Here is a 72,089-nt window from a genome sequence, read left to right as displayed (position 1 = left end):
CACCACTGGGTTCCGTGGTTCAAGTCCCGGGCACTCCATGTAAGATTTGTGCTGGACAAAGCGGAGGCGGGACAGCCTTTTCTCCGGGTACTCCGGTTTTCCCTTTCATCTTTCATTCCAGCAACACTCATTTCATCATGAATCATTGCTCCAGAGGAGTGCGACAGGCTTCGGCAGCCGGCACAATTCCTATCTCCGCCGCTAGATGGGGGCTTCTTTCATTCCATCCCTGACCTGGTCAAATGACTGAAAAGAGACTGTAGATTTTCATTTTCAGTCTTGAAGATGTTTAGGCCAAATTGGTTTAGAATTAATAAAATGTCAACAATAAAACATCAAACTGGTACTGACTAGATACTTTATTTCGACAGTATCATGTGGTACGTACAGTATTTTACGTGAAAACTTGTGACCGTGACCCCGACACAGCCCCATTCGATTTTTTCTTTGTTCTTTCGAGAATTAGTTCGAACTGGGGGCAGGGCCGTTAAGACATTCTGCATTATTCAACTAAATCCGTCGTTGACTCATCTAATGGAATTATCCATTATGTGGCTTTTATGCCCGGTGTCTGGAACGTGAGATATCGAACCTACAGCGATATCGAATGGTTAACTTGTATTTAGGCGTTGCACGAACATAATACATATCTATCGGTTCGATAAATCGCCTGCTAAAATTGCTTACAAATTTTGTTCAGCGAGTTGACCATACGGTTAGGGTCGCGCAACTGTGAGCTTGCAATCGGGAGATGATCGCTGCCCTGAAGATAGCTTTTCGTGGTTTCCCATTTCCCAAACCCAGACCTTTCCTATCCCTCCGTCGCCGAAAACCTTCGATGTGTGAGTACGACGTTAAACAAGGAAAATAAGGAGTAGAAAAAGAAGATGCTGTAAACCTGTGTATAATTTCCCATGTATCGTTGTATATTGCTCTTATAATTCATGATTCTACTATTATCAAATAGGGAATGCGGCTGGTCAAGGTTCAGACCCACTCACAAACACATAGCTCGCACACACACAACCGCAGGGGATTATGGCCGATCGGACTCTCGCCCCATTAGTCACCTTGTGGACTTCTGTTGATCAGAACTTGATTTCATTTGACTTATATTAAAACGTGTGATATACACTGACTGACAGAGCAAATGCAACACCGAGAAGGAGTGGTTCGAAAGGGATGAAAGTTGGGGAAAAAACAGAGACGGCACGGACGAATAATTGATGTTTATTTCAAACCGATACGCAGGTTACACAATGCGCACGGCATCGACTCAGTAGGATGTAGGACCACCGCGAGCGGCGATGCACGCAAAACACGTCGAGGTACAGAGTCAATAAGAGTGCGGATGGTGTCCTGAGGGATGGTTCTCCATTCTCTGTCAACCATTTGCCACAGTTGGTCGTCCGTACGAGGCTGGGGCAGAGTTTGCAAACGGCGTCCAATGAGATCCCACACGCGTTCGATTGGTGAGAGATCCGGAGAGTACGCTGGCCACGGAAGCATCTGTACACCTCGTAGAGCCTGTTGGGAGATGCGAGCAGTGTGTGGGCGGGCATTATCCTGCTGAAACAGAGCATTGGGCAGCCCCTGAAGGTACGGGAGTGCCACCGGCCGTAGCACATGCTGCACGTAGCGGTGGGCATTTAACGTGCCTTGAATACGCACTAGAGGTGACGTGGAATCATACGCAATAGCGCCCCAAACCATGATGCCGCGTTGTCTGGCGGTAGGGCGCTCCACAGTTACTGCCGGATTTGACCTTTCTCCACGCCGACGCCACACTCGTCTGCGGTGACTATCACTGACAGAACAGAAGCGTGACTCATCGGAGAACACGACGTTCCGCCATTCCCTCATCCAAGTCGCTCTAGCCCGGCACCATGCCAGGCGTGCACGTCTATGCTGTGGAGTCAATGGTAGTCTTCTGAGCGGACGCCGGGAGTGCAGGCCTCCTTCAACCAATCGACGGGAAATTGTTCTGGTCGATATTGGAACAGCCAGGGTGTCTTGCACATGCTGAAGAATGGCGGTTGACGTGGCGTGCGGGGCTGCCACCGCTTGGCGGCGGATGCGCCGATCCTCGCGTGCTGACGTCACTCGGGCTGCGCCTGGACCCCTCGCACGTGCCACATGTCCCTGCGCCAACCATCTTCGCCACAGGCGCTGCACCGTGGACACATCCCTATGGGTATCGGCTGCGATTTGACGAAGCGACCAACCTGCCCTTCTCAGCCCGATCACCATACCCCTCGTAAAGTCGTCTGTCTGCTGGAAATGCCTCCGTTGACGGCGGCCTGGCATTCTTAGCTATACACGTGCCCTGTGGCACACGACAACACGTTCTACAATGACTGTCGGCTGAGAAATCACGGTACGAAGTGGGCCATTCGCCAACGCCGTGTCCCATTTATCGTTCGCTACGTGCGCAGCACAGCGGCGCATTTCACATCATGAGCATACCTCAGTGACGTCAGTCTACCCTGCAATTGGCATAAAGTTCTGACCACTCCTTCTTGGTGTTGCATTTGCTCTGTCAGTCAGTGTACATACATCAGTTTCATGCACTATTACAAGAAAGTCCGCCTCCGCAGCGTAAAGATTACCACTATTAGCTGCTGTCCTCGGGGTCCGGGCCCAATTCCCGGTAGTGCCAGAAATGTGGTTAAAATGGTACATGCAGCTCATCTCCCTTGGGAGTGTACCCGAAAAGAGATGAATTTTAGTCCGGCTCCATGGCTAAATGGCTAGTGTGCTGGCCTTTGCTCCAGAGGATCCCGGGCACCATTCCCGATCGGGTCGGGGATTTTTAACCTTCATTGGTTAATTCCGATGGCTCGGGGGCTGGGTGTCTGTGCCGTCTTCATCATTAGAATTCATTACAGGTAGTGCCCCATCCTCAGAGACGCGTAGGTCGCTGTACGGCGTCAGCTCGATTGGCCTTTTCCACGCCTCTCCGGAGGCACACGCTATTGAATTATTTTATTAGACCCCCTACAAGATAAATGATACCAAATAATATATCACCTTCCACTTTTAAACTGGCTCATCCCTACCTATCGCTGTAAACATAAATATCACCGAAGTTTCTTATTTTTACACTATTTTTTTTTGCTAGTTGCTTTACGTCCCACCGACACAGATAGGTCTTATGGCGACGATGGGACAGGAAAGGGCCAGGAGTGGGAAGGAAGCGGCCGTGACCTTAATTAAGGTACAGCCCCAGCATTTGCCTGGTGTGAAAATGGGAAACCACGGAAAACCATTTTCAGGGCTGCCGAAAGTGGGGATCGAACCTACTATCTCCCGAATACTGGATACTGACCGCACTTAAGCGACTGCAGCTATCGAGCTCGGGTTTATACAATGTATTACGGTTTATATTAAATGTAGTCCACCTGTGTGGTGTAGTGGTTAGCGTGATTAGCTGCTACCCCCGGAGACCCGGGTTCGATTCCCGGTTCTGCCATGAAATTTGAAAAGTGCTACGAGAGGTGGAATGGGGTCCACTCAACCTCGGAAAGTCAACTGAGTAGAGGTGGGTTCGATTCCCACCTCAGCCATCCTGCAAGTGGTTTTCCGTGGTTTCCCACTTCTCCTCCAGGCAAATGCCGGGAACTTAAGGCCACGGCCGCATCCTACCCTCTTCCTTGTCTATCCCTTCCAATCTTTCCATCCCCCCCTCCCCATTCCTCTACAAGGCCCCTGTTTAGCATAGCAGGTGAAGCCGTCTTGGTGACGTACTGGTCCTCTACCTAGTTGTATCTCCCCGACCCAAAGTCTCGCGCTCCAGGACACTGTCCTTGAGGTGGTGGAGGTAGTGTCCCCCGCTGAATCTGAGGGAAGAAACAATCCTCGAGGATAAACAGATTAAGACAGGCAAGCCAGATTAAATGTAAAACGTGTAAATGTAAATATTTCATATTTTACTAAACATACACTATTGTCTTTATTATTATTATTATTATTATTATTATTATTATTATTATTATTATTATTATTATTATTATTTTGCTTCTTTCTTTCTTAATCAGTTTACCCTTCAGGGTTGGGTTTTCCCTCGGACCTAGCGAGGGATCCCACCTTTACCTCCACAAGGACAGTGTCTTGGAGCGTGAGACTTTGGGTCGAGGGATACAACTGGAAAGGAGGGCCACTGCCTAGCCCAGGCGGCTTCACCTGCTATGCTGAACAGGGGCTTTGTGGGGGATGGAAAGATTGGAAGGGATAGACAAGGAAGAGGGAAGGAAGCAGCCATGGCCTAAAGTTAGGTACCACCGAGCTCGATAGCTGCAGTCGCTCAAGCGCGGCCAGTATCCAGTATTCGGGAGATAGTAGGTTCGAACCCCACTGTCGGCAGCCCCGAAAATAGTTTTCCGTGGTTTCCAATTTTCACACCAGGCAAATGCTGGGGCTGTACCTTAATTAAGGCCACGGCCGCTTCCTTCCCACGCCTAGCCATTTCCTGTCCCATCGTCGCCATAAGACCTATCCGTGTCGGTGCGACGTAAAGAAACTAGCAAAAAAAAAAAAAGTTAAGTACCATCCCGGGATTTGCCTGGAGAAGAAGTGGGATACCACAGAAAACCACTTTGACGATGGCTGAGGTGGAAATCGAATCTACCTCTATTCAGTTGACCTCCCAAGGCTGAGTGAACGCCGTTCCAGTCCTCATACTACTTTTTAAATTTCGTGGCAGAGCCGGAAATCGAACCCGCGCCTCCGGCGGTGGCACCTAATCACACTAACCACTACACCACAGTGGGGGAAATCATTATTGTGCATTTTATAAAGTGTGAATTATACATTCTGAGTTGCTGTTTACCTGACGACAGTTTCAGTAAATATATAAAACATATTATGGCAAAATGCCAAATATAATAAATCAAGGTTTTTTGAGACAGGAAAGGACTAGGAGTGGGAAGGAAGCGTCCGTGGCCTTAATTGCGGTACAGTCCCAGCATTTGCCTGGTGTGAAAATGGAAAACCACGGAAAACCATCTTCAGGGCTGCCGACAGTGGGGTTCGAACCTACTATCTCCCAAATACTAGATACCGGCCGCACGTAAGCGACTACAGCTATCGAGCTCGGTAAATTAAGGTTTGAACAACTCAAGTCCACTGCCGGTCTGCTAACAGTAACAGGGAATCAAAATCCAAGGAGAGGAAATCAAAGCCCTGAGATTTGCCGATGATATTGTTATTTTATCTGAGACTGCAGACGATTTGGAGTAATTGCTGAATTGTATGAATGGAGTCTTGGGTATGGAGTAGAAGATAAAAATAAATAAGTCCAAAACTAAAGTAATGGATTGCAGTCGAATGCAATCAGGTAATGCAGGTAATTTTAGATTAGGTGATTTTAATTATTTTATTTATTTATTTATTTATTTATTTATTCATCATCATCATCTGTTTACCCTCCAGGTTCGGTTTTTCCCTCGGACTTAGCGAGGGATCCAACCTCTACCGCCTCAAGGGCAGTGTCCTGGAGCTTCAGACTCTTGGTCGGGGGATACAACTGGGGAGTATGACCAGTACCTCGCCCAGGCGGCCTCACCTGCTATGCTGAACAGGGGCCTGGTGGAGGGATGGGAAGATTGGAAGGGATAGGCAAGGAAGAGGGAAGGAAGCGGCCGTGGCCTTAAGTTAGGTACCATCCCGGCATTCGCCTGGAGGAGAAGTGGGAAACCACGGAAAACCACTTCCAGGATGGCTGAGGTGGGAATCGAACCCACCTCTACTCAGTTGACCTCCCGAGGCTGAGTGGACCCCGTTCCAGCCCTCGTACCACTTTTCAAATTTCGTGGCAGAGCCGGGAATCGAACCCGGGCCTCCGGGGGTGACAGCTAATCACGCTAACCACTACACCACAGAGGCGGACTATTTATTTATTTATTCGTATCAGAAGCAATACTTCATATAAATTATTAATTAAGAACGAGAAATAATAAATTAGATAGGCCTAACTGGTGAAAACATACTAGAGGTACATTCAAGTAACAATTATGTCATATCGGACCAGAATTTGGCAAGATCTCGACCATTTGGTGTGGCTTTCATCAAATCTTGCATGGTGCAAACGAGAGGGCAGGAGTTCCAATTAAGTAGGTGCGCCATGGTTTGTTCATCTCCGCAGGCACAGAGGGTTGACTCTTCAGATAGACCCCAATTCTTCATATTGTTCTTAGATCGACCGACCCCAGACCGCAGCCTGTTCAGACTCTCCCATGTAGACCACGACTCTTCATAACCGGCTGGAAGAGTTTCAGATGGATCCATCCATCCATTGACATGGAGGTTCCTGGATTTCCAGGAAGTTAGTCTTGATGATTGAGGTGACTCCGAAAGGCACTCAGTAGATGAAGAAAACTTCTCCTCGATTTCAGTCGTTGTTGAGCAGGTTAATAATCATGTAACGGATGTGTTTGGGAAATGTCTACTTTAGATCTTTCATGTTTGGCAGCTACTTCACGTCTGATATCTGGGGGAGCAATGCCAGCCAAGCAATATACCTTGTCACAAGGTGTAGATCTTAGGCAACCAGTTATAAGCCGGCAAGTTTCATTTAAAGCAATATCTACCTGTTTGGCATGACACGATCTATACCAAACAGGGCATGCATATTCTGCTGCAGAGTCAGTAGCGGCAACTAAGGGGGGGGGGGGCGAGGGGGGGGGGGCAGTTGCCTCCCCACTTTGTAGAGAAAACATTACATTTTTATTCCATTTTAGCCGGCTGAAACTAGGAGTTATAGGAATTATTAAAAAACAATTTGTGCAAATTTTTAATTATCAACAAAATTATTATCGAAAATACGCACAAAATGTAGTCTGTCGCGGCTAACCGATTTGTATAGCGCCACAGCAAGTAGTGGAGACTTCGCAAATGATATGAGGAAGGGTAACAGGGATATATATATATATATTTGCCAAGATCAGGGACACTGAGGTATGATTCGCCTACTTGCCGCGTGCATTCGTCAGTCTGACAGTATCTTTAATATTGTCTGTTATTTTGTTAGAGTGCAATCGAATATTACATGATTTTTTAATTTTATAATCACGCCGTACTTCTATTTAATTGTAATTCGTGTGTAATATTGTTTCTTTGGGGAAAGTTTAGTATTGAATCAAAATCTCAAAAAACTATTATTGCCGCACTTAAGTTAGTAAACTGTCAACCTTTACTTTTCTGTCTAAATTCGCTCAAAGAGCATCAAAAACTGACCATTTGTAGCTTTTTTGTTCAGTTTTGATGTGTATAAACCGCCCCCCGCCCTCACTCGCTATATCCCTCAACCCGGCTACTTTCTGCTGTCTGCATATTTTTTGCCCCCCCCCCCACTTCTAATCCCTAATCGCCGCTACTGTGCAGAGTAGCTCAGTGCTAAAGCAGTAGTTCTCATTGTTTGGGCTTGCATTCCCCAGCTGGTACCGCATAACTTGCGAAGAATGGAATTTCGCGTAGATACTTCGTGTTTCGTATTAACACAATGTTGTTCATACGTGAGTGCACGGTCCAGAGTTATCCCTAGATATTTAGGTGTTGAGCAATGATCCAAGAGAGCACCTTCCCAGGAAATCTTCAGTTTTCTTGCCTGCATATTCTTTAAGTGAAAAGCGCAAACTTGCGTCCTTGAGGTGTTAGGCTTTAGATGGTTTTCTCTGTAGTATGGACTCAGTTCATCTAAGGCTTCGATTAGTCTCCGTTTAACACTCTCAAACTGATCACCCTGGGTGACAATAGCTCGATCATCTGCATAAATGAAGCTTTTTGTTCCTTTTGGCAAGGGTTGATCAATCGTGTAAATATAAAATAACATTGGAGACAAAACACTACCTTGGGGTAGGCCGTTCCTGAGGTTCTTCCAGCGACTATGTCACCCTTGGAAATCTACAAAGAATCTTCGATTTTCAAGAAGACATCGAAGAAATTCAGTCAGCTTGTTGTTCTTTGTCATCTTATAAAGTTTACTCAACAGAATTTGGCGACTAACTGTGTCATAGGCCCCAGTTAGGTCGATGAAGACTGCACCAGTTATTTTCCGATTTTCAAAACCATCTTCAATATATTGGGTCAAATGGAGGATTTGTGATGTACAGTTCTTCCCTCTTCTAAAACCAACTTGCTCTGGGATCAAAAGTGGTTCAACTATTTTTGTAAGCCTTACCAGAATCATTCGTTCTAAGATCTTGAAAAAATGACAGAGCAAGGAAATTGGTCTGTAATTTTTAGGATCATGTGGATCTTTTTCTGGTTTAAGGAATGTTATAACTCTAGATTTCCTCCAAATTTTGGGTATTCTGCATGTTCGAATGCAATTGTTAAGAAGATTTAGTACCCATTATCTAGTAACAGGTCCAAAATTCTTGATTTGTTGAATACAAATTTCACCTACACCAGGAGCCTTTCCATTTTTACTGATATTTATAGCCTCATTCAGTTCTGCCATGGTAAAGGGTTTAGAAAGCGTACTGGTCTCTGGTATGAATTTTGTCTTAGTAACATCCACTTTTGTTTAGAACTGGAGTTTACAGACTTGCCATTTTGGACGAGTTGGTGAGCAATTTGGTTTGCAGATACATTACAAAGAGATGATGCTTTATTAGGATCATTACTGAGACGCCTGAGTAGCCTCCAGGCCTTCTGACTACTCCTATCCATGTTAACCTCTTCCATCAATTTTAACCAATGTTCTCGTTTAGTCTCTGAAATAGCAGAGAGAAGTTGTTGTCCGCTTGCAATAGTTTCGGCACTAAAAGGATCCCTTTCATACAAATCGAAGTAGTTTTTCAGTAGGGCAGATGTTTCCTGGCAAAGACCTTGTATGTAATTAGTTCTGCATCCTCTTGGAATGGCTTCTTCAGAACACAATCTAATGGCATCAATAAATTGGTCATATGCCTCTGGTATGGGACTGATCATACTCATCTTTTTATCTAAAGAGGAAGTGAAAGATTAAAGATTAGGTGATGATGCTTTTGTTTAAAGGGGCTTAACAGCTAGGTCATAAGCCCCTAATGGTACGAGTTGTACCGAAATGAAACTATAATTAAAACTTCAAAAACCGAGCTCGATAGCTGCAGTCGCTTAAGTGCGGCCAGTATCCAGTATTCGGGAGATAGTGGGTTCGAACCCCACTGTCGGCAGCTCTGAAGATGGTTTTCCGTGGTTTCCAATTTTCACACCAGGCAAATGCTGGAGCTGTACCTTAATTAAGGCCACGGCCGCTTCCTTCCCACTCCTAGCCCCCTCCTGTCCCATCGTCGCCATAAGACCTATCTGTGTCTGTGCGACGTAAAGCAACTTGTAAAAAACAAAAAAAAACTTCAAAATGTATCCGCTAACTAGAATGTAAAACGAATGATGATCAAAAAATGACAATGACTCCAAAACAGTCAATGGGTCCAATTCACAATACCGTATTTTCTGAGATGATTCTTGTTATCCGAAGGGGTCCAAAATCTAGGTCACCGGCGCGGCGGCGCCTCGTAGTACTAATCATTGGTAAAGCAGAACCATGGCGTTCCTCCTATAGTAGTACTAATCACAGTTAGCTTAGGCTCATGCTGTTCCTCGTATGGTGGTACTAATCACAGGTAATGTAGACCCATTGTATGTCACACATAATGGCACCACTCATAGGTAACACAGAGCCATGGTGTTCCTGACTCACAAGCAACGCAGATCCATGGTGTTCCTCACACAGTGGGACTAATCAGGGGCTCTGGCTAGATGCGTGGAGTTCTTCACATAGTGGTACTAATCATAGGCAATGTAAACCCACGGTCTATCACACATTATGGTACCACCCACAGGCAACACAGACCCATGGTGTTCCGCATATAATGATACTAATCACGGGTACTGTAAACCCATAGTGACCCGCCCACGATGATACTAATCACAGACCCGTGGTGTTCATCACATAGTGATACTAATCGCAAGTAAAGTCGACTTATGGTATTGCTCGGTGATGATGCTAATCACAGATCCATCATTCATTGGTCGCCCCTTACGACAGGCAGGGGATACCGTGGGTGTATTATTCATCTGCCTTCCCTACTCACAGGCAGGGGATTATTAGATTATGAAATGAAAGAAGTTATTGTTACTTGGGTAGTAAAACATCTAACAATGACTAAAGTAAGGAGGACACAACATGCAGACTAGCACAAGCAAGAAAGGTTTTTCTGAAGAAAAGAAATCTGCTCACTTCGAACATTGATATAGGACTTTGAGAGATGTTTTTGAAGACTTTCGTGTGGAGCATGGCATTGTAAGGAAGTGAAACATGGACGGTAACTAGCCCAGAAAGAAAGAGAATAGAAGCTTTTGAAATGTGGTGTTGCAAAAGAATGCTGAAGGTTAGATGGATAGATCGAATTACGAATTAAGAGATACTGGTTCGAATTGGTGAGAGAAGATCGATTTGGCTAAATTTGACAATAAGAAAGGGTAGAATGATAGGGCACATCTTAAGACACCCAGGAGATGTTCGGTTGATTTTTGAGGGAAGTGTAGGGGGTAAGAACGGTAGGGGTAGACCAAGGTATGAATATGACAAAGCCGGGCTGAATAGCTCAGACGGTTGAGGCGCTGGCCTTCTAACTGCAGGTTCGATCCTGGCTCAGTCCGGTGGTATTTGAAGGTGCTCAAATACATCAGTCTCGTGTCGGTAGATTTACTGGTCCGTAAAATAACTCCTGTGGGACTAAATTCCGACACCTCGGCGTCTGCGAAAACCGTAAAACTAGTCAGTGGGACGTAAAGCAAATGACATTATTTTGAATATGATAAGCAGATTAGAGCAGTTGTAGGATGCAGCAGTCACGTAGAAATGAAAAGGTTTGCACAGGATAAGGTGGCATGGAGTCTCTGGACTGACGACTCAAACAAGAACAGTTTAATCGACTGTAACTGCGTTTGTTAAAAATAATTTAAACAGTACGGTATATCTTCTGCATTTCATTGCAGCAGTGATGGAACGCTTGGAGGTGATGCCTGTTAACACACTTTCATTTTAATTTGTTAGTTTGGTCATTTGGAAAGTGTCTTAGAAATTTAATTTATCGTACCATCTCAGGGAGAGTCATTAGAACCTGAAATTCAATTGCACAATGCCATAATCATAGCCTGTCTCATGGCAAAAAATATGTTCTTTCCCGTTCAATCTGCTGTGACAAAGAGGGTACCTCCCGCAAAGCACGTCAACCGACAATCAACAGGGAACAGAAGAGCGAAAAATGGATCGTCACTTGCACAATTGAAAACACGTGCTTCGGGATACTTTAGGAGCAAACATATCGAACTGGTCTTATCACAGTGGACCAACACTGATCTACTGATATTGAATTATACAACCACAGGAAATGAGATCACTTTAGTATTTGTGTTAAAAGTCCCCACGCTGATTAGATCAACAAGGCCATCGTACTGACACCAACTCAGAAACGTAGGAAAATACCGCCTCTAGAGTAGACAGGGTCAACAAGTGCATGCGCCCTGGTCACCAGTACCAGCGTCCGGCTCCATGGCTAAATGTTTAGCGTGCTGGCCTTTGGTCACAGGGGTCCCGGGTTCGAGTCCCTTCAGGGTCGGGAATTTTAACCATCATTGGTTAATTTCGCTGGCATGGGGGTGGGTGTATGTGTCGTCTTCATCATCATTTCATCCTCATCACGACGCAGGTCGCCTACGGGAGTCAAATCAAAAGACCTGCACCTGGCGAGCCAAACATGTCCTCGGACACTCCTGGCACAAAAAGACATACGCCATTTCATTTTCACCAGTACCAGCAAGGGCACAAAAGAGTTGAAAGAAAAGCGTTTGTTAAATCAAAATAATTGAGAAAACCTAACAAGAAGTTAATTACAGATGTACAGTATACCTACGTATAATAATAATAATAATAATAATAATAATAATAATAATAATAATAATAATAATAATAATAATAACAATTTATAAAAAGAACTTTGCTGACTCTGTGATGTGGTAGTTAGTGTGATTAGCTGCCACCCACGCCCCGAAGTCGATTCCCGGCTCTGCCACGAAATTTGAAAAGTGGTAAAAGGGCTGGAACGGGGTCTACTCAGCCCCGGAAGGTCAACTGAGTAGAGATCTCAGAGAATTAAGAGTAGGTGAAGCTTTATCTGACCCTGTAATAATTAAGAGGGGAATTCCTGAAGGCAGTATTATCGGACCTTTATGTTTTCTTATATATATAAATGATATGAGTAAAGGAGTGGAATCGGAGGTAAGGCTTTTTGCGGATGATGTTATTCTCTATAGAGTGATAAATAAGTTACAAGATTGTGAGCAACTGCAACGTGACCTCGAAAATGTTGTGAGATGGACAGCAGGCAATGGTATGTTGATAAACGGGGTTAAAAGTCAGGTTGTGAGTTTTACAAGTAGGAAAAGTCCTCTCAGTTTTAATTACTGCGTTGATGGGGTGAAAGTTCCTTTTGGGGATCATTGTAAGTATCTAGGTGTTAATATAAGGAAAGATCTTCATTGGGGTAATCACATAAATGGGATTGTAAATAAAGGGTACAGATCTCTGCACATGGTTATGAGGGTGTTTAGGGGTTGTAGTAAGGATGTAAAGGAGAGGGCATATAAGTCTCTGGTAAGACCCCAACTAGAGTATGGTTCCAGTGTATGGGACCCTCACCAGGATTACCTGATTCAAGAACTGGAAAAAATCCAAAGAAAAGCAGCTCGATTTGTTCTGGGCGATTTCCGACAAAAGAGTAGCGTTACAAAAATGTTGCAATGTTTGGGTTGGGAAGAATTGAGAGAAAGAAGAAGAGCTGCTCGACTAAGTGGTATGTTCCGGGCTGTCAGCGGAGAGATGGAGTGGAATGACATTAGTAGACGAATAAGTTTGAATGGCGTTTATAAAAGTAGGAAAGATCACAATATGAAGATAAAGTTGGAATTCAAGAGGACAAACTGGGGCAAATATTCATTTATAGGAAGGGGAGTTAGGGATTGGAATAACTTACCAAGAGAGATGTTCAATAAATTTCCAATTTCTTTGAAATCATTTAGGAAAAGGCTAGGAAAACAACAAATAGGGAATCTGCCACCTGGGCGACTGCCCTAAATGCAGATCAGTATTGATTGATTGATTGATTGATTGATTCCCATCTCAGCCATCCTCAACGTGGTTTTCCGTGGTTTCTCACTCCTCCACGGAAATGCCGGGATGGTACCTAAGGCCGCGGCCGCTTTGTTCCCTCTTCCTTGTCTATACCTTCCAATCTTCTCGTCCCCACACGGTCCCTGTTCAGCATAGCAGTTGAGGCCGCCTGGGCGAGGCATTGGTCCTCCTCTCCAGTTGTATCCCCTGACCCAAAGTCTCACGCTCCAGGACACTGCCCTTGAGGTGGTAGAGATAGGATCCCTCGCCGAGTGCGAGGGAGAAACCAACCCTAGACAGTAAACCGATTAAGGAAGAAGAAAAAGAAAGAAAGTTGATTCCGGATGACTGTCACGGTGAATATACAGACTGGAACGAAATAAAGCGAGATTTTCTGTTTAACACAGCTGTTGATATGGCGATCATAGGCATGCGAGCTCCCGTTTTACGTGGGAACCTAACCACAAGGATGTGACTATTACACTATAAAATCCGCATGCTTTCGCCGGGACTCGAACCACCACCATCTTGGTGAGAAGCCAGTGACTATCTATTTGGCCATCAGGTCCCATTCTGAAATTAATGAATCAATCAGTCAATAATGATCTGCATTTAGGGCAGTCGCCCAGGTGGCAGATTCCCTATCTGTTATTTTCCTAGCCTTTTCTTAAATGATTTCAATGACATTGGAAATTTATTGAACATTTCCCTTGGTAAGTTATTCCAGTCCCTAACTCGCCTTCCTATAAATGAATATTTGCCCCAATTTGTCCTCTTGTATTCCAAAGTTTTCTTCATATTATGATCTTTCCTACTTTTAAAGACGCCACTCAAACTTATTCGTCTACTAATGTCATTCCACGCCATTTCTCCGCTGACAGCTCGGAACATACCACTCAGTCGAGCAGCTCGTCTCCTTTCTCCCAGTTCTTCCCAGCCCAAACTTTGCAACATTTTTGTAACGCTATTCTTTTGTCGGAAATCACCCAGAACAAATCGGGCTGCTTTTCTTTGGATATTTTCCGTTTCTTGAATCAAGTAATCCTAGTGAGAGTCTCATACACTGGAACCATACTCTAGTTGGGGTCTTACCAGAGACTTATAAGCCCTCTCCTTTACATTCTTACTACAACCCCTAAACACCCTCATAACCACGTGCAGAGATCTGTATCCTTTATTTACAGTCCCATTTATGTGATTACCCCAATTAAGATCTTTTCTTATATCAACACCCAGATACTTACAATGATCCCCAAAAGAAACTTTCACCCCATCAACGCAGTAATTAAAACACAGACGACCTTTTCTATTTGTGAACCTGTCCATCTCACAACATTATCGAGGTCATTTTGCAGTTGCTCACAATCTTGTAACTTATTTATTACTCTATAGAGAATAACATCATCTGCAAAAAGCCTTACCTCTGATTCCACTCCTTTACTCTGGAGACCTATATAGTGAGGAGGAGCGGACGCAAATACCTCGCTTATCTGTATTTGCGCTAGATGCGCCTCTGCACATACCACGTAATCTTCATACCCTTTTTCCCCTTAAACCGTCAAGCATTTCTTCTTAGGGGTGCACGCGCTATTCAAGCAGTAGCGTAGCCAGGATCGGCCGATGTTTTTTTTTTTTTCAGTTACAAAATTATGGTAGAACACAATGAAGGTGCATCCATGACTTTTCATAATAAGGACACTGATATAAGTGAATTACAGATTTGTTGGTTCTACAATTATGTCTCTGAATATTTATTTTGTTTGTCAGTTTTCTGTTTATCTTCTTTTTGTAAACATTCCATGCGTGGGGACTTTTAACCCCCACCTCCGGCTACCCCCCAGTATTGAAGTACCGTTTCCTCACGATTCATAATGGTCTATTGTCGACCAAAGTTTATGTGCACTCGAGTTTGGAGTTTCTTTGTGAAATAATCAATAGGCCTACAGGGAACCCATAACGCAATCATTTTATTCGTTTATTTTCACGTTAGGTAATGTACTGTAGGTTTGGAATCTTTAACATATATTTTTTATCACAGGTGGAACGCAAAAAGTGCCCGTTTTTAAACGGGTTTCAACCATGCGCCAACTTTAAGAAATTGTTTCTCAAAACCCTATTATTTGATCGAATCTAAATTTTAATAAAAAAAATACACACTGGAATGTTCTGAACATTTTATTTTTATTTTTATAAATTTCATATTTTGTGTTTCCAAGAATACAAGCTGTTATCACTTTTGTAATGTACAGACTGAATACTGAAAGGCATAACAGTCCGTAATGAAGAGGTATGTAGAGTAGGTAACTTTTTTCTCGGCTTTGGGTGATAAGAAAAGATGATAAGGTGATAAGAAAATTGCGTAGGACTACTTGATCGCGTTGTAATCTGTGTACTGTATATCCAATGGCGTGAAACACGGAAGTGAATTAACTGTTCTTAAAATATGTTTGTATTTGTCATGGGTAAAGTATTTTATTTTAAAAAATGTTATTTGTGTATATCTAATTATTTACGATATACACATTGATTTAACTTACAAGTTATAAGCTTTAACAGCTTCATTTCAAGTAATACTACATTGATTTAAGTCAACTCACAATTCATCACTAGAAATGTTAGCTGCCTCTGTGGATCAGTGATAGAGTGTCGGCCTCCGGATCCCAAGATAGCGGGTTCAAACCCGGCAGAGGTAGTCGGATTTTCGAAGGGCGGAAAAAAGTCCATTCGACACTCCATGTCTCTGGTGACACATTTGGTGTTTACCCGACAAAATTCATTAAATCTCAGCCATAGGCGCCCAAGAGAGTTTCAGTTTACTCGGTCTGCCATCTAGTGGGCCTAGAGTAAAACGGAACGTCGAAATTGACGAGCAGACAGCCAGATGGCGTCAAATTGAAATGTCTGCACACGGTAGCTGAGACCATACGATTATTATTATTATTATTATTATTATTATTATTATTATTATTATTATTACCAGAAATATTGTCATCAATTTCTAAATCATGCCAATCGCTTTCAGAATAAGAACTTTCCAGAGCGACTACAACTTGCTGGACTTGAATTTCTTCAGGAAGGTGGTCTTTTGTCCTCTTCCCAATATTTATTTTTCAGTTTCTATGTTTTATACATTTTTTAAAGCTCAGGCGTTACGGAACGTAGGCTTCTTGGCATGTCTCTTGTCACATTTACACTTTTCCCCGTCTCTGCGGCGTTTGCTCGGTTCATTTTTTGCGGGGTGGTCCTGTTGGCAGTCATTTTTTCATTGAGGACGTGGGAGATTTTTAACCGTTTTCCTTGCTGCCATTTTATTTAGTCTTCTTCACCACGTTTTTACTGACCAAAGTGATACTCCAAGGCAATCAGCGGTTCGCTGATAAATAGGAAGCCGCGTTTCACCTATCTTCTAGCCTTCTAAAGCAAACAGCAAATGGCACTCATGATCATGTAACTCATATTCAGGAAATGGAAGTTTTGAAGGCATCTTGATAGGAGATCTGCACTCGCCAACACACTGAACGAGACTGAACTGATATCATAAGAAGACGGAAATTATGTGTTGATTTGGGGTGCAGAATCACGACATCGGAATTCCATTGACTCAGGAGCAAATGTCATGGTGGAAAAAAAAAAAAAAAAAAAAATGGAAAGTATTTTAGCAGCGAGATCAGGCTGGCATGTAAACACGAGACGTTCCGCGGGTCCCGAGCAACCCCGCCAACAACGTCTCACAGCTTTCCCTGCACCGGCCAGCCACTGTGTCATATTGTTGTATTCAATAAAAAATACAAACTGATACAAAACAAATTAATTTACATACTTCACAGTCATACAGCATAACCACTGGACACATAAAGATTACAACGCGACCAAGAACGCAATTTTCCAACCACAATGAGACGAGAAAATGTTACCTTACAAAATTTATAACAGCTTTTCTTTTCATGGAAACATAACATTCTGCAATGTATAAACAATGTATAAGACATCTCATTGTATATTGTGTTAACAATTAAGATTGAATCAGATAATGGATTACCGAAGCTGGCCCTGGGTTCGATTCTCGGCCAGGTCAGCCTACGTGATTACAATTGAGGATCTATCTGACGGTAAGCTGACGGTGCCGGTGCAGGAAGCCAAGAATAACGGCCGTGCTGACCATACGACACCTCATAATCTGGATTCCCTAGTCTGCAAACTGTCCAAATCAAGAAGGCTATGCAATAGTGCAGTCGGGAAATTGAACGACATGGCCCCGTTGGCCTTGTCACGATATCCAGACATTTACAACTTTCCTAATGCTGGTTATCTGTATAGGTAATTAATTACCGCTGTTTATTGGCAGTATTCTTGCTTTAGTTTCATTGTTTTGTCGTAAAGATGTAATGGCAGAAGCAGTTCCAAGACCATCAACACAGATACCACGAACAGGCAGAAGCAGTTTCAATACCATAAACTCATATGTCACAACCCTCAATCAAACACCGGTTCCATATCCCAGGCTGCAACCCATGGCATTTACATGTTCCTGGAAGAATTTTATACAATTATTTTTCCATAAGTGAGTAGCATGAAGATTTTGGAGGAGACCGCAAAGCTAGAGATGCCGCAGACATTACTGAGCTCTCACTTTGGTTTGACAATCACCTCTTATTCGCTGTAATATACAGCATCATTTCAATAGCTGCTGGAGTCGTGAGTGACACCATACTCGCGTGCTATACTGTAATGCTATAGCGATTGATAAACAAGCAATAACCAAACTGGTTCGGAAAACGTTTTCAGACGTCAAGTTATCACAGAAAGATCCAGCACTCCCTCTGACCGACATGACTTGTTCTACAAAAATTCATGATTATGCTGGATAAGTTGACCCATTGCTGATTTTCCAAAGGATATCCATCAGTAAGCAAACCGATGAAGACTTGCAGACATACATACAGCATGAGTTGGCTCTATTTCCGTTAGCCCTCTTTGATGAAGCTGGGGTGTGGAAAATAAAGAAACCTGACCTCTTCGACTTGTTTGAAGCAATAACAAAAAGGACATAAACCTCTACAACTTCGATGTTGTTGTTGATGGAGGATCCCTCTTACACAGAGACACATGGCCAAGAGGCGCCAAAAGGTTCCACGATCTCGACGATTTGTCAACGTTACATCAAATACATCTTCTTCTTTTTTCTACCGCTTTTCCCACACCTGTGGGATCGCGGGTGCGAACTGAGTCGCACGGTGTAGATTTGACCCTGTTTTACGGCCGGATGCCCTTCTTGACGCTAAACATATATGGAGGAATGTAATCACTATTGCGTGTTTCTGTGACTGTTGGTAGTGTAATGTGTTATCTGAATATGAAGAGGAAAGTGTTGGGACAAACACAAACACCCAATCAGAGGCAATTAAAATCCCCGACCCGGCTGACCGTTCAGCCAACGAGTCGGACATCTCACCTAGTGAAAAGTTGTTAAAGTTTTGTTGTTGTTGAGTGTTGAAATTCAAAAAAATTTATAACCTTTGTTAAAGTTTTAAATTAACTTTGATTTTGTAGTTAGATCTATTCAACCCGGCACCTTCTTTCACCTCTGCTGGTCCACCAAACTCCGGTAGCAATAATAAAGCCGGGCTGAGTAGCTCGGATGGTAGAGCGCTGGCCTTCTGAACCCAACTTAGCAGATTCGATCCTGGCTCAGTCCGGTGGTATTTGAAGGTACTCAAATACGTCAGCCTCGTTTATTAGCACTTTAAAAGAACTCCTGCGGGACAACATTCCGGCACCTCATCGTCTCCGAAAACCGTAAAAGTAGTTAGTGGGACGTAAAATCAGTAACATTATTATTCACTTACATTTACCTATTATGTTTCGTACCATACAGAACAGGAAGAAACTGAAAGTTAAAAGCAGACTGACATATTAGCTATATTAGCTGACAGTTCTGTATGCGCTAGATTTTTGCACTGACTGTCATTGCTTTATTTACGAAAAATACTGTTTTGTTCCCGCTACATTTTCGTACTGACATTTATTTACGAAAAATTGATCTACTAAAATAGCGATCCCAGTAGCCTCTGTCCTGCGGCTTTGACTCTGACTCCACGTGCGCTGTGGCAATGACGCAGTTAAGTGTTTGGCAACTGCGCCATGCTTTGACTAGTGGTCGTCAGCTGATTGTGGAAGCAGCTGAGTACACAAAGAAAGAAAACGTCAGTTGTGTAGGTGAGCTTGACTCGGCGTGCTGTTACTTCAGTTCTGCAAGACCAACGATTGCCATCGATTTATTTTTGTATGCAGTTAGAGGGGTTTTCCGCTCGTCGTTTACACTGAGGTGTTTATATATTTTGTAAATACGAAATCAAGTGTTGAGATTCAGATAACCAATTTTTGTCGTCAGATATTGAACAAGGTTTGTTAAATATTTTTCATATTGACACGTGAACCTCTTTTCTGTAGATGCATGGTATTATGGGTTTTACACAATACGTGTATTGTAGTCTTCCTTGTTAGATGTTGCTTCATTATAAACAAAGTTTGGGTTAACCTTGCAACGAATAGGTTGATCACCTTCAGTGCATGTGCACTGTACGGGAGGTTAGTCACCTTACGTTATTTAAATTGAGAGTCAATTATTAGGAAAATAAAAGGTGCCGATAAAGGTACCAGTCCTGATGTATAAGTATGTTGACATTATTGTTTCCAATTGCTTGAGTTGTTTTATGTTAAGTATTATTATATTATTACCCACCTTGACTGTAAAGTAAGAGGTAACAGTTTTAAGTATTTACCTGGACTGATCGCTGGGGGTTCTTAGTCTCATGCCTTGATTCCTCAAGCTTTTTGTTTTGAATATAATTAAATTGGATCAGTTGGCCTATACAAAAAATTGGAAACACATGCTGCTGGCAAGATCAATGTGCATAAAAATGTTGGTTAACATGTTGGCCTACTACAAATTAATCAGTCATGACATAAATACACATTTTATCCCTAATACACAAATCAGAATTATTTTAACAGAATATTAAGGTGGCTAAATCCTTGGTATATGAATCCTATTTCATTCTTATTTCACAGGAAACCTTGTCATATATAATTCATTTGGATTAGTAGGTACAGTACACATTTATTCCCCTGCTGATGAATTTTATTCCTTCATATATCCTTGTTACTACTTTTTAATGTTTGTACAAAATCAAATTAATATGAAGAAGCTTTAAGGACTATAAATCTGTCACTGTGGCTGTAAAGTATTTGATGTATTACTCTCCATTATTGGAGAAATCAATAACGTATGCAATGTTTTTTACATAAGTTAATGCAACTGTAACCATTCTTCCAAAGAATGAAGGATATCAAAAATTGATGTGTAATATTATATGAAAATTCTCGACCTCTCTGGTCACTGTGTGTGCTAGAGGAGTTCAAGAGTATCACAGGTTTTCATCCATGTGCTCTATAGAGGAGATGCAAGTGATTATTACATTATTATGAATATGCAATGAGGAAAAAGAACTAATTCCCATTTATCACATTTCTTCAGTTCTTTTGGAAAAATAGCTGTTAAGATAAGCACATGACAGTCTTATATTCCTATGTTCTTGCTCATTTAAATTCTTTAATAAATGGTTAAAGGTAGAGAACATTAAATTGTTCCATTCTTCAGAATTCTTCAGAATTTTTGCTTTTTCTTCCTCTTCCTTGTTATAAAATTTTTATTTTTATAATTGATTTTCTTTAAAGAGTTGTTATGAATAGCCTATTAGACGGATATTGCAGAATTTCGAATTGTCATTTGGCCTAGTTTTGGAGATTTTGGGTTACCGTACATCTAGAGAAAAGGCATAGGTAACTTTAAAAGAAAATTGCCTGGCATGTTGAAATTACAATTTTACCCAGTATGAACTCAAGATTTTCCTATAAAAGCATATGGGAATTTTATGTTCGCCTTAGTTGATGTTTTAGGTGTCTGTAATTATGTCCTAGTTTGTGAACCATGGGAAACAGCTGAGTGACCTTGCAAGTGGTCCGAAGACTCGGCATACCAGTTGTTATAGAATAAGCATTGGGCATCTCAGACATGTATTTAGTCATGTGCCTCCTTTTGGTCAGACCGGGCGAGTTGGCCGTGCGGTTAGGGGCCACAGCTGTGAGCTTGCATCCGGGAGATAGTAGGTTCGAGCCCTACTGTCGGCAGCCCTGAAGAGGGTTTTCTGTGGTTTCCCATTTTCACACCAGGCAAATGCTGGGGCTGTACCTTAATTACGGCCATGGGCGCTTCCTTCCCACTCCTAGCCCATCCCTATCCCATCGTCGCCATAAGACCTATCTGTGTCGGTGCAACGTAAAACAAATTGTAACAAACAACCTTTTGGTCAGATAACTTCTTAATTCTCTAGTGGTTTCTAAGCAATTACAATGAAAGCATTCTTCCTGAAACTTTGTGTAAGTAAGTTGTACCCTGTTTCACAGAAATTTACCAAGCACACTCACAGAGATTTTAACAAGCTTCGGGGTTGTGTTTACCATACAGATACTGAATGTAGTTTCTTCTCCACTCCCCTATAGATAAATAGTTGGAAAGAATCTTATTTTAAGCCTTGACATATAATCCTTTTGGGATGTATACAGGGGGTGTATTTAGAGGCAGGAGTGATGTCCAGACTCCCTCCAAAATTTTCTGTCTTTTGGAAAATCTAGTGTTATTTATGAAAGTCACAAACTCATCTGCCCACTACCATAAGGCTGTCTGTATAATCGTGTAACGATGTACCAGTATAATAAACAACATTTAATTTATAGAGGAATTTAGAAATTTGCTTCAAACTTATACAGTATTACAACTTACACATTGAGTTGGACTCTAGTTCTGTTACGTTCCAATAAATCTGCTGATGAGAGACTGGCTGATTTGAGTACCTTCAAGTACCATTGGACTGAGCCAGTATCAAACCCATGAACTTGGGCTCAGAAAGCCAGTGTTCTATCATCTGAGCCACTCAGCCCAATGCTAATTATAGTGGTAGCATTTACTTATATGAAATTAAGAAATAATTTTAGTGTAGTATTAGTTACTTATAAATCCCTGTATAATAATACCTGAATAATAATAATAATAATAACAATAATGTATATTTTTTTCATTTACGGGCCAATAATAATAATAATAATAATAATAATAATAATAATAATAATAATAATAATAATAATAATTTAGTTGCAGTGCTCATTTAATGGTAATTTTCTTGTCGTATCACATGCATGTAAATCTATGATAGCAGTACTAATGATAGCAGTACTAATACTAATTTTTGGCAAAGTATGAATTCATCACTGAACGAGTTTGAGTTAGGATCGCGTAACTGTGAGCTTGCATTTGGGAGATAGTGGGTTCAAACCACATTATCAGCAGCCATGAAGATGGTTTTCATGGTTTCCCATTTTCACACCAGGCAATTGCTGGAGCTGTAGCTTAATTAGGGCCATGGTTGCTTCCTTCCCACTCCTAGGCCTTTCCTATACCATCGTCGCCATAAGACCTATCTGTTTTGGTGCCACATGAAGCAAAATTGTAAAAAAAAAAAAAAAAAATTATACATCATCAAATGATTCCAGACCTTCACTTTAACAGATATTTAATATGTGCCTCGGTGTATGTACTAGTGGAGTTCAGCAGTATCACAGACTGTCATTCATGTGTTCTGTAGAGGAGGTACAAGTTATCACATTATGTTATGATGTATATAGAAAGAGGGAGCTAAGGAAGAGGATAAAAACATACACAAAGGACAAATACAATGACAGATGAATGTGAGTTTTATGAACAATGGATGACTAAGTCATGGACAAATAAATATTCACAAAAGGACATCTTCATATCACTATCTTCATAGATAGGCTCTCTTCTTATCAATCACAGTTGAATTCTATTTGTTCTTTGCTATTTCAGTTCTGCTTCCTAGCCTCATGAAGGATGCGGCATCAATGTACTGAAAGGGTCATTCTGGAGATTTCTTCAGACTTGATCTGGGAAATATAGGATAAGGTGAAAGCCAGATAATAGAACGACAAAACAGGAAGAAAAATTGTTTATCTGAGATGTAGCGTAGAAGAGCCTAAGTCAGTGAAAACACTGATGGAAATGAGAAGAGAAATGGAAAGAGTTTCACCTTGTTTTCGTGACACGGCGTAAGCCCAAACGCTCATATCATGTCTAAAAGTACAGGGCGTGAAAGCATCAATGTTAACAAGAGAAAAGAAGCTCCTTTCAGTCAGTCAGCTTTTGGTTGACAGAGAGTACTTTAGGTATCATGAAGTGGTTTCATCCTAATCTAGTCATGACACTGTAGATGTCTCCAAAGACAACCAGTTTGACATTAGAGCTGAATGTGTGTGTCTCTCTCTCTCTTTTGTACCTATCCTAGCAGAAATGGCTAACTTGTCTGTCTGGATGGTGGGGATTTGGTTTTGAGTTTTGATCATGTCACATTAACAGCTTTTTTTGGTTTTAGACTGCTATATGTCATCTTGTTAAGAACATTTATATTTCTGCAAGGGTTTTATTGTATTTATCTTATCATTTCTTTGCTTTAGTAATCTTTGTGTTCACCTTACTGGATCAGTGCACACCAAGGATACGACTTTCATTTAGAGCCTTAGACTTTCAAAAAGAACCAAGTATCTCTGGCAGCAATATTGAGCTTTAGTGTGCCTATAACTCTCTGTAAGTACATTAGTGTACTTTTTAAGCTCATAGGTTGATCTGAAGTACAAAGACCACAAATATTATTACTTACATTCTCAGGCCTCCTTGTTAGATTAAATGATGTGTCACATAGACTTTGATACATGTATACATAGAGACAGACAGACATTAGGCTTACATATTCCAAGTAAGTGAAGAATCTTTTCTTTTTATATAAAAATTGAAAGTCTGTGATTAGAAATATAAGCAAAGACTGTAATAGGGAGAGAAATTTAGTTACAGATGACTTCTTAGTTTGATCATACTGCAAAATATCTGTGATGGGGAGTATATGCTTATTGGCAGAGGCTGTGTAGGGCTTTCGTTAAAATGAAAGTTGTTGCTGTTGACAGCTTGTGTTCCCCCTCCAGTGTTCCCATGTACAGACTTTTCAACTATTGTCATTAATGACACATTGTAATTTTATCTTTCTTTCTTTCTTTCTTTCTTTCTTTCTTTCTTTTTTAATCCGTTTACCCTCCAGGGTTGATTTTTTGCTCAGACTCAGTGAGGGATCCCACCTCTACTGCCTCAAGGGCAGTGTCCTGGAGCATGGAACTTTGGGTTTGGGTTGGGGGGATACAACTGGATAGGAGGACCAGTGCCGTGCCTAGGCAGCCTCACCTGCTGTGCAGAACAGGGGCTTTGTGGGGGATGGGAAGATCAGAAGGGATAGGGAAGGAAGAGGGAAGAAAGCGGCCGTGGCCTTAAGTTTGGTACCAGTGTGGCATTTGCCTGGAGGAGAAGTGGGAAACCACAGAAAATCAATTCGAGAATGGCTGAGGTGGGAATCGAACCCCCCTCTACTCAGTTGACCTCCCAGGGTTGAGTGGACCCCGTTCCAGCCCTCGTACCACTTTTGAAATTTCGTGGCAGAGCCAGGAATCAAACCCAGGCCTCCGGCGGTGGCAGCTAATCATGTTAATCACTACACCACAGAGGCGAACTGTAATTTTATGATTGTAAAAACAAAAAAGGAAAAAGAAAGTGTGGATCATTCTGATTGCTGCATAAAATATGACAAAGAACCAAGTATGAAATGGATGGATAAAGTGAGTGAATTATAGTTTTCATGAACTAGTAGAATGTGTGTAATTTCTCATCACCATTTCATTTGTCATGTAGGCTCTAAATAATATTGAGGAGTTCAACCTGGATGTGGTAGTTGTTTCTTTTTATCTGTTACATGACAGAATTGAACCTATACCATTTCAGTGAATCATAAAGGTATCATTTTCCTCTAATATATGTTTTGGCCTCCATTTTTGTTCATTATCTTATCAGTAGCTAGATATCACACTACTGTACCTTGCCAAGATCCATTTTGCAGTTGTTATGATCATTGTCCTTTTTGTGATGTGACAGATGAGTTGTGGATCTGAATCTTGGCAGTCGGTTGATATTTATGATTACCTACTTAATTTTGAGATACCTGTGTCTGTAACCTACTCATATTCAGGGCAAAAGGTTAGGCTCCCAGTATTTTTACTTCAAATACCATTCAAGGTATGTTCTAAAGAGAATAGCCTGCAGGAAGTAGTCCTTCTTTTGTATTGTTTTCATCTCCAGTACTGCACCTGATGCAATTTAAACAGGGTGATTTTGAAATGAAGTAGTGATTAGCAGTACTATTCTATAATATGAATACGGGGATATTTCTCAATTTGAGCTATAGATCTTGAGAGAAAAATGTTATGTGTCTCACATTTGAATTTTTCATGTTATAAAAACAGTTACTCAGTTGTACTATACTGAGCAAGTTGGCTAATCAGTACTGGTTGTGTGGCTGTGAGCTCACAGGGAGAAGATGCTGGTTTCAGACCCCATCGTTGACGGTCCTAAAGATGTTTTTCTTCCTAGACTCTCTTCTCCCATCGTCGCCATAAGACCTATATGTGTTGGTGCGACGTAAAAAAAAAATGTTTTTCCCATTGTTTCCTATTTTCACACTAGGCAGATACCAAGGGTGTACTGTAATTAAGGCCATGGACATTACCTTCTCCATCCTACCCCCTCATTCCATCTTCCCCAAAATTGTACATGTGATGAGACATTCAACCACTAGTGAAAAAGGAAAAGAAAATGCCTCTTTTTAAAGCAAATGGAGATAATTTAAATAAAATTCAGGAGAGAATGTAGTTAATAAAATCATGTCGTTTGCAGTTCATAATAAAGAAAGTTGTACGTAAAAAGTAAAATGAGAAGCACAAGTGTATGAAACAGGGTAGAAGAATTTTTCCAGGCTTGTATGACTGTCATCCAATTGGGCTTATAGCTATCAACATTTCACTGGATACTGTGCTTGACATTTTCAAGGGTGATCTCTCTCTGAAGGTCAGTAGTAGACCACAGCTTTGTCTGTGCATTCTCACTACATATGGCACCGGCAAGACGTTCCCTCACAGTAGATGCTAGCGCTAGTTGATGTAACCCTGGCCATGAAAGTCTTAAGATGTTACTGTTGTATGTGTATGTGATTTTTTTTAAAAAAAAAGCTATTTGTTCGGGGCGTCAACCCATGTGGATCTTTGCCCCTACTGGCACCATATTGTATGAACCTGTGTGTAATTGGAATGGCAGTAGTGTGGAATGTTGTGTGTGAGGAAAGGAAGATTAAGGACAACACCCAGTTGCCAGGCTAGGGATATTTATCATTACAATTAAAAAACCCTGACCCGGCCGGGAATCGAACCCGGGGCTGCCGGGTGACAGGCGGACGCGTTGCTCCGGACTGTGTGAATATGTACTTAATACAGTCTCAACTTTCAAGCGCTTTGTGTTTTGCTTGTCATATCAGTGGACAGTTTGTCTAGTTTTTATTTACATCAACCTTTTACAAGGGAGTAACCATGGTCTTAAATGAGGTACAGCCCCAGCATTTGCCTGGTGTGAAAATGGGAAATCACAGAAAAACCATCTTCAGTGTTGCCGATGGTGGGATTCGGACCCACTATCTCCTGAATTCAAGTTCGCAGCTGCACACCCTTAACCATATGGCCAGCTCACTCATACTCTGCAAATAACTGACAGGACAGCCAAGAGGGAGCAGTAGTAACAGTTCAGAATGTGGGTGGTTTGAGACACATGCCTACTAAGTAGACGAAATGTTGAAGCAACACTTGCGTTTGTAATGATTATGTCCAAATGAATACAGTATGGAGGCCACAGCTGCTACCTTCCCAATCCTAGCCCTTTCCCATCCTTCTATCACCAAAAATCTTTGATGTAATGGTGCAACATTAAACATGTAGGAAAAAAGAAAAAAACAATATTGTGGAAAGATTTCTGTTCAGTTCTTGTGCAAAAAAGGTGCACAGACTGCAAAAACTATCACAAAATGTGTTTGCACTCCTTGGTAACATAAGTCAACAAGAGACGGTCCTTGCCATTTTTGCTGGCATCTTCCAGCCAAGATCACTCCCCTGTCAAATCATGTCTTTGGTCTGCTGAAGTCCTGAAGAGCAAGCATTTCACCATCAAATGAGCAGTTCCTAATACTATAGAAGAGTGGTTCAACCAGTAACCAGCATCCTTCGTTGTGGAGAGTATAGAGAAACTTGCTCACCGTTGGGTAAGGTACATGGATGGTGGAAGTGATTATCTGTTGACTCTTCTCAAACTATCTTCAGTATGCCGTTATTCTGGTGTAGTGTGTGTTGTCCAATACATATAGTGTGAGTTTCTAGACACCAGTCTTATGTTTCAGTTGAACAATCCATGTCTGTTAGGTCAACAGCCCAGAGGCTGGTTGGATTCTCTAATAGCAGCACCAAAGGCTATGCAGTTATAGAGAAACAAAGAAAACCAATGGCAGTACCAAAATGAGGTGTACTAGGCAAGATGAGGAGTGAGGTAGTTTGCCATTGCTTTCCTCACTGGGCCAGACAGTGCTATTGTAGCACAACTAACCCTATGAGCAACACCTTTCATGACACTCAGACACATTGGTTGTACTCTGAATGTCATTAATGAGCACCACCCATACCCCAGCAGCTTCCATATTGTCACAACCATGGATGAGACTGGGACTTCAGTGGAAGCTACACTTTGCTCTGGCCTGTGGCAAGAGATGGATGCAAAAGTACTGTATCCATCAAGAAATGACAGCAGGCAGGAACAATCCATATACATTGGATAGCAGTAATATGAGATGAATGAATGAATGAATGAAAAGAAGTAACAAAATATTGTATTGATTATACTCAATGGAGGTTGTCCAAAGGACTTTGTATACTCACCTATAATATTAACACTCCTTTGTGTTGTTAATAATGATGAATTATTATTATTATTATTATTATTATTATTATTATTATTATTATTATTATTATTATTATTATTATTATTATTATTATTATTATTAATATTAATATAAGGGGCCCAACATCTAGTTCATAGGCTCTCTTTAGTGATGACAAAGTACAGCCATTTTGTGTATAGGTCAGTCATTTGAGTGAGCACAAATGAAACCTAACATTACTAGCCCACTTTTGGAGCAATGCAATTAGGTTTTCAGGACACGTAGAGCCATTCACACTAGGGCTAATGACCTCATGCATGTTAAAGACCTTTCTTCCTCAACACAGTGGCTGTCAGTGACCTAAGTTAATGATGGCACAAATTTCTCAGCAGCAGTCCAATGTTGCACTGTGTAGAATGTATCTAAGAGTTTCATCTCTGAGCTACCATACCTGTACCAAGGACCATTCTGAGAGCTGTCAGATATAGATAGCTGTGACAGTTGCTACAATTCCATTTGTTTTCAGGCAAGTTATTTATTCAGATCTCAAAAGGCCTGCATTATTTTAAAGCCCTTTTACTCTACCATCTCAATATAGAGTTCAACTCTTCCTGATAGTGAAGTCCAATTCTTAAATTCTCTATGATGAAGGCTTTCTCAGAGCTTCACAGGTTCTCTGTGGCCAACAGATGATTTATTACATGACTTATTCTGTTCCTCTTAGAGGATTCAGTGTAATAATATAGTCGTTGTAAGAAGAAATAGAGGTAATAGCCTCAACCATGCATACAAATAGACAATAGCTGAACATACACAATCTTTGGGTCATGATGTGTTCATTGTTTGAGCTTTTACCAACATAAAACATAATCAGTCTAGGGTAATTTGGGATATGATCAGAGTCCACAAAATTTCCAATGATTTCAGCAGGGTCACTAGCTATCAACTAAGCTGCCTACTATCAACTAAGCAAGACCCGCTTGCCAGCCGTTAAATCTAGGGAGATGAGTTCCCTTCCCTATCCTTCACTGTTCTTTACTTATAAAATTCATACTCTCCTCAGATTAGAAGGTGCTGCAGTCACACTTTATTTTAATGCTTATAGCAGGTTGGCATTAAGAGTATATAAATGAAAGATAAGTGTATTAGTGGATTTACTGGCATGTTGAATACTTTTCCAGGAAAATATTCTAGCACTCCAAAATGTCATATAATATGTAAGAACTGAATGTACATTAGACACACAACTTAACATTATTATGAATGCCCTTAAGATAAATTATTGACCCACTCTAATTGTCGAGAAAAAATATTCTTGTCATAGTAAAATATATTGTTTTTGAATGTCTGTGTTATTTTTTAATTCTTCTTCTTTATCATTTCTAGGAATTATTATAAATATTTATTATTATGTGGAGACATTTGGAGCCTGGAAGTTCTCCTGTAGACTGGTGTGAAGGGAACTACTTGATTTCTCCAGTCATTGCAGAATTTGTTAATACGGTTAGTATATTTAATGTACTCATCAAATAGTTTGATTTGGGACATTTTCCTAAACAGATGTTATATCTATTGGTACATTCCAGAGTATGTTGGTGCTTTGTGTTACATAGTAGCATTGAAGTTTTATTCTATCTGAGATGCTTTATACATCAAATCAAAAAGCAGGGTAAAAATATTCTTTACAGAACTATTTTATTCTGATAGTATTAGAATGCTAAATATAACTGGCATTTTGGAGTTTATATAACTTACTGTGGATATGGATTTTGTATCATATGTCATTTGTTATTCAATCTTCAAGATTATTTTGTTATAGTACTTCATATTACCAGTATATTGTGTTTAGTCTAACTGTGAGTTAATGGGTTGGACATATGCACATTATGCTGCTTAGCTACATTGCAGTGATTCTTAAAAGATCATTCTGTTTGCTGTGCAAGAGGTTGAATAGATTGTGATAATTTGTTGGGATTTATATGGCCACTGTTGTGAATTTAGGAGTATGATCTTGTTATTATAGTCATCATCACCATTGTGCTATGTCAAGCACAGAAGGAGCCATCTACTAGGCCTAGTATAAATTGGAACGTTGAAATTGACGAGCAAGCAGCAAGATGGCATCAAATTAAAATACTTTGAAATGGTAGCCGAGGCCATACTATTATTATTATTATTATTATTATTATTATTATTATTATAATACTGGCTTCTTCAAGGTCAAGCTTAGGCATTATTGTTCAGTCATTCGTCCAGAAGCCCTTTATGCAGCAGAATGCCTTGTATTGAACAGAAAGGGTTTAATTGAAAAGTTAGAAGCCAAAGAAAGAAAAATCCTGAGAAAGATCCTAGGACCAATCAGAGAAAATGGTGAGTACACGAGACAGCATAACAATGAACTGTACGTGCATGTGAAAAGGATAACAGACACCATTCGGAAACGGAGGATTAATTTTTATGACCACATAACACGTGTGAGCTCGCAGAGATTGACCAACTGAATCTTAGGAATGTGTTCCTCTCCAGAAGAAAGTTTGAGCATATCAGCGAAGTGGACTGATGAAAGAAAGGAGGCTCACAGAAAGTGAATGTGAGAATACTGGCAAAGAATTAAAGCTCAAGGATGCAAACAGTTAAAATAATGTGGTCCACAGCCGGCTGAAACAAATAATAATAACTGGCTTCTTACCGTAGATATCTGTAGTTCAGATCCTGATCAGTGCAGTGGGATTTTTGAAATTAAAAGGCATAGCCTTTGGCCATGATCTCAGTATTATCAGTCATATCATCTGCCTCAAGGCTCCAGGTTCAATTCAGTTCAGGAGTGTTTCCCGGAACGGAGGCCTATGTTGCATTTTGATATGAGGAAATGATGAGGTACCTGTAATGAGAGAAATCAAATCAAGGTATAGCACAACTGATGCAGTAAGTTTGCAATTTTTATAAATGAAGCCATGCGTTCCATATGAGCACAAGTCTATCTGAATAGATTTTTGAGAAAATCAATAAAAACATAATAACTCTTAGAAAATTCAAATTAGAATTAAGTTTTTTGCATAGTTATATTTTGCTTAAGTATAAATTTCATCAAGTATTAAAATACTATTACAGGTACATAGTTTGTAATAAAATAATGAAAATGCTGGACTTGTGTTATGGAACTCATTAGCCTGTAACATTGATTGGAGATGGTATAAATGTAATTTGAGAACATAAGTCCAGTCTTTAATTTCATAATTATATCATACATATATTTACCATATCTTTCCTTTGCTTAATCAGAGTCTCATAGACCTTACTTCACTCCCTGATTTCTCAGCATCAGGTGCCTGGTATTCACCACACTGGTCTCTGAAAATAAGGTTGCTTTGTTGGTAAAATTGGGTACATGTATTTTTTAATATCCCTGGCTTTACCAGCTTTCAGGGGGATTTCAGCTCTGTATGCTCTCTCAAGCTTGTTCTTGTCAGATTTTGTTTTTCCATTCATCATGAATGTTTCTGTAACTAAGCCACTTGAAGTCTTGCTTGCAGTTATGGTTTTTGCCCGGTATTCAATTATTTTATAAAATATCACTTTCCACTGTTTTTGTTTTTTAGTAAGAGGAGACAGTGTTTTAACTTTTGAAAATCCAGCCTTGAAATCTTTAATCATACTTAGTTCCAAGCTTCTCACATTAATGTTCTTGGATGTATTTCGTATGATCTGTATCCAATCATCAGCCATGTATACAACATCCTGCTTACGTTTTCTTAGCTTAATTTGAGTGAACTCCCAATCACATGCCATGTATGAGTGTCCTTTTGTTGGGTACACATGGCAAATGTAATCAAATCTTCCCTGATCAATAGAGATGGGAATTATAGGCACGAATAGGTTAGAATGCAAATGTATTTGAACAAGGCGCAAGTGTATGTTACCCGCATGACGGTTCTGCGGTGAGATTTGCATAAATTTTATCGATCTGAACTATTAGAACCCCTAAAATTTATGGAACTCCCCGACATATCTGTAGAGCGGCTAGATTTCACTTGCGCCTTGTTCAAATACGTTTGCATTCTAACCTATTCGTGCCTATATTTCCCATCTCTACTGATCAGTTAAGTATTTAACAATCGTGTTATTTCAGTTTCGTGCAGTGCCTGCTTCACTAGATATGTAAAGTTTTCATACATCAGGGCCAAGACTGTTAATAAAATGTTGCAGAAAAGAAATCACTTCATTGGGGCCCTTCTTCCCAACCAACTTTGTGTAAGGATACATAAAATATTCACCCTCCAAAAAGAGATGTGTTCCAAATTTAAAAAGCCAGAGTTGCCTGGCATAAAACATTTCTATTACAGGAATGTGAGGATATGGGGTATTTTGCATATAATCCAATGCTATGGCTTCTGAAATGCCATGTTCATTCTCTCCTTCCTTTACCATTAATTCACTTTCCTTCAACAAGTTACAGAATTTCTGAGCTTTCTTTTTATGCAATGTTAATTCAGTTTGTAACTTTTCTCACACTGAATATCTACTTTAAATTTTTCACATGTACAGTAGCACAAACATCCACTCGAAGTAATCCGAAAGTGTAATTGTAATATCATTTTAAAAACCCTCATTTTTAACTTTTGGTTTCACAACATTGTTTTGTTTTACAGTTAAATAGGAGTCTCATATTTTTTGCAAATACCATATTCTATTAACATTAAGTTCCATGCTCAGGTACCTTGTTTTCCTTTTAGCTTTGCCATAATGTGCAATGTGGTATGAAAAAGATGAGGTATAATTAGACATTTGCACTTTTAGCTCGTCAAAAACTCGTTTATCTTCACGGCGACCACCTCGTCTTATCATTTGGGGACATAACTCCTTCGGAAACCAACAGAGTAATCCGTCGCACCCTTGTTTTAGTAATACCGTGCAGCGACAAGAAAGCTTCTTTACAAATAACTGGTTCATGTGTACCATATTTAATCTGAAATAACACACAAAAATATATATTAAGTGAAATTCATGTTTAAAAAGCTGTAGAATAGAATGTATAAATAATAAATCAATACTTACTCGGTAAAAAAAATACAGCAGAATGTGGCTTTGATGCAGTTTCCATTTTTCTGTGCCTTTGAGGAATGGCTACAGATATCAGTCCAGCTAGATAAGTGTCCTGTACATCTTTTGTGGACATATCATTGAAATTCTTCAGGATTTCGCTTTTGAATGAATCTGAAAAAGAAGCCATACATTTCCTTCCGCATCTGCAATATAGTAAATTCATTTTATTTTCATAGATGTTAGGATATGTTAGATACAAACACTGAATATAAAACTTCATATGCCAAAAATTAATTTGTACACTGCCCTGAGTCAATAACACTCAATAGTCTTGCTTACTTGCAGTCTGGTCCTGTCTTCCTTCCAGATAACTCCTTCCCAACAGTATTTAATGTAGGCTCTCCGTGCATTCTTCGTCCATTGGTTTGGTTTACATTTCTTTCTAGGCACAGACCTATCATCATCCATAACATCATCCATATCTCAGATATTCATAAAAGACTGGGAACTATCAAACTACAATAATATATCAAAATAATCAAGTGCACCAAAATTACAACAGATCACCTGCGAGTGTGCGCGCGTGCCTCAGTGCAGCGTCATTGAAACGTGCCGTTATGATTCACAGCCACGCCTCCATGGTGTTCGCTGTCTGCTTTCCAGAAGAACACAGGTCCATGGACTTGTGTGCTTATGAAACTCAAGTAAGTTAGCAACATGTGGAATATGCTGGAATTTCTGTTGTTTTGAATGTCAGACGGTAGAGTTCCGTTTGGCGATTACAACGATATATATATAACTCATATAGTGTAAAAAATTGGACTTGTGCTCTTATGGAACGCATGGTTTCAAATGGTATTTTGAACTATCCTGACATTGGTGTGTTTTCAGGGTGACTTTGCTGAATTGAAGAGAAAGTTGTGAGGACTTAATAATAATAATAATAATAATAATAATAATAATAATAATAATAATAATAATAATAATAATAATAATAATGATGATTGCCTCAACTACCATGTGCAAGCATTTCGGTTCTATGCCTTCTAGGGTTGCCTGTGTATCAGTTTCAATGATCTGTTTTACTCTACCATGATAGAGAAACAGATCTCTGTAGGGCAATCAGTGACCAAATTTTTTGTTGGAGATCTTTCACATGATGAAATCATATAACATGGAGTGCCAAATTGACTTTCTTCTGCTTTTCAAAAATCTGAATACCTCTGCCAGGTTTGAATCTGCAAGCGCAGGTGAACACTCTACCACTGATCCATAGAAGGAGCTGTTGTGTGGACTAAGCTGGAGTTAAAAGGCATGGAAATAGCATGTGTGATTGATGGTACAAACTGGTGGGAATGATAACGAATGATCATCCATAATGATGAGATAAAGTTTAAGATAGCTATGAGCATGTTGGATTAAGCTGTGTATATGGATCAGCTTCAGTGATGAGATCGTATAGGTGAATAGAGAATATTTCACTTCAGAGAACATTGGAGGTTATCTAGGATACAAGAAGCAGCAGGGAACTTAAGATATGGTGGTTGAATTAACTTGAAGTAGACAATTATGAAGATGCTTGTTGACCAAGTGCTAAAAGGCAAAACAGTTTGGGTAATGAAGTACAAGCTGTATGTGTAGTGGTAAAATAAGATCAACATTTGAGGCATCTTTGATAAAATGGTGTAGTGAAAGTGGTGATTGGTGTTTGCCTAGTATACAACCTTGAGAGTTTTATATCTTATCACATTTCTTGTTGCTTATCTAGTCAAAAAAGAAAGAGCTTTCACAGACCTATGTAGTGAATACCTGGAAGTTGAATATATCATGGCCATGCTTGGAAAGACCATTATGTGATGGAGGTGGAAAAATATTGACTCTCAACACATGCATCACGTAGATTGATTATTTGTAGTTCATGCAATGTTGAACCGTAAATGACAGAACATATCTTGTCCAAGTTCTAAATATATCACATAGCAGTTTCTCTAGGTGCAACAATATATCAAATATCTGTTACAGCAGCTAAAGAGATCTAAAATGAGAGATAGCATGCCAAGGCAAGAAATCAATCTGGTATGGATAATGATAACATAATTTGTGGCTATGGGGAACCACTGAGCAACACCTTTCCGTAGCTCCACATTTTCTGTTTTATGTTCCATATTCAGCTTTATTTTCTGAAATAAGACTATTCCCACTCTTAGAGATTTTGAGATTATTAATAGAATATTACATTTACAGATTGCACACAAACATTGCCTTCTAATTCATCTGCACTCTACTGCCATTGTTCTTATTTGTTTATACAAGAAATAATTTTCATATCTGTTGTACAGCTTGATAAACCCCAGGGTGTCATAACTTACAAGAATGGTGTTGACTACTACAGTGCCTCCTACTGACAATGAAGGGTCATGGCAGTTGTTTAGAAGGATAGAACAAAACTATTTTTGTTTTGTTAATGATTGGAAACTCAAACTCCTTCCGAAAATTTAGCTGCTATGGTGCAACGGTGTGTTCAGGAGAGGGGATACCAGGCAAGTTGGCCATGTAGTTAGGGGCGCGCACTTGTCAGCTTGCATCCAGGAGATAGTGGGTTTGAACCCCACTGTTGGCAGCTTTGAAGTGAAGATGGTTTTCCGTACTTTCCCATTTTCACACCAGGCAAATGCTGTGGCTGTACCTTAATTAAGGGTACGGCTGCTTTCTTCCCACTACCAGGCCTTTCCTATTCCATCATCGCCGTAAGACCTATCTGTGTCGGTATGACGTAAAGCAAATTGTAATTAAAAATAAAAAAGACGACGACAGGTGAGGGAGGAATAGGTGGGGCAGTGTAGGTTTCCCCCGATCTACCTGTATGCAGCGCAGTGGTCACAATTCGCAAGACAGGTTTGTGCTGTCCACGAGAGTAAATAGCATTATTTGTGCGGTGTGGGAGTGTGTTTACCGAGTGAGTAAGTTTGTAGGCCTACGCAGATTGATTAAGTTTGTACAGTATGGATGCCCTCGGCAGTGAGACAGGTGGTAATTGTGGAACTGTTGGTGGATTACTTTGGTATTTCGGAAGATGCACCTATGGGTGAAGAGCATAGTTTTTGTGAACAAATAAAGAAACACTCATCATAAGAAGTTGTAATAGCAGAGGTACACTTGTAATTGATGAGGAGGCATCAGATGAAGTAAGTGAATGTGTCTTGATGGTGAGTAATGAAGCAATGTCACCAGTTGTATATGTCCAGAGAAGTAGCAGTTCATCTTATCTGCCATAAACTCAAAACAATAATGTTTTGAGAAGGATATATGGCTGATGCATAAAAGATGGACGAAACAACCTAAGGGAAATGGCAGAAATATTGATCCTCCCCATCTTTATCATCCTGAATTAGCAATTGATATGACACCTTGCCTGAAACTTACAACAGTCTTGGCACAGAAATAAAAATAAAAATTAGGACTGTGTTACAAAACTTCAGACATGTTCAAACAATGGCGCTCATCAGACACAAACACCCTACACGATATGATAAACCGTGAAGTGGATGACCTTTTTAGAGCAGAGACAGGAAAATGCCATAATATACAAATGTACATTGCGACTCGAGGCAATGAAATTTAAGAAGAGAATTGACCCTCGCTAATCCCTGCTGTTCAGAGCTTCCAACACATGGGTAAAAAAGTTTAAATGAAATAATAAGATCGTATGCCAGAAAATAACCCACAAAGTTAACTAGCAATTGGTTGAAGGTGTTGCTGATATTGAATGTAGAGCTCATGAATTAATGAGAGAAATCAGGTCTCTCATTGAGGAAAATAGTCTGTTACTAGATGAAGTAATTGATACCGACCATTCAAAATTTGATACAGAGTTGCAATTTGAACAAACCATCGCAGTGAAGGGAAGCAAGCATGCCTTTGGTGCAGTTGTATCCATAGTGGCAACCACAGTCTTATATGTTAATATCGGGGATTGGGATGGATGATATGCTGCTACCCCATTTGTATGTCTTTGTATCGGAGCCGATTGGTCATTTTCCCACAAATATGACTGTCAGTTTACCAAACATAAAGGTGTTTGCAAAGAAATCTGCTAATATGGCCAAGAGGGATTTAAAGGTCTTTCTAAAACAAAAAATGTGGCCATATATGCAGTCACGCAGCTAAAGTCCTTCTTTTGATTCACTCTTGGGCTGCCAATGGAGATGAACTATACATCTGTACAGTTCCTAAACGATGCCAATTCCAGCAAAGTGTACAGGCATTGTACAGCCTACCAATGTTTTCTTTATAAAAATATTGTGAAATTTATCATGGATACTATTATGGTATCTTTTGACAATGACATGAAACTCATATTGCAGAGTCCACTTCTTGTGCCATCAGTCATTTGTTTATTTCCCGTTCTCAGCAGCAAGATTCTCTAACTTAATTAGATTTGCTTTTTTTAATATATCTACACAAAAGACTTTCCCAGTGTATTTTAAACATACTTGGAATACTCTGATTTGAAGGAGGATTAACGGAAGAGTGTTTCTGTGAAAAATGTGACCAATCTGCTTTCATCAAATATGCACGCTGCAGGAAATGTGTATGAATGGACCATGCTTCTATTATTGACTTGCATATTTTTTTTGTCTGATCATCTAGTCAAGTCAAAAAATCTGTTGAGTGTTTGATGTGTGAGTGTTTCATTGTCACTGTGTTTGCTGATAGTTATAGTCCATAACAGCAAAAATTTATATGGTGTGTGTTTATTCTGTTTCATATTAACTGCAGTATGTATTAATATCATTGGTGCGACAGCGTATTGTGAACGTCCCTTTTGAGTCTTGGTATTGCTTCCACTGACTTGCATAGTCTTTAATATTTCCTCTAAAACTCCCTTGGTCACTTCTTGTTTCCCCTCTGACCCCAGCAGTATTCGATTTGAAAGTCCTCAACATTTTTTTTAGCCAATACCCTCATCCTGTGAGTGGTTAAATATCTTCCCCTGTTTCCTATGTGTAGTGTTATGAGGGGACTGATAATCTCATTGTTTTGCCTCTTGGAAGAACAATAATTAAAATAACATTAATCTCTTTCACTACTAGGGACTATTCTACTGGCTTTCCTGTTACCTAATTGCCTGTGCTTACCTCATTCAGTCCAAGCTTGAAGATTAGAAAGTTTTTACCTGGACCGCCCTTGGTTCTGCCTTCCTGTTCTCTCGTACCTTCTCCACCCATTGTCAACTTTCTCTCTCTATGCCAGGCTGAGTGGCTCAGACGGTTGAGGCGCTGGCCTTCTGACCCAAACTTGGCAGGTTTGATCCTGGCTCAGTCTGGTGGTATTTGAAGGTGTTCAAATACGACAGCTTCGTGTTGGTAGATTTACTGGCACATAAAAGACCTGTGGGACTAAATTCTGGCACCTCAGCTTCTCTGAAAACCATAAAAGTAGTATGTAAAGAAATAACATTATTATTATTATCTCTCTCTATGTCCTCTGTAGCTCATAAGAAACTTACATTTTCAACTCTATGTTGGCTCACTGCTACCTGAAAGTAATGCGAGATCCACTAAACTCCTTCATCTGTTGCTTTAATTTATTCAAAATATTATGTATACAACTCCACCAGATCAAAAGGGAGCTTCCACCTTTGTCCCAGTCTCATCGCCCCCTGTGGGTGGGGGACACAGACGAAGTATACACCCACGGTATCCCCTGCCTGTCGTAAGAGGTGACTAAAAGAGGCGACCAAGGGATGATTGAATTAGAACCATGAAACTACTTGTGATTAGTACCATCATGCAGGAAAGCTATGGGTTGCCTTTACTTGCGAGTAGTACCACTATGTTAGGTACACAATAGGTTTGTGATTAGTAGCAGTAGAGAGTGGTTCACTGTGGGTTTCCAGTACCTGTGATTAGTACCACTACTGTATATGCAGAACATCACAGGCTTTCATTGCCTGTGATTTGTACCATTAAGTGAGAAACACCGCAGGTTTGGGTGTTGCCTGTGATTAGTACCACTATATGACGGACCATTGACCTGGATATTGAACCCCTTTAGACAAAAGAATTGTGCTTTGGAAGCAGTCCATTGGTCAGTCATATAGTTTCTGGGAAGGTGAGGCATTGCAGGGTCCACTGGTTTTAAATTCATATTCATCCATTCATTCATCATCATCATGTTTTGATTTCTGGTCAATGGATGAATTTTGTACTTTTAAATTGTCAGTTCATTTCGTCTCATTTCGTACCATTAGGGGCCAATGACCTAGATGTTAAACCCCTTTAAACAAACAAGCATCATCATCCCAGTCTCATCCATGGTTGTGATAATATGGAAGCTGCTGGAGTATGGCTGGTGCTGAGTAATGGCATTCAGAGCATGACCAGTGTGTCTTATTGATATGAAAGGTGTTGCTCATAGGATCATTTATGCTGCAGTCGCACTTTCTGGCCCAGTGAGGAAAGCAGTGGCAAATGACCTTACTCCTCATCTTGCTTAGTACACCTCATTTTGGTGCTGCCATCGGTTGTTGCGGTTTCCCCATAACCTCATAACCTTTGGCAGTGCTATTTGATGATCCAACCAGCCTCTGAGCTGATGACTTAACCCCGCCCCCATCGTGTTTCAGCCCTCATGGGCCATGGCACACCAAGCGACTGCTGCTCGCGTGAAGGCCTACAGATTTATAGGTGATGCATAGTCAGTGTGACAAACTCTACTCTCTAGACTGGAGCCACTATCTCGCTGTCAGCTAGTTCCTAAATTGTTCTCACGTAGACTGAGTGCACCTCAAACCAGCCCTCGGATCTAGGTAATTTCTCTGACCTGGCCATGAATTAAATGTGAGGCCCCTGGGTAGGAGACAGACATGCTACCACTTGACTGTATACAAGAGGCTATTTTATATAACCATTTTTAACAGGAATAATTTCTTCCCTTGTCCTTTTTTCATGTGTGGGTTTTAATCTTGTTCTACTGTCTGTCTACTCCTTAGCCCCGTTTCCTGATATGGTGTCAGGGATGAGATGAAATTACCGTATATGGCATGTTTTATGGCCGGATGCCCTTCATGATGCCAATCTCAGTTAAAGAGCTAATGAAGATGAAATAAATAATGGTGAATGAAATTAAGTAAGGAGGTGGAAGGATTAAGCTGTGTTTAGGAATTGTCCCAGCATTTGCTTGGAAGTGAAAATGAGAAACCACAGAAAACCATTTTCAGTATAGCTGACGGTAGGGTTTGAACCCACTCGTCTCCCAAATGCAGAACTTTACTTCATAGCTGTGACGCGTTAACATGTGCGTCCACTCTACTCGGTTAATCTTGTTTTACTATATTGCTTAAAACTTAAACTTGTTTGTAACTTCATACTGTTATGATTCCAAAGTTGATAATAGTGTTTTATGTATTTCAGTTCAGCAATGTCCTTTTCTTCTTGCTGCCTCCAGTGTTGATGCATTTGTTTAGAGAGTATGGCCGCTTTGTGAATCCTGGAATACATGTGATCTGGCTTCTTTTGATTGTGGTGGGACTGAGCTCTGCTTACTTCCATGCAACACTGAGTCTCATAGGTCAGCTCCTTGATGAAGTTGCCATCCTCTGGGTCTTCATTGCTGCAGTTTCTATGTTTTTTCCTCGGCGATTTTTTCCATACATATTCCGTGATGATCGGTAAGTTGAAAAGTTAGTTAGAACTACTTTGTTCGTAATGTAATATTTCAATATAGTTTTGCTTTTTTCTGCCATTAATTTAATTTGTGTGAATTTTAGCAAGTTATTCAGCTTGGCAGCTGGTGTATTTGCTATCTTAGCCACAGGATTGGCTATTTTGCACCCAGCCATGAATGCATTTGCTCTGATGACTCTTGGAGTGCCTGCTTTCTTCCTTCTGCTTCACGAACTTAAGAGGTGAGTTCATAGTACTGTAGTTGTAAGATTATAAATACAATTGAAACTATGACTGGACTTTATGTAGATGTTAAAACTTATTTCTGTTGATATTTATTGCCTTTTTAAAATATTTTTCACCACCAAATATTTTTTTGTTTGTTGGTAATTATGAAACTATCTTTTTTTTTTCAGTTTCTATTAAGTTAATTTATAACTTTTAAGGTTCCTCGGTCTGTCAAAACTAATTTTGATTGATAAATTTATTAACTATCTGAAAAAGAAAGCATATGGTAGCAGTATTATACTTGAAAAGGCAACAAGTTGATTGAGATAGAATTACATGTTTCGTTCTTAAAAGAACATCATCAGATTCTTTGAAATCGCGCTCAAATATTTGTTCATTTCTGTAACAGAAATAGTACTGTTACCATATGTTTCCTTTTTCAGATAGTTTATCCATTTAGTAATCAAAATTAGTTTCGCCAAACTGAAGGACCTGACCGTTATAAACAAAATAATAATTCATCAACAAATGAAAAATACTTATTATAGCCTATAAATTTCTCTCTGCAGAGGTTAGATGTTCAGTTTTTGCTTTGGGGGATTGTTTGTAGCAGAGTGTTCTTGCAAATTTAATAGGCATGCTGAGCTTGTTAGAAAGTTTATTTTGATGATTATAATCTTGCTGTAGAATAAAATATTTATAGCTGTCACAGGAAAGCTGATCATCTATTCTAAGCATTGGAATATTCATTAATAGAAAACCACTGAAACACACTAGAAACTTTCCACTTTCAGCTTAAGTTCTGTAATACTACCCATCCTTCAGCTTCAACTGTCTTGGAATCAACCTGGCTTCCAGGTAGAAAACTTTAAACTTTCCGGATATTAATGTTCACCATGTTAGTTACATTGGTCATATATCCTCATGAATAAGTGCTTACTTTCATACATACATTATCATTATAGACTGTTACACCTTTCAGTGTTCAGTCTGGAATCCTCTGTGAAATTACAGTACTAAATGTCTCCACAATCCTGTATTTGCAACTAGTGCTGTGGCCTCATTTAGTTCTATACCTCTTATCTTTAAATCATTAGAAATTGAGACCAACCATCGTCGTCCTGTTCTCCCTCTACTCCTCTTACCCTCCATAACAGAGTCCATTATTCTCTTAGGTAACCTATCCTCCTCCATTCGTCTCACATGACCCCACCACCAAAGCCGGTTTATGCGTACAGCTTCATCCATAGAGTTCATTCCTAGCTTAGCCTTTATCTCCCCATTCCCGAGTACCCTCCTGTCATTGTTCCTACCTGCTTGTACCAGCATTCGATCTCGCTACTTTCGTGTCTGTTACTTCTAACTTATGAATGAGATATCCAGTCCACCCGCTTTCGCTCCCGTAAAGCAAAGTTGGTGTGAAAACAGATTGATGTAAAGATAGTTTCGTCCGGGAACTGACTTCCTTCTTACAGAACACTGTTGATCGCAACTGTGAGCTCACTGCATTAGCTTTACTACACCTTGATTCAATCTCGCTTACTATATTACCATCCTGGGAGAACACACAACCTAAATACTTATTATCTACCTGTTCCAGCTTTGTATCACCAATCTGACATTCAATTCTTTTGAATTTCTTACCTACTGACATCAATTTAGTCTTTGAGAGGATAATTTTCATACCATACTCATTGCACCTATTTTCAAGTTCCAAGATATTAGACTGCAGGCTTTCGGCACAATCTGCCATTAAGACCAAGTCATCAGCATAGGCCAGACTGCTTAGTACATTTCCACCTAACTGAATCCCTCCCTGCCACTTTATGCCTTTCAGCAGATGATCCATGTAAACTACGAAAAGCAAAGGTGAAAGATTACAGCCTTGTCTAACCCCTGTAAGTACTCTGAACTCATTCTACCATCAATTCTCACTGCAGCCCAATTGTCAACATAAATGCCTTTAATTTATTTTAATAATTTACCCTTAATTCCATAGTTCTCCAGTATGGCGAACATACTTTTCCCTTGGTACCCTGTCATATGCTTTCTCTAGATCTACAAAGCATAAACACAAATGTAGTTGAAATTGTAATGATTAGCTGTGATGGAACTAATAGTTCTATGATTATCAATACAAGAAAGAGGCTGGATGATGAGCATACTCCAGATGCTAACAATTTAGAGCCTAATTTATTTTTCAGATTTTACACTTAGTTCATCCCAGATTTTAAGGTTAATTGTGTATTTGTACATTAGTTTTCATGTCAGTTGTGTGTTTTTACATTTGTTTAGTTATTAGATGTATTACATTAAGACTGAAGATGGCCAGCCAAGGCTGAAACTAGTCCCTAGTTTAGTAATGTAATTCAATAATATTGCATAATATAGTATTGAAAATGCTGGACCATAGGACATCAATTTAATAATTACGTGTGGGTTTAGGAAGCTTCAACTAAGGTGCAGAGGAAAAGGATAACAAAGAGATGTGTGAATCCCATGATGAATTGCTATATTCCTTAATGAATATGTACAGTATATGTACACTATGTACAAATGATATAAGACTCTAATATGACTGAGTCTTGAGCTAGAAGTTGTCCAAGCAAGCCCGTGTACTTGGCTTACTAAGTGCTGAAAAATTATTATTACTGATTACATAACCATCTTATCGACAGACAAGGGTCCTAGCTGCAACTGCTCTGCAAATTTCTAACAGAAGGCCCCGAGACTTAATTTGCCGCGTTTATATATGCTCTTCGGCCCCACTCTATGTTCCCGAAGCTCGTGGAACATTCTACGGAGTGTCACCGCCGAACCTTCTATGGTTTTAACCAATCAGAGGCCTGTATCCCCTGTATATTTCCTATGCGTCCCTACATTGTCAGTGGTCTGACCTGTGTATTGGGTCAACATGACTTATATCCTCATGATTATTACTCCTAGCCTTGTGACTGACTTATGACTCAAGGGTTGCTCACATTTCTGTAACATCACTCTTTCAGCTACAAATCCCAATTATATGAATTATATATTACAATTTTCTTTTTTACCAATTTAAACTGTACTTGTATATAAGTACCGAGTCCCAGCTTCTTATGCCGGTTAACCCTAATATGTCAGGTCACAGCAATTCCTCCTACTTCCCGTACAGTTCGATCCTCTGAGGGAATTACCGTCATGAGTTCATATCCCGGGAGGACACTACATGCCAGTGAATACTTTGGCTGGTATACTAATCAATGAGATACCTCGATAGTTGTTGGCACTGGAGACTGATCTTGCAGCCCACACTCTGTGTCCCTTTCTCTTTGATGTTTCCATGTCGGAAACATTTACATCCATGACTATTCTTAACAGAACAGCATGAGTACTCTTCATCACTGACATGCCTGGCTGGTTAGCGTCTTGAGCTTTGGATCTTGGAGTTGCAGGTTCAATCCGTGGCTTGGTTGTGTGATTTTAATTGTGAACAGTTAATTCCCTTGGCTCAGACAGAGTGTGTATGCTGTCCCCAATATTCCTGCAACTTTCACTCCACATATAACATATACCACCATCACTTAAATGAGCAGTTTTCCTATACAATGCACCAAGCGGGTTGACCACGCGATTAGCGTCGCATAGCTGTGAACTTGCATTTGAGAGATGGTGGGTTCAGATCTCGCTGTCGGCAGCCCCTGAAGGTGGTTTTCTGTTGTTTCCCATTTTCACACCAGGCAAATGCTGGGGTTGTACCTTCATTAAGGTTGCGGCTGCTACCTTCCCAATCTTAGCCCTTTCCCATCCTTCTGTCGCCGATAACCTTTGATGTGTTAGTGTGATGTCAAACCGCCAGCAGCCTATACACTGCAGATGCTGCCCACCCTCATCACCAGGCTAGTGATCTATCCGCTGGTACACTCTGTCTCACTCATAAAATGTATGGCATATTATTGGAATGTTTTTCTGTGAATATTCCCTGGTTTGAAGCCTCCGTGGCTCAGGCAGCCGCGCACCGGCCTCTCACCGTGGTTCAAATCCCGGTCACTCCATGTGAGATTTGTGCTGGACAAAGCAGAGGCGGGACAGGTTTATCTCCGGGTACTCCGGATTTTCCTGTTATCTTTCATTCCAGCAACACTCTCCACTATCATTTCATTTTATCTGTCAGTCATTAATCATTGGTCCAGAGGAGTGCAACAGACCTCGGCAGCCGGCACAATTCCTATCCTCGCCGCAAGTTGGGGCCTTCATTTATCCCATCCCTGACCCAGTCATTCACTGGAAAACAGGTTGTAGGTTTTCATTCTTCATTCCCTGGCTTGAAGAAAATGTTTGAGAATGTTCTGTATCACGGAAGTTTGCTACTTGTGCTCAGAATATTGTCCAGGGTAAGCTATGGGGAGGCCTTTTCTCACATACTTTGTCATGCTGATTGCCATTAGCTGGCCATACACGGAAAGGAATTGTGACAGACAAGGCCTTTTGTGACAAGTTCCGCCAGGCTAGGATTGCTCATTAGTGAGCGAGCTCAGTTCAAGGTGTTAACTGCTACAGGCGAGACCTCACAGATCAAGCCTCTTGTAAGGAAAGCATGGAGTGGACAAAGGCACTGCTAGAGAAATTCATTGAAATGTACAAAGAGCGGCCGTGTCTCTGACAATTAAAACATGACAATTAAATAAGCTTATAGTAGGTTCCACCTTTTCAATACGTTTACAATGTTATTATCTAATGTTTACAACATTATTTATTACAAATTACAGGACATGTTTCGGTGTACAATTTTTAACACCATCATCAGCTGCATGAAAAGTGTATAAAAACTTGGCGGTCAAAACAATGAGCAACATATTATCATACTTAACTCCTTATATACAGGCAATAAAATGATGTTATAATTAAATTTAACTTCTTATTATGCTAGGTTAAAACTAATTTATGTAATAAGGAGATTCTTGCATGTCAAAATATAAAATTCTTCATTAGATATGTGAATGGTCTTCGTTTGGTTCCTTAATGTCTTTAATATTATACACTCGTAATATTGGTTTCACATGCGATCCTAAATTAGAGGACTGAAGTTGAATGCAGTCCGTTTGACATTAAAATATTCATTTTTTTTTGTATATGTTATTTTGTTGAATTAAAAGTTCGTTGCATATAAAAGAATTATTAAAGCTGAGCCATCTTCTTACTTTTGTTGAGTAAAAACATAGTATTTTTGATGCTGTATATGTAGTGGTTGAACTGTGATATTAATTTGCCCTATAGTTGTTAAGCAGGCTATGATTCTCAGTTCAATAGGTACCTGTAATGATGAAACCTTTAAAAGCAAAGCGAGAAAATTGATAGAGAAACTAATTGAATTATTGAAATGCCTGACTCGCCTCTAAAGCTGTGTACCTCGTTTGACTGCTGCAGCACAACAAGTGTGTCTGCTTGTGTCTTGTACTGTGATGAAGCATTTGGGAAGGAGAAGTAGGGGCGGTGAAGGGGGTGTTTCTAGAACATTGGCTGTTTGGAGGTCTGGGGGGGGGGCATTGTGGACGTAGACTGTAATACGCAAAGTTGTTACGTAGAGTACGGAAGACATTCAAATTTTCTGGAATTTTTAAGTTGTTGAGTAATAGAATCAGACAATCAAATAATATCTTAGGTTTTTCCGAGATTTCGTTCAGATTAATGTTAGCATTATAATATTGATCTAGATGTATTAAACATGCTTTCGTAATGTCAAGCCTCTGTCCTTTAGCCAGTGTTTCCATGATCTCAAGGTCTTCATTTATATCTGTAAATTTATGTTTATACTCGTGGATATGCTGGCCTATCGCTGAGAATCTACGATATTTTACGGCGTTGAGGTGTTCGTGATATCTGACATTAAAGCTACGCCCAGTTTGCCCTATGTATCCGCTTCCACAGTCTCTACATTTGAATCTATATACGCCTGATTTAGAATAGGGGTCGACTTTATTAACAATTGAAGCATTATGAAGAGCTGCCGCACTTCTATTATCTGTCCTAAATGCAATCCTAATGTTACGTTTTTTGAAAATATTTGTGATTTTATACACGTCTTTATTATATGTGAAAGTTGCGATTTCCTTTGCTTCTGTTCTCTCTTTTATCAGGTTCGTATGAGGGCGATATTTGAATTTGCTTATTATTCGTTCTATAAAATTTCCTTTCAAACCGTTAGCTTTAGCCATAGCTCGAATGATGTTCAATTCCTTGTCCAAATTTCGTTTGGACATTGGTATGCTAAAAGCGCGATTCACTAAGCTGTTATAGGTTGCGGATTTGTGAGTTAAGAGGTGGGTTGAATCATTTCTTATTGTAACTGAAGTTTGTGTGGGTTTTCTGTAAATACTAAAAGAAAATGAAGAGGCGTGTCTATTAATCTTTAGGTCCAAATAATTAATAGATTTTTCTATTTCAGATTCTAAAGTAAATTTTATATCTGTATCTATAGTGTTAAGATTATTAAGAGTTGTAGATGCGTTGATTATGCGTTCATCTAGGATAACAAATAAATCGTCTACAAACCTAGACCAGAATAGAACATTCTTGAATTTTTCATTATTAATTATTTGTGTGTCCTCTAAATAATCTATATAAATTTCGGCCAAAATTCCTGAGGCTGGAGACCCCATTGCAAGGCCATTCTGTTTATATATAACCTGGTCGAAAATAAAATATTTATTATTAATCAGCAATTTTAAAATGGCCATGAATTCATCGATTCCTAGCTTGCTTAAACGACTATATTTTTTCAGATTATTGGCAATAATGGGAAGCAATTTATTGGTTTTAATGTTAGGGAATGTATTTACTATATCAAAAGAATGGATAGTGTGGTAGTCCTGTAGTCGGAATTTAATTAATTCTTTAGTGAAATCTATGGAATTCTTTATGGATTTATTTGCTATGAATCTGTAATGTTGTTAAATCGTAGCCCGCTTAACAGCTATAGGGCAAATTAATATCACAGTTCAACCACTACATATACAGCATCAAAAATACTACGTTTTTACTCAACAAAAGTAAGAAGACGGCTCAGCTTTAATAATTCTTTTATATGTAATGAACTTTTAATTCAACAAAGTAACATATACAAAAATGAATATTTTAATGTCAAATGGACTGCATTCAACTTCAGTCCTCTAATTTAGGATCGCATGTGAAACCAATATTATGAGTGTATAATATTAAAGACATTAAGGAACCAAACGAAGACCATTCATATACCTAATGAAGAATTTTATATTTTGACATGCAAGAATCTCCTTGTTACATAAATTAGTTTTAACCTAGCATAATAAGAAGTTAAATTTAATTATAACATCATTTTATTGCCTGTATATAAGGAGTTAAGTATGATAATATGCTGTTCATTGTTTTGACTGCCAAGTTTTTATACACTTTTCATGCAGCTGATGATGGTGTTAAAAATTGTACACCGAAACATATCCTGTAATTTGTAATAAATAATGTTGTAAACATCAGATAACAACATTGTAAATGTATTGAAAAGGTGGAACCTACTAAGCTTATTTAATTGTAATCTCAGTTCAATACGGATAAAAACATGAAATTCCTTACGCTTAATAATTAAAACATGAGGTGTCGCAGTGTTGCAATCAAGTGTTCTTCAGTATCCTCCTTTCCTCCTTCAGCTTAGAAGCTACAATATCTACAGTAAATACGCTTTCAACTAGACTGTTCACCAGTAATAACTACGCAAAACAAATCATTATGTATGTGTTGTGTATATTTTGTACTCAGCCCGAAGGCTGGTTTGATCCTCCACAGCTATGCTAAAAGCTGTCATAGATGACCTAGGCATCACTGAAGAAGTGTACTAAGGAAATGATTAGTGAGGTAGTTTCCCGTTGCTTTCCTCACCGATCCAGAAGTTGCTCGCATATCACTCTGCCAAGCCCACCGAAATGCACGCGCCAGCTATCCCTACGAGTGATATTTTCATACCATTCCTAACAGGGACTGGCTGCATAAGGAATGGTATTACTAGTATCGCTCATACATGAGTCACTTTCGTTTTGTCAAAGCCGAGGATGAGACTGAGACAGATCAAACATTTAACATAATAACGAGAGAAATCCATATATGCTTACCTAACAGCATATCATAATCGCTGTGGTCCATTTGCAAATAATTCTTGTACTCGTCTGGTTCATTTTCTCTCAGGTGTTGTATCAGACTCATGTGACTAAAGCTGTCTCGCTCTCCTATCCATGATTTCATCTACTTTGATCGATTTTCTGTTTGCATGATTTAACATATAGCAGAATGCACATTCCAACAGCCGCAACAGCATTTTTTTTCCCTCTGGACACTGTTTGCTTCGATGTCCATCGCACAGTTCTAAGTACGGCCGGCAAGGATTTCAAACTAGTTTGAAAGGCCAGTGGATGAGGCTTGGCCTGCTGAGAACAAAGGGATCATTCCAATTAACGGGAGGGTCTGGAATGTTGACAGATTATGTTGCACAACACGACAGGCTTGGTGTCACAGTTGATGGCGAGCAGCAGGCCGAGTCTCTGAAGGTCACGCCTGGCAGGCAGTCTGTCGGATCTGGCCCCAAAGGCGAGGCCTGCGAAAAAATCTTTCCGTGTATGGCCAGCTATTCTGTCAGCATGAAGGCAAGAGTCTAGCAGACTGCGGAACATATCCTGAAACTCTACAAACTCTCTTGCTATGTAGCTGAGTATGCTTATCCATGCAGGCCAACTCTGCCAACTCCAAGACTATTCCCTGTTCAAGATACTACAATATGAAGCCAGTTTTTTCCCCTTGACACAGAATTGGGTAAAATTTTACAGGGCTGTTTGGGCAATGAAACTGATGGTATAGTTCTTGAACTGCACCACATTCATACCAGTGACATATACTGAAGGCTATCAAGGCTGTAAGAGAAGCCCATACCTCAAATGAGAATGTTGGAAATCTAAAACACATTAAAATGTAAGCATCTGTCCCATTGTTCCGTTTACGAAACTTGAAAGCAATGAGAAATAACATTGCACGTATTTCTGAGAGCAAGGCATTGGAGACTGATCTTGCAGCCCAGGCTCTGCATCCCTCTCTCTTCAACCCACTTCATGTGGCAAGCTGCTGTTCTTTATGTTCGATTGGGGGGGGGGGGGGGGGGGGGGTGCTAGGCTCCGCTCTGTCAGATCACCACTGCTAACAACCATGTGTTTCTCATTGTATATACTTCCTCACATCATACTTCTGACTTAATTATATAGATAACAGGGTGTTGGTATTTGACTACCATCTACTTCTACATCCTTGTAGGAAGACACTGCAGTGCAGCTGTTATAGAAGTAATATAGTTTTCTTTTTGTAAGTAGATCTGCTAAAATGAAACGCAACTTTCAGGTTTAGTGTTCTCTTTTGTTGGTTGGAATTGAACCAGTGATCATGGGTCGCTCTCGAGGAAGCTAATAAACCAGTGAACGATGTGTACGACCCCTGTAAAATTCAGAATTATTATTTAATAATAATAATAATAATAATAATAATAGTGCACTGGGTGAGTTGGCCATGCGGTTAGGGGCGTGCAGCTGTGAGTTTGCATCCGGGAGGTAGTGGGTTTGAATCCCACTGTTGGCAGTCCTGAAGCTGGTTTTCCGTTGTTTCCCATTTTCACACCAGGCAAATGCTGGGGCTGTACCTTAATTAAGGCCATGGCCGCTTCCTTCCAACTTCTAGGCCTTTCCTGTCCCATCGTCGCCATAAGACCTATAGGTGTCGGTGCGACATAAAGCTACTAGCAAAAAAAAAAAGTAGTGCACGGCATCTGTGTAGGTTGGTGGTGACCTAATGAGGATAAAATGAATGGCAAAAACGTCATAAACACCCAGTCCCCAAGGCAGAGGAATTAACAGTACGGGGGGTTGATTCTGAGAGTTGAACCAGAGCCATTGGACCAAATGCAAGTATTCTATCCATTTAGCCACAAAGCCAGACTTTAATTTGTTAAACCTTAGGCTACCATCTCCACTGATCAGGTGTTGAGTATTGACAGTAGAAGAGGCCAGGGCAGTATCTTGTGAAGCTGCCTTTATAACACAGCAGGCTACTTTGTTGACTATTGGCTGTAGCTCAGAATGCTTAAGCCTGGATGTTCACTACATCAACCATCGAAAAGGGGTAGCCTAAGTCTAGTGGTAGCCCCATCTTGATCCCAGCATACGCCACTGGTATTTGTGGTGGCATTCCCCAAATATATCACTTAAAAATTGCATGGCTGACCCAGCTGGTAGTCCCATGTAAGGGTCCCTTGTCAGGGTTATGGTGAAGACCTCAACGGCAGTGAAGGCGGAGAAGAGGGACTTCGGAACAGTTCAACTGACGGAAAATGCAACCCTCCTATTCAGGGAAAATAGAACAGGAACTGCTGCCTTGTAGTTAGAAGTGGGAACTTCAAAGGTTAAAGGAAGAAACCCTGCCAGAAAATCTGTAGGCCTGGCTACTTAGAAGGCAGCCCCTTCACCAGGCTTTGGGTGCTGAAGGCCAATAACCTACTTGGCCGAGATTAACCTATTACAGAAACATCAATGAATAGACTTTACAAAAGAAAATATTTATAAAATCCTCCTATCAATAAAAGTCAAGTCATCTGTTAGATGAAGCAAAGTCTATACATGATTCAGCCTAATCTCAAGGCCATCTTCAGTAGTAAAACAATGATTACATAATCGAAAAGGGGTAGCCTAAGTCTAGTGGTAGCCCCATCTTGATCCCAGCATATGCCACTGGTATTTGTCGTGGCATTCCCCAAATATATCACTTAAAAATTGCATGGCTGACCCAGCTGGTGGTCCCATGTAAGGGTCCCTTGCCAGGGTTACGGTGAAGACCTCAACGGCAGTGAAGGCGGAGAAGAGGGACTGTCACTTCACATCATTATGATTTTTAATTTGTTTGTATATTATGTAATCATTGTTTTACTACTGAAGATGGCCTTGAGATTAGGCTGAAACATGTATAGACTTTGCCTCATCTAACAGATGACTTGACTTGTATTGATAGGAGGATTTTATAAATATTTTCTTTTGTAAAGTGATAACCATCAATACGGAATGAGATTCATAACTTGCAATCAATGAATAGAAGCCGGATGGATAAAATGGATTTGACCTTTAGCATGAAATTGGACATGAGAATTGGAATGTGGAATGTACAGACAATGTGGCAGGCAGGAAGATTGGCTGAAGTATCTAGGGAGATGAAGCGATACAGGTTGGACATATTAGGCTTGAGTGAGATGAGATGGACTGGGTTCGGTGAGATAAAGACCCAGGAAGGGGACACGCTGCTATACTCGGGAGGAGAAGAAGAACATAGAGGGGGTGTTGGATTACTGATCGCTCAAAAGACAAGAGTTTATAGAATGGTACCCAATCTCAGAAAGGATTGCAGTAGCTCGATTTGCATCAAGAGTTAGACCAATAACAGTGGTGCAGTGTTATGCACCAACAGGGTCAGGAGAAGAAGAAAAAGAGCAATTTTATGGTCAGCTACATCGAACCCTGTTAAAGGCAAAGAAAAGGGATATTATGGTTGTGATAGGAGACCTGAATGCAAAAGTTGGCAATGATAACCAAGGAGTAGAAAATATATTGGGAAAACATGGTATAGGTAATAGAAATGAGAATGGGGAAAGTCTTATTGAATTTTGTAGTAACCACAGGCTGGTGATAGCAGGCGCTATCTTCCTTCATAAGAATTGCCATAAAGTGACGTGGGTTTCCCCTGACCATAGAACGGAGAATCAGATCAACCATTTCACTATCAGCGAGACATGGCGAACCTCCCTGTTGGATATGAGGAACAAGAGGGGGGCAGATGTGGGAAGTGACCATCACTTAGTAGTAGCTACGCTCTGACTGAAGATTGCAAGTACTAGGCACATACATCAGAAGAGGAGGATAAAGTATAACTGGGATAAGCTGAAGGATAAGGAGGTGCAACAATATTTTTCACTAGAATTGAGTAACTGATTCCAACAGTTAAGAGAGAAAGAAGTACAAGATATTGAACATAATTGGAAGAGCATAGAGAGTACCTACATTAATACCTGTGAAAAGGTCTTAGGCAAAAGGGAGAGAGGAATGGATTACTTCTGAGACATGGGAAGCCGTGAATCAAGGGAAGGAATGTAAGAAAAGACTCAATACCACAAGAACACAAGAAGAGAAGGTACAAGCTAGAACTGACTTTAATGAACGTAACAAAATAGTGAAGAGGAGATTTCAATGTGACAAATGAGCATTTATGAATAATCTTGCAACACAAGCTGAGACGGCAGCTTAAAACAATGATAGTAAGACCCGTTACCACATTACCAAGAGACTAACAGGAAAGTTTTATAGACCTGACAAGCCAGTGAAAGCCAAAGATGGGAGATTATTGTCCACACAAAGGGAACAGCTAGAAAGATGGAGAGAACACTTTCTGGAGATCTTGAATCGTGAAACAGTTGAGGAAGAGGAGACAGAGGTGATGGCAGAAGAAGAACAGGAAGATGTTGCTATCAGTACAGAACCACCATCAAGAACAGAGATCCAAAGGGCCATTAAACAACTAAAGAATGGCAAAGCAGCAGGCATGGACAATATCGCACCGGAGACCTTGAAAGTAGATGTGGGTACTTCAGTCAAGATTCTGTTCCCACTTTTCAAGAAGATTTGGGAAGAAGAGAAGATCCCCACATATTGAAAGAAGGGACTGTTCATTAAGCTTACGAAGAAAGGAGATTTATTAGAATGTGATAACTGGAGAGGAATTGCCCTCCTTTCGATACCAAGTAAGGTACTCTCACGAGTAATTTTAGAAAGGATGAAAAAGCGAGTTAACTCATGGCTGAGGAAAATACAAGCAGGATTTAGAGAAGGTTATTCCTGTACAGACCAGATCAACATACTGCGCATAATTATAGAACAATCCACGGAGCTGCAATCGTCACTGTATCTACTATTTGTAGACTTTGAAAAGGCGTTTGATAGTGTAATGAGGAAGATGATCTGGAAAGCCATGAAAGAGTTTGGGATTCCAAAGAAAATTATAAAGATAACCCAAGAAATGTTTGAGAATTACACACGTCAAATTTTACATCGGGGGATGTTGTCTGAGCCCATCCCAGTAAACACAGGAGTTAAGTAAGGATGTTTGCTGTCACCTATACTATTTCTTATGATGAAGAAGGCAATGAATCGCCGAAGAGGAATTCAATGGGGACTGATAGGCAGGTTGGAGGACTTGGACTTCGTGGTTGACTTGTGTTTGCTATGATATAGATGTTGATTCCCATAGGGAATCTGAAATATTTGTTCCGAATGAGTAAATTTATAATACCAATATAAATGGTCCGTTATTGGACATTGTAAATTTTCCAGCTAACTCATTCCTGGTTGCCAGCGTTTCGCCCTCGTGTGCTAGGCTGGGCTCATCACTTGGTACCTAGCACACCTACCAAGACGCTGGCTTTACTTTTATGTACAAAATGCTTTTCCAGCCGACTAACCTCCATATCCATCAAAAGTTGCACCTATAGAAGGCCGTGAATGCTGTTACCATCTATGAGGTACCCGGGATTGCTCTGTCTCACCGATAGGGACGTAATAGCCGGATGACATCTCTGGCTTCTTGCTAAGGTGGCTGCAATTTGAATCATAGCCAATACATTTGGGAGTTTTGTAATGAAAAGTCATGTCCTTGTGGTTTGAATTCCATGTACAACTAGAGATTGCATGGCTATGATAATGAAATTAACAGTCAAATAAAACTACTAGCTTCCTTTTATTCTCACAACATGTCTTCATATTCTGGCTTAGTCTAATCAGAAGAGAAGAGAAAAGGGACAAAACCTGACCCTTCGAAGAATGAAAGTATTGGCAAGAGAATGGGAAGGGCCACAACGGGCAGGGAAATAAGACTCCCTAGGTATTGCAACCTAATGCCATGGGGGCCATAAGAGAATAAGAGTTAACGAAAGGAGGTCAGAAAAGAAAGATGAAAATAAGGGTGATTATTGATAGACTTTCTTCATTGTGTTGAGTGCACTTTGTTCTACTTTTTAAAGTTTTTTTTTGTTGGTAGGTGCCAAAATGGGCGAGTTTATCGGCTTGGCATCCGATGTGCTGCCATCTGGTTGGTAGCTGTCTTCTGCTGGGTTAATGACCGTCTCTTCTGTGACACCTGGTCTGCAATTAACTTCCCGTATCTCCATGCACTGTGGCATATATTCATTTTTATTGCTTCTTATACAGCTTGTGTGTTGTTTGCATATTTTGCTGTGAAGGATGAATGTCCTGAGCAGACCCCAATCCTCAAGTACTGGCCAAGAGATGATTTTGAGCTTGGTATTCCTTATGTATCAATCCGCTGCTACTATCAGAAGGTTCACAAAAGTGAGATATAATATCTTTAATTTATTACTATGCAACATTATGTGCAACGGATTCAGCATTCAGTATCTTAAATACTGATTTTTTTAAAAAGTATTTGTAATAGTGAGAGAATCTCTTCAATGTTCTCACTAATAAAAAGTTTTTGTATAAAGTGCCTCTTGAAGATGTGAATGTTTACACCCAAGCAGTATCTTGAGCAATATTACTTCACAGTATTTGATACAATTTGTAATTTTGTATATTTTATGATGATAAATAGTAATTTTGAGACAAAACGCCTGCTGTACCATAGATTTCTGTTTTACTGGGTGTGATAGATTCTTGAGAATATGAAATTGAAAGGTTTATGAGAATTTTTCCATAGTTTTGTTCATCAAGGATTATACAGAAAAAGGACTAGGAAAATTTTACTCTGTAGTATACAGAACCTTGGAGAAAAATCTTTAGCAGGTCAGTATAGTATATAGGCTGTTGTGCTATAGTCTGTATTTCCCAAAAATATTAAGACAGTTGTTTTAAAATCAATGCAATGAGAAGTATACATGAGGGGCACAAAGATGTCTGTTACTCATAAAGAAGACAAAAATGAGCAGCACTAGATCCTGAGATGCAAGTAGAATTCATATCAACAGTTTTTTAAGAGATAAATCTCTGAATTGGCAGAATCACTCATTTCTTCTTTTAAGTAACTTAATATTATTGACTAGTTACATTTAAATAAAATTTAAACATGTCATATTATTTTAAAATCTCACTTTAATTTTTGACAAATATAACCAGTAGAAATATCATTCATTCATTCTATCAAAATATTATTCAAAATTTAACAAAATCTCATTTATACTCTGTAAAAGATAAATATCTTCCGAATTTGTTTATCAGTGTAAGATTAAGCCATAGTTAATGCTGTAATGCGGTGTGCAGAGATACTGAATCATAATGTTATGTATCCCAAGGTACCATATCATGGGCATTTTATGTAATAGGGAACATGAGTTATGTGTGAAGTTCAGTGGCAGCGATTATTTCTGTGTCAAGTGATATATGGTAGTCTTCATTGTTATAATGGTGTATAGATGACAACTTTCTTTTATTCAGATTGAAGATGGCTATTCTATTTTTATGCTCGACGATGCCGAAATACAAATATTATATGCCGGAAAATGAATCATAATGAGGCTCATTATAGTTGAAGTTTCATTATGATACAGGTTCTCCACCAATCAGAGTTCAGATTTTCATTATGATACAACTGTTTGACCAATTAGGTAAGGATAGCATCGCACCTGCACTCACCGCACTAGCTTCACAGTTGTTTCCAAAATCAAACATGTCGGACACACACATTAACATCAATGCACCTTCTATTTCCAATATTCCACAACCACACAGCACATTCCAGCAAATTCACTTCACCAACTGTACAATAAATAATTTGTATTTGAAATAAAGCTAGGTTATGATAACCTTCTATCAAAGCTTTGAAAACAAATGACATTATCGACTCACAGAAAATCAATAACCCAGCGCATGCGCTCTGCTCTCTGTTCAGTAAACTCTAATGTCAAACGACATCTCGACAGAAATTTATGAATATTTAAAAAATAGAGTTATAATTATCGTCGAGCATAGACAGTCATATGCAACTCTCCTATAATGGTAATTAAGGCACTCGTATGGAAATTATAAAACTCGCTTTGCTCGTTTCATGATGATGTTGATGCTTGTTGTATAAAGGGGCCTAACATCTAAGGTCATGGGTCCTCGCTCTAGAAACATACTCGTGTCTTAATTATTGCCATTATAGGCTTGTTGCATAATGTGCTATTAATATACCATATGTTGAACAGAAATATATGGAAGCTTTCAGAAAGGATATTATGAACTTCCTCATATTAAATTTCATGACCCGTTACAGTATCTTGTGTCGGGCTGAGTGGCTCAGACGATTGAGGCGCTGGCCTTCTTACCCCAACTTGGCAGGTTCGATCCTGGCTCAGTCCGCTGGTATTTGAAGGTGCTCAAATACATCAGCCTCACGTCGGTAGATTTACTGGCATGTAAAAGAACTCCTGCAGGACTAAATTCCAACACCTCGGCGTCTCCGAAAACCATAAAAGTAGTTAGTAGGACATAAAGCAAATAAGATTAAACAGTATCTTGCAGATCTTATTTTCTCTTCCCTAGAAGTTCCTTTGACCTCATGTAGCATATGTGTGCAATTTGTTTTAGGTGCTAGACTGGCTAGATATCATTCATATTACAAGCCTTGTGTTTGTTATATTGTTATATGAAGAAAATATATTATACCAATCTGTGAAGTTATCAGATTACTTTTTGGTGCTGGAGGAGCAATTTCAGACTTCAGTGTGAATGTCTTCAGAGAATTTTGGCACAATACTTCAAAATCACACTCCGTGTCATTAAATGTTTATCAAGGATTTATTAGCAGTTGTACACAATCACTTGTATAATCTTTCTAAATCAAGTTTTCCAAAAGGAATTGTTGTTAGTCAATAGAACAAACACATTATTCTTTAAAATATATGTATTCTTTTCTTGATGCTTTAATGCTCTTCTGAATTGTTCAGAAGGCTGTATCTTAGTGGTAAATCTTGGCTAAGGACAGCTATTCTCTTTCAAAATATTATTTTAGTTCTGACACTTTAAGGAATCAATTTCAAAAACCTCATTTTTTCTCTCGTAATTCTTCTGGGTGGCCCATAGTTCGCTTGAATGAGGAAGAAAACTCCTCTGGTTATGTTATAGACTTCAGACCTGCTGGATAGGAGAAGCCGTGGGTAGCCCACACACATCAAAGATCATAATGGTTTGAAGTTAAAACAAGAGTAAACTGATGGTATCTTTAATAAATACACCATAAACTTCTCTGATTAATTCTTCTGGCTTGAGGACTGGCTGTTTGTGTTTGTCCCAACACACTCCTCTTCATATTCGGACAACACACGACACTCCCAACCATTCAATTAATAATATATATATTATGGTTCCACCTTTTCAACACAATAACACTTAGTAATGCGAGTTTACATCACAAGTCGATCATAAATGGTACCGGTTTCGACCCCAGATCTGGGTCATCATCAGCCAATCGTTCAAAAGGTATAAGATAAAAACAATGCACAGGTGAATAACAAGTAACGTAGAAGATATAAAGATTTTTTCAAGACGAAAGTTTGTGTGGAGCTATATACTCAAGTGTTATATGCCTTTTATACCTTATGTCTTATACCTTTTGAACGATCGGCTGATGATGACCCAGATCTGGGGTCGAAACCAGTACCATTTATGATAGACTTGTGGTGTAACCTCGCATTACTAAGTGTTATTGTATTGAATAGGTGGAACCATAATATATATTATTAATTGTAATCTCAGTTCAATACGGACAAAAAATGAAATTCTTATCTTTCAACTACCAACCATCACAAAAATACGCACATCCCTTTACAAAGGGTTGGCATCAGGAAGGGCATCCGGCCGTGAAATAGGGCCAAATCCACATGTGTGACGCAGTTTGCACCTGCAACTCCACAGTTGTGGGAAAAGCAGTAGAAGAAGGAAGTGCATCATTCTCTCATTAGTTGAATATGACTCCTTCTGTATGCCATACCCTGAATTATATCAATCTGTTGTCAGTATTTTTTTTGCTTTACATTGCACTGACACAGGCAAGTCTTATGGTGACGATAAGATTGGACAGGGCTAGGACAGAAAAGGAAGTGACTGTGGCCTTAATTAAGGCATATTTGCTTGATGTGAAAATGCAAAACCTCAGAAAACCATCTTCAGGGCTGCCAGCAGTGAGGCTTGAACCCACTATTTCCCAAATGCAAGCTCACAACTACATGACCCAAACCACATAGCCTACTGTCTTGGTCTGTTGTTAGTACATTTTGTCAATTTTGTTGGATGAATGGATGGTTGATCAGTTTAATGGGGATTAATGTCAAAGTTGCCAGTGTCCTCTGGAAAGTATCCTTTCTTTATTTAGATTATTTTGAAAAGGCTTACTCTTTTGAAAACAGGACACTGGTGTGAACTTTGTGAACGGTAATTTACATGTAATGTTCTTGCCTTCTGCAGCCCTCACTTTATCCTAGGAATGTTAAAAAATAATGAATAACATAAATAATTTATTGACTTTTACCTAATGAGTAACTGTCTGAATTTGAGGTTGGTGCAACGTCTAGCATACCAATATAATGTAAGTTATTCTGTTGCATTTGGCCTTGATAATGCTCTCTTTTTTTTTAATGCCTGAAGTTATGAATTTTGAATTCAAAGGTTCTGCAGCTTACTGGAAAATGAAATCAAATTTGACCTTTGTATGTAGATATTGTGTGACAATTTCTTGCATATGAAAGACTTTTTCTGAAGCAGTGCCAAAATGCAATTTTTTATTAGTGCTCCCTTTTATATAATTTTATACAGAATTCTCTTTTTGATCTTATTCCTATTTTCCTCAGTCTCTGTGATGTGCAACTGCATATTTTAATTTTTTTTGCATGGATTTTAGAAGTACACAGAAATACAATTGCAGCTTCTTGCTTAATATACACAACGTAAGAAACCAAGTGTTAGAACTGTGGCACAAAAATGAAAATTTGTAATCGGTGTATTTTCTTTGTAAATAGTAGTGGGGTATATCTGTGTAATGCAGTCTAGACTTCCCCCATATCTTAATATTATTAGTGTGATTGAATGCAGTGTATTTTCCCTGGTGTGTTCCTATAAATACAGCTCTGCTCTGGAATGTATCTTAACATATTGCAGGCAGGCAAGCTGTATTATTGCTCATCGGTATCAGTTCTAATGAGAATACAATGGGAGTTGTAGGGAGAAATTCCTCTAACTGTATGGCCTACTTTGACCTATTTTTATACAGACATACTCTCTTAATAGCTCTCAATAATTTAACCCTGAATAACCTTATTTTTACATCCTCCTGCAATGTTATTTTTGTACAAAGTATTATTTTAATGTATGTAATTTTAAGAGATCATCAATTATCTGTGATGTAAAGTTATACACACCATATTTATATAATTGTACCAGTGTAGCTAGTATTGTAAAACCCTGTTGAAAGTGAGAGAAGGAGCAAATTGTAATTAGTAAACCTTTTTTTAAGAGAAATTAATTATGACTATGATTATTGTTGGTTAGGAGCCAGACATCATTGTCATTGGTCCTAACTACAGTATTTTTATTGTCACCACTTAACTAACAGAAGTGATAGATATACTCATCTGTTTAATTTGTTCTGATTGGTTGACTGTGAACTGAACAATAGTGCAATAATTGCCACCATCATAAACACTTGTAACAGGTACGAGTAAGCAAATTATCATTCAGTGCCCTATGTTGTTTATTTCTCTACAGTTAAATTAGCCAAGAGTCCGACTGATTGGCTGAATGGTCAGCGTTGAGGCCTTCGGTTCAGAGGGTCCCGGGGTCGATTCCTGGCTGGGTCAGGGAATTTAATAGTGTTTGATTAATTCTTCTGGCTCAGGGACCGGGTGTTTGTATTTGTTCCAACACTTTCCTCTTCGTATTCAGACAACACACTACACTATCAACCACCATAGAAACATGCAATAGTGATTAAATCTTTCCATATAAGGTTGGCGTCAGGAAGGGCATCCGTCCGTAAAACGGGGCCAAATTCACATATGCCACACAGTTCGCACCCGCCACCCCACAGGTGTGGGAAAAGCGGTATAAGAAAAAGAAGTTATCCAAGAAATTTCAGTGCTGGTGAGCAGTAAAGTCGAGAATTTAAGAATTTAATGGCAGATTTTGTAGGATCTTGTTTCTTCTGCATTAATATGCAGTGCAAATCATGTATGGCAATAATTCCATAGGAATTAATGAATAAAGTTTTTAGTTATTATCAGTTAGAGGCACAATACAATAGTCAAGCGACATTGTTGCTGGATTCCTGTCAAGGCAGCTGCAGTTCAGATTCTGGCCAGTGCATGTGGGATTCCTGGAATGAAAAGGGCATGTTCCTGTGTTTTGTATTCCATGTAAAATGGGAGTTGCTGTGGCTACAATAATATCATCATTGAGATCATTTAGACAAGTTGGATGAAGCCATGATAAAAAATAGGCACCATTGAATACCATTCACAATTATTATATAACTTCTTGAATGTTTGTGAATGAAAGTCTTGCAAGGAAGTTTGTAATTTTATTTTGATATTGTGATCTCCATGGGACTTCCAGGTTTTTGTAGAATCCAAACAATGTATTTTCATTTAGAAATAAATTTCTGCTTATGGTGGCCATTATTTGGTGGGAAGCTATTGTGACACCAAAAAGTCTGGTTCTCACGTGTTAATGGAATATAATTTTACTCAATTGCTTACTCAGCAGGAGCTGTGGTATATGCACAAGATTAAGCTATAATCCTCCTTTGGAGACACCTGTTATTTTTCAGTTGACTTATTTATATTTTTCTCTTTTCACGGCAAAATGAGGACTCATGGTATCTCATATACTTTCTCTTATTATAAAATATTTACAGTATATTGTTTCAAAATCATAGTATAAATGAAAGAATATGAAGATAAACTTAGAAGCCAATGCTGTCCCAATAAATGCACAGCTTCCAGTATAAAGATACTCAACGTTACTGTAACAGCACAAGATAGTTATCATCCTCCTTTGAAAACGCCAGTTATTTTTCAGTTGATGCATTTCTATTTTTCTTTATTCACGGCAAAGTGAGGACTTGTGGTATCTCATGCTTTCTCTTATTATAAAATATTTATATTGTTTTTAAATCATAGTATACATGAAAGAATATGGAGACAAAACTTAGAAGTCAGTGCTGATCCTATAAGTGCACAGTTTCAATATAAAGGTAGCTAACATTATTATAATATATTGCAGCTGATTTTTGATCCATTTATTACATTGTGATGATGTCAATGTCGTATAAGAAGTTAATGTTTGAATTAAAGGCAGGCAGATAGTTAGAATCTTGCTAACTTCTGAGGGCAAAATGAGAAGCTGAATTAGTCAGGCAATGCTTTCTATATGTTTATTATATATTATGTTGTTAATCATTATATGTTTCATCCTCATTTAAGGACTGAATCACCAAACAATCCCTTAATGATTAATAATATAGTAAATTCATATATAAATATTAACTGGCTGATTCATTTTACTTTCATGAATAATTCATGTTGTCAATATAGATGAGACCAATCTTCTTTTTCTATTAATTATTTGTAGTTTTAATGGTGATATGTACAAGTGAAAAATAAGGTTTTGGAACTTCTCCACTGGTTCACAGTCCTTGTATGTGATGGAAGATCTCTTAAACAAAGGTTTTTCATTCTTCAGGTGAGATATAACTGCCTTTCTATAAAATGACAATCACTGGCTCTGCATACCTTAACCAGAAATCAAGTAACTTACACTATATACAGTATTCTTTCAACTTGGATTGTCCTTTCAAAAACACACACACACTGTGCTTAAAACATGTACATAGATGGACGAAAGAAGTTCAAGGAAGCAGATAGGTCATATTTGTTCATAGGAATGACAGTGGTGATACAAGAACATGTATAGTCTAATACTGATATAGCACTAAACAAATTGATCAAAATTTCTTACTTTCTTATTATTTTGCATATTAAAGTAGATAATGTTGTAACATCAGTATCAAACCTTAAGGAATAATAATAATAATAATAATAATAATAATAATAATAAACATCTATGACCCCAGCTGCAGTATGCAACCTTTTAAATTTTTTTGCCAATTTCAAGTTCCATTTTGCTCTAGGCCTACTACTGTTGATGGCAGAGTAGACCAAATCTCTCTTGGGAGTCTATGGCTAAGTTTTAATGAATTTTGCCAGGCGCACACCAAATTTGTTAGAAATTTTTTTACATTCGAACATCGAATGACTTGGGAGCGTCCAATGGGTTTTTTGCACCCTTCGCAAATCCGACTGCCTCTGCCGTGTTTGAACCCACTATCTTGGGATCCAGAGGTTAACACTCTACCACCTACTTGAAGGATAATTTTTTAAAAAATATTGTTTTGTGGTGGAAATTGTTGTTTTAAAGGAAGTATAATGAGACAGTCTTCCTTTCATTAAGGTTATTTCTCATCAGAATAATGTTTAGTGGCAATAAGTCATTACAGAAGATGGGGGTGTGGGAAGCACACTTTCCTCCAGATATTTAATTCTCTTCTATTTATCATTGGATTATTAATCCAACTTTTATATGGGTTTGAAATATTGGAGAGATGAGTGGAGTGGCACATAGTGTCTAATTATTTTGATTGGTGCAAATATGAGCAAATATTTCACTTTAATTCAGAGTCCATTAAATATCAAATATCTTTAGCTTTTGATTGATATATGCACAATGTAATTAAAATCTGGTGAAAGAAAGGCATCTTATTCATGTATAGTATAAGTAAAATCCTTCTGGTATTTTCCTATTTGTTATTAAGAGATAAAAGCATAGCAGTCTGTTTGGGATGAAGTATTTTAAATATGATACAGTTTTGTAAAAGAGCAAGTAATGTACTTTGTTGATTACTTGGATTTATTATAATATAGCTTGCACCCAGTTGGCAACACTGCACATAAATGGACAGAGAAAGGGCTGTATACACTCTCGACAACTTTTCTTGAACATATTTCAAGTAATGATCAAAAAATGTACCTTTTTCCCAGCCAGTGTTTTAACATATCCCTTCAAATGTTATTAGTTAAGACAGGCAGTTTCCTAAGACCTGTGTACCTAGGGTTGTTATTGAAAATGCTTATTGTGGACCTAGAAATTGTGGAAGTTATGGAGACAGAAGTAAAAATATTAGTAATAAGTCAGTAGATTCAGAAGGCTTGTTTTCTTTCATTATATGTACTGACATTGTAAACATTTTTGAGATTTTAAATTAATCATAAACTTAATATGACCTTTTGAATGTTAGAAATCATCCATTTCTGTGAAATAGTACAAGTCAGAGAACAACAGATATACATCATGGGGCATGTTATATCTAAGCACTGATATTTTGTTAATATATGTTGAATGTTGATACCACTCATATTTTTGGATATGGTAATAGGAAATTCTGATGGTGCTGCTACAGTATGCAGCAGTTTAGAGTATATATTGCATTGAAATTTAACTGTTATAACAAAATTAGGATACATTTTGTATTTCAGGAGTTTTGTTGTTCATCCTGTCTAAAAAAGCTACTTTGAAAGTAAGTTGCTGAATTGTGAAAATCTTAGGAGCTCTAGGTTTCTTTTTATTGATTGGTTAAATCACCATCACTCCTTAGTCTTACATTTAAGTTGCAGTAATGTTTCTCTTCCTCTCACTTTCTGCAGAAAAACGTTGAAGAGAGCTGACCTTGGCAAGGGAAATGGTGTACTTTATAATCACCAAATTGTGTGTTTACCAAAGATTGTTGTTTGTATATACTCCATACATAGTATCTGTTGTAGATGTTCTTCTAGTATTGTAGCATGAGGTTTTTAATGTGTGAATAGACGTTTCATATTGTGTGTAAGCCTGTATCATGACCAAGTTCCTTATGGAAGTATGTATTTATTTTAGTCTGACTTACCATACGTATGAGAACAATAAATATATTTTATAGACTGAATAGCTGTTGTATTTATTTATTACTGCTAAAGGAAATGATTTATAGAAGGTCCTATACTTCAAAAATCTTCGTACAATTTCGAATTTAACTGTAGGAGACTTTTATATTTATTAAAATAAATAGCTTTTCATTTGATACAATTCTTTATTCAATGCAATATACCTACTGTATATTGGTAGATATCTTTGTAATATTATCAACTTATCAATACGTTAATGTAATACAATTAAAAAGGGACCTGCAGTGGTTTGACAGCTGCAAAGGCTGAGCTTTGGATGTTTGGATGGGGTTAAGAACAGTCCTTCACTCCCTAAGCTCTGCTGGTCAATCCTATAGTCCAGGGCCTCTCAGGGTGCATGCACAGTGCAAAAGACGACTTCGCTTGGTTGCCCAGAGTGCAGACCCCCACTCCTCCATTTGGAGCAATAGTGCTGCCTCTCTCTTTCCCCACGCCTGTCTCGCTCACTCCCCCTGTCTCCCTCTTCCTCACTTGCTCCGTAGCGCTCCAAATCCGAGCAGAGCTTAGCCGAGTAGCCCAGAGACAAAGTGTTAGTCCGAGCCAAGTGGAACCGATGCACTGTGCACAGGAACTCTGCGCCTCTATTTGCACGCGTGAGATTTTGGGTGTTTGAGAGGCCCTGCTATAGTCTATCCAAGTGAGTACACATAAGATCATCTTAATTCCCTCACAAGGAACCTATCCTACTTCAAAGTCCAGAAAGCAATTAAAAACGCCCCATTATGTCTAGTCATATGCACAGGGTTTTCCATCAGCAGTAATACTGTGCATGTGAACCAGATGTTGTGTAGCACTTTCAAAGATATCAACCACCCATAGCTATCTCAACCTTGAAGTGGGACAGGTTCCTTGTCAGAGGATGGATATGTGTTCTCACATAATGTTCTTATCTCTTTGGGTAGACATCAAGAATCTGTGGATACTTGCCCTCCATATCCTCTATTGGCCAGGAGTCTTACTTCATATATTACAGCCAAAATTAGTTTGGACGTTTTTGTGCAGACCAAAAAGTCATAAAGAGGAAACTTGCTAAAAAATGAAAAAAATTACATGTATTAAATTTAAGGTTAGGTTTGAACATAAAAATAATGAATATGAAAACAAATAAGTGTTCATAATTATAATTAATGAAATGAATAAAGAAATGGTAGATTTTTAAAACACCAATATAATAAAACAAGGAAAATTGTTCTTAGAAACACAAAAACTATGCCCGCTGTTATCTGCATAAAAATATGAAAGTGCACAATAATTGTCAAGAATTTGATGCAGAATAAAGAAACTCATGTTTAAAAACACACGAGTAACTTGCACATAATTACTTGTGTGTAGGGAACATGTCTAAAGTAGACTACTACTACTACTTTTGTTCTAAATTACAAGAGTATTGAGTTTGGTAACGTAATTATTCATGACACTTTCATTCACAACAAAACATGACACGCAACGTCACACTTATGTCCAAAGCTTCTACCACTGCCGAATGTGTGTGTACTGCTGCACAGATCTCGTCAGTTTAATTTTCATCCTTGGGTTCTTGCTCCTTAGTCTTCATCAATCATCAGCTGTTCATGAATTCCTTCTACCGTTTGCACTTTGTAGATGGCAACATTGTCATTCCATTCAACATATGTCGTAAAAATCACTTCATCTGTCCCATGCTGCCTACCTACATTCTTCATATGATCAGTGCTTTCTATTTCCATTGAAAAGTCATCAGCGGCTGAACAAACAAAGCTTCCTTTGCAGAAATGGTTTTGAATTGTGGTCTTGTTTACAGATTCCCAAGCACATTTTAAGAAATGCATGGCATCCAAAATAGAGATTTTACGTGAAGCCGTTTCTAGGCAAACTAACCTCTTCTGCATGAGCATCTTTTTATATTTCAAAAATAAGGTTCCTAGAAGGAAATCATAATTTAATATCTTTGATTGCAAATGTTAAAAACATTTAAGCTCTTTAGGCTCTTTCAATAGTGAAATTCTATATTTCTGCTTCACCTACTGCATGTTGCCCTGGTCCAATGGTTGGAGATAGCCTTTACAGTTCTCGGGAAGAAACACTACACATACATTTTTCAAATAAAATGTATCAATAAGGTGCGCAACTCATTGGTCAATGAACAATACAGTTTTCCTCTGCAGCACTCCCATTATGGCATCAAGTGTTCGCAAGAAGTTCTAAAAATATTGATGACGTCATCCAAGCATTGGTATTTTTCATGTACTGGTATGGAACGGTACAAATATTCTTAATACCATGCAGATTCTTCCACTGCCTCCACTTCCCTATTATAGCAACATCAATTTCTCCGTACCACTCTTGTTCTAGCATAATAGCAGTTAGTTTCTCTTTACTGAGTTTACCTCCATGTTATTTCTCACCCTTGAATGTGTATGTTTTGTCAAGAAGCTGGAAAAATAGCTCCATTTCATCTCTATTAAAAACACTGTATCATCAGGGATATAGTCCTTAAAGATTTCCAGCAGTGTCATCTCTCTTCAAGTCTGTACAGTATTGATATTGACACTAGCAGCCTCTCCCCATACCAATTTGTATAATAGTTTATTCCTATTTTTTTTTTTTTTTTTAGTCAAGATATCTAATCCCATTTTGGTGGCTAATCATTATGCCTTGGCCTGAATCACTGTTGCATCAGTAGGAATATTCAAAGCCTGAGCTTGTTTAAATCATTTCACCAGAACGTCATCTAAATCTGGAAAGTGGCTTTATGAACACTTTTCATTTGGTTGCTTTCTTCTGTCAGACAAGCATCCTGTCTTCTTTTGGTTGCTTACAATTGTGTTTCAAGTCATCGTAGGAATGTCCAACATCTGGGTGATTTGCACACATTTCATTTGTGGATTAGCATTCACTTTCTCAATAAACTTCAATTTTTTGTCTATCTATCTTTCTTCTTCTACTTCATAACAGAATGTCCTGTAAAACACCATGGGGAAGGGGGGGGGGGGGGGCTGCAAAATTAAGTTCTCTACCAAATCCTTATCCAGGACAGTTGTCGCTGGTGCGTCATGTGCGCTACATGGCTGGGAACGCTAATTTAAATTCCTTACTGCAGGAGCTACATACATACTAAAGAGTGACATAAATATGCTATTCAGGTTTCTTTAGCATGTATTTAATAGTACATGGCTAGGGCTTTGGAATAATGGCATAATATGCAGGGAAACGCACTAGTGAGGGATGTCTTAACCAGTTTCAACTGTGTATAATTAAGCCAGTCTAAGAATAACTATTTTCCAGCTTTCATTATAATAGTTCCAGATTTATTTTAGGCAAGTGCATTTGGAATAAATTACTTTTGTCCTTTGTTCTAGGCATTTTAAAGGAATGTTATATTAAGAACACAAACAATATTGCCAGGCTGAGTGGTTCAGATGGTTGAGGTGCTGGCCTTCTGACTCCAACTTGGCAGGTTTGATCCTGGCTTAATCTGGTGGTATTTGAAAGTGTTCAAATACATCAGCCTTCTGTCCATGGATTTACTGGTACATAAAAGAACTCATGCAGGACAAAATTTTGGCACCTCAGCATATATGAAAACTGGAAAAGTAGTTAGTGGGTCGTAAAGCAAATAACATTATTATTAATACAAATATTCAGATTTTTCTTATTTTAGGTACAGACTAATCTACCATCTGCCTCAAAAATATGTTAAAAATAATTCATCATCTGATGTATAAGCCAAGCCGAGTAGCTCAAACAGTATAGTGTTGGTCTTCTGAGCTCAAATTGGTGGGTTCGATCCCGGTTCAATCCTGTGGTATTTGAAGGTCCTCACATACACCAGTCTCGTGTCAATAGGCTTCCTGGCATGTAAGAGAACTTCTGCAGGACAAAATTCTCGCATATCAGCATCTCTCCATACATTGTAGTGATAGGTAGTTATTGGGATATAAAACCAATAACTTTTTAAAAAAATACATCTTTTCGGCCTCTTAAAAGGCTACAGTTTTAACACTGGATTTCCAGCACTCTTTCATCTTGATGCAGGAAGCACTACTTTCATCTTTGGATGACTTTGAATCAGGTTGTCTTCTAACTCTTTCCAGAAGATCCTTTAACTCATGTACCTAGGTAAGAATACATTTCTAAGTCACAAGAAGGTCAAGAATTCTTTGAGATATTCTGGATTTAGGCATTCGAGACAGATGACTCCAAAACATTAGATGGTGGTTCCTCATAAGAAGTGAGAGCTTTTCATATTTGGAGTATAGCTCTGCATTTAACCTCAGATGATATTCAGCCACTCAATGGGTAACTTCCGTGAGGGAGGATCTGGTTGTTATCTCTGAAACAGTGGTTTAACCTGGATCTGCCCAGCGTGCCAATATGGCATGGCAAACTACTCCGTCTACTTGGACTCTTATTATTGAAACCATGTGCACTGTATTGTTTACTACAGTATTATTATTATTCGGAGAAGTCCCGCCTAACATCTTACGTGGTTTATTTTAGTATATCATGCTCATTGGTACGGTATAGCTACATAAAAAAAGTCGTCTTGTTTACACGAGTGCCAGTAATGGCTGCACGTTTGAAGTAATTGATTCCTGCTTTACTTCTAAAGTTATTTATATGGACCCTGTTGTGCTATATTTTTCTCTAATGTGCTTATATGTATGGGGATTAGCTAAGATATGTCATGGTGATGATTGGTGTCCATTCATTTGAAGTAGAAGTTTGGTGGTACTTATCTGGCACGCTGGGCGGAAGTGCTGTCTTTCTGCCCGACACAACTCAGCCTATAATTGTTATAGTTCTGATGTTCCTTTCTATTTATTTCATTCTTCTTTATCAACCTAGCAACACATAATAGTGTAGGCTGTAAGTTACAGTATATGTTTTAATTTCACAATTTTTAATCTTGTTGCTTTAAGTCGCATCGACACAGATAGGTGTTATGTTGACGATGGGACAGGGAAGGACTAGGAGTGGGAAGGAAGCGGCCGTGGCCTTAATTAAGGTACAGCCCCAGTATTTGTCTGGTGTGAAAATGGGAAACCACGGAAAACCATCTTCAGGGCTGCCGACAGTGGGGTTCGAACCTACTATCTCCTGAATACTGGATACTGGCCACACTTTAGCGACTGCAGCTATCGAGTTCGGTCAGTTTTTAATCACATAGAGTAAAATTTTCACACTACATTGCAGTTTTCTAATTGAAATGTATCTTTTATGCAGTTATTCATCCCGTCTTTTCACATGCTTCACTTTTATGAGCTCATACATTTTTCTGGGAGAACTTCATTACAAGTACTCGACTTGTTGGATAATGATGAACTTTCCGACGTAGAAAAGGTATTCATCGAGCCTCCAGACACTGCAGTTTTGTCGGATGAAGACAGCGGGGATGAAGATTGAGGTGGCTTCGCCAACGATTTACCTGGTATCCAGATTCGAGCGAACGCAGAAAAAAAGTGGTAGTGGGCAATATTTGCCTGGTTCATCGATGTAGAAATGCATAATGCATAGCAGCTGAAACACGTCTCGAGAAGGCATTTCTCATCTGGATTTTCGACGAGCAATTGTCCAGACTTATATAACACGCTACAAAGCTGCTCCCTGGTTCAGCAGATCTCATTGTTTTGGACATAATGCAGTGCAGGAACTTCGGTACGATGGAATGCATCACTGACTTTCTACAAGTCCAGGAGCGAAGAGAAAATTACCTTGCTAGGCCTAGAACCCAGTGTGCCAAGTGCAATGTAGGTTTATGTGTAGACAGTTTTACTGTTATCATACACACATAGGTAATAAGTAGTGTGTACTTGCCTTTCAGAACATGACCGTTAGTGCAGTCCTCACATGAAGAGGTGACTTATCTCTGTATATACCGATGCTATAATTCCTCATACAGACTGTCTTATTGCCTCAAGATGCAATAAGTGATTTGGGTACCTTGTGAGATTTTAGCATCACTATTTGAAATATAAATTAATTTCCTCATACAATTATAAACTCAGGTCATTTACAACCCCTATAAAATCATCTGTAGCACCAAAAATCAAACATCTAGGTACTTTTAATAGTTCTGTAACAACATTATTTTTGTAATATATGCAAATATTGAAGAAAAATGTGTATACTGATGATTTATAAAAGAAAGTATTGGATAAAAGCTTGTCAATAAGCCAAATGTGGAATAACATCCGAATTCCCGTATGTGAAACAGAAGACAGCACTACCGCCCAGCGTGCCATATATGGCACGGGCCTTTTCTTGGAAGTTACATGTCGAATAAATAAAATTAAAGCTTTTCCAGGATCTTCATATGCACATTATCCAATGCTAAAAGTTACAAGTTGATTCTCAAAAAATAAAATCTTGGGCAGATCCAGGTTAAGAAAGCAAGCCTGGGAATGTCAGGAACAACATAATGGACCATTTATTTTGCAATAAATGTTAACTGAACCTTTGCTAATCGAAAATCAATTTAACCAAAATATCTAACTGAATTTTTATAAAGAAATATAAAAGGTATACTATTTACTTGTTTATGAAACACACAATATATATACGATGTGTAGTATGCTCGTATTATAACTTATTTTTAATTTGAACTCTTTATGAGCAAAACATAGGGAAAATGGAAGCAGTTCCAAGCAAGTCAGAAGAATGCGTGCAAGGACAACAAGACGTATTATTTACGCGAGCTGACTAAACCCTTTGCTTCCCATGTGGCAACCAAGTTTACCCCTGCCTATGCTCTGAGACATTAGTCACTCTGACTGTTGCTTGGTCAGTTGTTTTGTGCATACATGTTGGCAAAACAAAAACAAGGTGCAGTAATAATTGAGCAAAACTTGAGGCAATCAGGAAAGTGATAATGGAGAAATGTTGTACAAAATGAAGTGGCATTTTTAAATAGAGGGATA

The 72,089-nt window shown here is 39.1% G+C and overlaps 1 protein-coding gene across 2 annotated transcripts; it reads left to right on the top strand.

The window, feature by feature from the left end:
• The first annotated feature begins 19,357 nt into the window (after nucleotides 1–19,357).
• Nucleotides 19,358–55,526, top strand: bwa (alkaline ceramidase). Of its 2 annotated transcripts, none has more exons than XM_067158009.2 (5): nucleotides 19,358–19,559; nucleotides 29,521–29,637; nucleotides 40,593–40,849; nucleotides 40,949–41,086; nucleotides 55,188–55,526. In XM_067158009.2, the coding sequence occupies exons 2-5, from the start codon at nucleotides 29,545–29,547 to the stop codon at nucleotides 55,507–55,509; spliced, it is 810 nt and encodes a 269-aa protein (XP_067014110.1). In that variant the 5' UTR covers nucleotides 19,358–19,559; nucleotides 29,521–29,544; the 3' UTR covers nucleotides 55,510–55,526. The 2 variants fall into 2 exon arrangements, with proteins under 2 accessions (XP_067014110.1, XP_067014118.1); XM_067158017.2 differs by having other exon boundaries at nucleotides 19,379–19,481.
• Nucleotides 55,527–72,089: the final 16,563 nt, after the last annotated feature.

This window comes from Anabrus simplex, chromosome 1 (genome assembly GCF_040414725.1).
Source record: "Anabrus simplex isolate iqAnaSimp1 chromosome 1, ASM4041472v1, whole genome shotgun sequence".
NCBI lineage: Eukaryota > Metazoa > Arthropoda > Insecta > Orthoptera > Tettigoniidae > Anabrus > Anabrus simplex.
The sequence above is the reverse complement of the archived record's forward strand: the minus strand, read 5'-3'. Positions and strand labels throughout refer to the sequence as shown.

What these genes read in the sequence shown, in the direction of transcription:
- bwa (XM_067158009.2), top strand. Translation starts at nt 29,545, where the DNA reads ATGTGGAGACATTTGGAGCCTGGAAGTTCTCCTGTAGACTGGTGTGAA. An exon ending in TACATATTCCGTGATGATCG is followed by an intron (nt 40,850 to 40,948) that starts GTAAGTTGAAAA and finishes TGTGAATTTTAG; the next exon opens with CAAGTTATTCAGCTTGGCAG. An exon ending in CTGCTTCACGAACTTAAGAG is followed by an intron (nt 41,087 to 55,187) that starts GTGAGTTCATAG and finishes TTTTGTTGGTAG; the next exon opens with GTGCCAAAATGGGCGAGTTT.